The following is a 72,089-nucleotide window of genomic DNA, read 5'->3' on the forward strand; positions in this document are numbered from 1 at the left end:
GTGTCCGCCTTGGAATCATAATGAAATGCTCTCATAATTGGGGCATATTCCCTCTAGATAAATGAGGGTGACAATACATACAGTGCAAATAATTCTTTTCAGACCATGCATTAGCATCTTTCAAATCACATTCCCATGCTCAGTGTATTCTCAGAAGTGGGGAATCAAGTCCTGTGAACAAACCCGTGTGTTGAGTAAGCCTTCTGCCCATTCCTGTGTCCATAACTAAGTCTTTTTATAGCATTTCCCAGTCCTATCCCCCTACTAGCTTTGGCTTGTCCACCCAACAAGGTCATGTGCGATGTCAGTTCTAATTTTCATTAGCTTATTTAGTATTAAGACAACTTCTTGAGAAACACAACCCTATTTACTTTGGTTCACTATTTATTTTATCTTGCTTAGTGAAGAAAAACTTCATGATATGGTTAGGCTTTGTGTCCCCATCCAAAACTCATCGTGAATTGTAATCCCCAGGTGTTAAGGAAGAGACCTGTGGGGAAGTGATTGGATTATGGGGGCGGTTTCCCCCATGCTGTTCTCATGATATGAGTGAATTTTCAGGAGATCTGATGATTTTAAAAATGGTCATTTTTCCTGCGCTGTCACATCCTCTCTCTCACTTGCTGCCCTGTAAGAGCTCCCTTCTTTTCCTTCGGCCATAATTGTAAGTTTCCTGAGGCCTCCCCAGCCATGGGGAACTGTGAGTCAATTAAACTGCTTTCCTTTATAAATTCTTCAGACTCGGATAGTATCTTTATAGCAGTGTAAGAATGGACTAATACACTTCAATCACGTTGTAAAATCAAACTTTTCAGGCAGCAGTTGTCTAGGGCACATGAGGGAGTTTTTACCTGCTTCTTTATCATAGCCCCTGGTATGTATAAATAGACATTTATACTTTTGTCTTTCTTTTTTAGCTCAAAAATTTTTTAAATAATAAGAAATTTAAAAAGCATGTGAAGTTAAGACTAAAAGTTTCTCAAATGTCTTAGTTTTGAGAGTTGAAAGTAACATGTAATAACAAATTCCAAACATTTCAGTATGACTATGCTTAAGTACATGTGATGGAAGTATTTGGTCAATCTAATTTACTTCAAGCTACTTAAAAAATCTAGAAATGCTTTGTCATTTTTCAGAAGTCTTTCAGAAGTTGTAGTACATCAAAATAATATACTTTTAAGAGGTTTCGTTATTATCTTCTGGTCATAGATACTTGGCTTAACATGAACACATAACTTTAGACCAAGTTGTTTAATTCTGAAATTTCTATTTGTAATTGCCTACTTTTCCTGTAGAGAAGACTTTAAGCACACTTAGAGCTGTGTTCAATAAACTTGCAATTACTGCTTCAAAACATTTGCATGAATTGGACCTATTGATGAAGGACAAAACTGAGGATACTCAATCTAGTCCTCCTTATTTGACAAATTAAGTTCCGTTTATGCTATCTCTTTTTAAAAAGCATGTCTGATAAAAAACAATAAGGTTTATGAAGTTCACTTTTATAAAAATCATAGAAACCACATTTACTAATCATATTACATTTATAGATGTTTTAAGGTAGACTTGAATAAATAAAATAAAAGAATAAGAATATAAATGTTTATTTTTACTATAATAAGAATAAAATTATAAAAATAAAAAATTTTAATACATTCACTTATTTTCTAATCAAACTGGATTTTGGCCAAACTTATATTTGTAATTATTAAAAAACAACATTGTTACATAAAATTTATTAGCCTATATAAACCAAATAAACAACCTCTTAAATAAACAGCATGTGTTAGGCCAGCATTAAAAACTTTCATCTGAAAAAAAAATCACTTAATGATCAGTAAAAGAATATTAAATTTATTATTTGTTACAGAAAATAAAGGGCCAGATGTCAGTAACAGCAATGAGCTCCCTAAAGTGGAAAAACAAAATTAATTCATGCCAGTAATATAGTGGAGGGGCTTACGCTATATAAGGAATAAATACTCAAGAAAACAAAGGCATGGGTAGAACACATATTCAATTTAATTTAATTTTTTTCTTCTACTAGTTTGAGAAGTGAGAAACCCTTATTGGATAAATTGCCTCGTGTTTCTGACAAAGTTGCTCTAAATAAACCCTTTTTGATTGCCATTTTAAAAATTGAAGTATTAATATATTTAAAGGCTGAAATGCAAGATGATCTTAAAGTTTTCCTGCTCAAAAAATCATACCACTTCAATAGCTAAACAAGAAGCATCTCATCAGAAACCAACCTCTTCATCTAATGAAAGAAAGAAGTCTGAAATGGCTGATCTGTAGCTTTCTTGTGTCTATCATTTGTGTAAGAGAATGAGTGATGCTGAAAAATAGATTAAAAAAACGACAATTTTCTCTTAATGTTCTGGCATCAGACAGAAATCGTTAGATGGGTATTCCTATAGCAATTCCTAGGATCTATGAATCCATTCATTCCCTAAGTATACTTGGTGGATCAAAACAATATGATACCCAGTAATATGTGCACTACTGTTATTCAAGTTAATATAGAGGTATATTAATATGACTATTAATATACATATTACATAAGACCTAAGACCAGAACAGAAAAAGACTAAAGAAAATGCTTGAGGTTTCTGGCTGAGGGAAAAGGAGTACACCTACAGGATGGGGTGTTAATATTTGCCATTCTGGACAGCATCAACAACTATTATAAAAGAATTTTAACTTGAAGTTAACACGAGAATCTGTCTTTCAGTTCTCTTTATATAACTTCTGTCATATGTCAGAAGCTCTTTCCAGCTCTGTCCAAAAAAGGTGATGCAATAATAGAACAGAATGACTGAAACTGTAATGATAAGAGTAGGGGCAGGCTGGGCCATAAAAGGTAAGGAGAGTAGAAGGGAAAAAGTGACTGATGAGTCCATGGAAGAGAGGGCCAAGAAAGAAGGATCCACAGAAGAATGAGGCCATCCAAGGAACTGAGCGAGGGATGACTGCCTGTGCCCAGGGAGGAGTGAGTGAGTCCACCTGAATTTCTTTTCTTTTTTTTAAATTATACTTTAAGTTCTAGGGTACATGTGCAAGGATCTAGAACTAGAAATACCATTTGACCCAGCCCTCCCGTTACTGGGTATATACCCAAAGAATTATAAATCATGCTGCTATAAAGACACATGCACACCTGAATTTCATAGAGGAGTCAATCCAGATTTCACACCCAGAAGCCACTTCTATTAGTTTGGAGTTGGGAAAGTTTCCAGTAGCATGGTTTATGATTTATTGTTTCAGGGTAATTGTTTTTGATGATGAAGGGTAAAATAACTCCATTATGAAACTTTCAGATCCTTCTTTAGAAGTAGTATTGTATTAAAAATGAAACAAAATGAAACAAAACCTCATACCAAATGTCTATGAAGCTGTAGGCTTCTGTCTTCCTTAATAGCTTCTAAATGGTGCTGATTACAGAGGAGCTCTCTTCATGGGAGTTTTTAGCCTATTAAGAACGTGTGGTGCTATACATTTCAATATTGCTATGAGAATATATTTCTAATATTCTCATAAAAAATTTTAATATTTGAAGTAATGATGTAGAAATTAGCTTAATTTAATCATTTCATATTGCATTGAAAAGTATAACACCACCATACACTTAATAAATATATGCAACTATAATTTGTCAATATGTAATAAAAAGAAATACATTTATTCCTTTAAAAGTATGTGTACATGACTATTCTTCAAGTGACAGTCTAAGGGAAGAAACTCAAGCTCTTTGGCAACAAGTTAAATCTAGAAAAAACAATTTCCAAGCTTCTGGGAATCATCAATACATATATTAATGTGTTTATTATGTCTCAATTATTGTTAATGAAGTGGAGGTATATACACGTAGACATTTTCAAAGAAAAGTGCTTAAATTATTTTACAAAACATGGAATATGTTAACATTATTCATATCAAAATTAAAAGCTATGAAAATAATCTTTAAAAAGTATGCTAATCTCAACTAAGACAATATAACAGGTTTCTTTCCTACAAATAATAGAAATTCACTATTTTGTAAATTGTTTAGCTTGTGGAAATCACATAAAAACTTTCCAATAATTTTACAAAATTAATATGTTTATCAAAATATGATAACAGAGTAAAAAGTAGGAATCAATAGAAAAGTTTCACCGATGAATAGTTGTAAAAATCTTGAACATTGTTATAGCAAGTCAAACCAGCATTTTATCAAAACAACTATACCAAATGCAAGCAGTGCTTACTCCAGTATTACACAGATGTATACAAACAAAGGAGCTGTTATCTTTAACCTAAATTTTTGCCACACAGATGAAAATATCAGCAGTAGGAAAATGTCAGTACAGAAAACCCTCTGCATATGTAACAAAATATATGTATGCATATATAGAGACATAAAAACACATTTTTCTTTAATACGATCACAAAATTTGTGCAATGAAATTTAATATTTTATTGAATTTAAAGGGAGAAGTTCAGTGGGCATAGCTTCAATTCATGTTGCTGCTTTTCTTCTACAGGAATATTTCTAAAATCCTGTAAGAAAGAGACATCTTGAAAAATAAAATAATAATGGAAAATATTAAGAATTTGAAGTTAGTTATTTATGCTTTAGAAAATGTCTATTGAATTTTTGCTCTGAAACATAAAATTTGGAACTGGTTAAAATATGTAATGTAGAAATTAGTATTATGATTAATACTAGTTAATATCAGTGTTGATATTATAAATTAGTTAATTCCAATAGAATAATGGGAAAAATCTATAACATATTCTAAGTGAAAAATATAAAAGTGTTATCAATAGTTCGATAACCAATTAATTATATAATGTTTTTACTGGAAAGATCTAAAGAAAATAATATTCTTAATTTGACAACATTTTTGTCAGGATAGCTGGTCAATTATTTTTCTTTATCTTCTGTGAATGTATCCTCTTTATTTCTACAATGAATACGTCTATTGTTTATAGTAGTAAAATAAGTTTTTAACGTAGGTACAGTAGTATTCCAAGTGTGTATGTGTGCATATATATATATATATATGTGTGTGTGTGTGTGTATATATATAGCCCCACCCCCACTTTATTGGTAACTTTTATCATTGGCCACCAAAGACACACCACCAGTAACATACCTGTAGTCAAACAAAGATAATTTTATTACTTACTGCATGGATGTTTCAGAACATGTTTTGGGGGACTTGTTACAGGATCTGGGCTTGGTTTGGTGATTTTGGCTTATATTAGGAGTTTTTGCTGGATTGGGTCATGTATGAAAGTGGTAGCAAATATATGATTGGATATTACTAATCTTTACATAGGAGGCAGAAAGAATGAAGATGGCCTAAAGTTGTAACAGGAAAAAGAAACCACAGTCACATATTTTAGGAGTGGGAGAATCTTGACCATTTTTGTGGTTCATGCTGAATTCTACTTTTTGACTGTTGAGGCACACTTATACAGTGATTTTGTTTTTATCTTGTTCATTATTGGTACAGGGTAACTTTAAATTATTTTTGTGTTTGAAATTGTAGGAACATCATAGCCTAGCTCTTAGTGCTAGCTGTCAAGGTTGCTTTTTTCTTTCCCCATTGTTTATTGTGGGGATGTTGTTCTTAAAGTGTAGGCACTATACTGCAGCTTAGCATCACCTGAGAAACTGTTTGAAATGTAAACCCTCAAGCCCACCCCAGAAGCACTGAATCAGAAACTCTGGGCATGGAGCCAAACTATCTATCTTTTAACAAGCCTTTTGGTCCAGGTAATTCTAATACTAGCTAAAATTTGAAAACCTGTTGCAATGGTTAATCACCTTGACTACACATTAGCATCCTCTGGGGAATGGGGGCTTTAAAATCATACTGATGGCCAAGACCAATTCCTGTTTAATTGCAGTCAAAAATATCGGAGCATGGAACAAAGATTTGGTAATTTTTAAATGTGCCTTAGCTATTATAATGTGCAACCTTGTTAGAGAACCTCTGTTCTATCCTATTTGGGTAAAGGCAAAAAGAAAATGAAAACAGAAAGCAAACCCACAAAGAAACAAAAATACATCGCTTCCCCCCCTCCCCTTTCTGTGTTCATCCACAATGGTATTGTTCCTATTGGAGAATAATTTTGAAATGTTAATTACATTTGAAAATTCACATAACATACAATTTAGCAATTCCATTTTGAAATATATGCCATAGATAACCTCTTACATGGGCACAAAGTAATCTATATATGAATATTCATCTCATCACTGTTTGTACTAGGAAAGAATGTAAATACGATACAGTCCACAGCTGAGAGATGGATAAATTGTAAGATGTTTATAAAATGCTACACAATCCTGTGGTTAAAATAGACTGTATCAACTATATCAATGTGGATAAACCTCAAAACATAGAATGATGAGTGAACACAGAAACACAAAAATATTACATGTAATTTTAGTAAAACTTAAAAACCTTGAATAATGTTGGATGTTGTTATAGATACAATGTATTGTCCAGTACTAATCTGAAAGGAAGCACACAAGTAATTTGCACAGCTTCAACAGAGGCTACTTACTTACATCTGTGGGAAATAGAATGGGGATAGAATTCTGGGAATTTAAAAAATATCTGTAATATTTTATTTCTCTAAGGAATAAGTGAAGCAATTACAATAAAGTGTCACATTTTAAACATTAGGCTAGAGATTACCACTTGGAATTCTAACAATACTGTCCTCCTTCAACCCAGTGCTGACACTGCCAAGCTGACTCACTTCTTCTAAAGCTTCATCTATTAATTCTGCATTGACCACAAAGCTGCATGTTTAATAATGCCTTTGAAAATAACTAGATAGAATTTCAAGAAGAAAAAAAAAACAAGGCAAAACTGGAAGCTAAATGTTAGCTATGACTGTTTCTGAACTCCAGGATCAGAGAAAAAAAAAAAAAAAGCAAGAATCTTCATGCAGGATGTCCTAATGGGTAAACTGTAGTATCTCATCTTGTCTCTCAAAATTGAAATTCCTTCTATGAGCATTTTCATGCCTGCTCACCCGCTTTAGGAGAACCTAAACTTCTTCCCATAGGAAACAGTTTCACCCTGAGATTTTCCCCTAATCCTCTCTCTACCATCACTCCTCCAGTCATACAATGTTAGTTACCATAATCCACAAGGGCAAGACAGGGTTGAAGTAGGGTAGTGCTTCAGGTCACAGGGAAAGTTTTGGCAGAATTGTCTATGGTGAGAATTGCCACATTATATTCAACATTCTTTGAGTTTACTCAAGCAGCATCCTGTGAAAGTATGTTCATTCATTCATTCATTGAATTTCCGGGTTCTTAGGAAAAACTGTTGGGCAACACATATACTGTCATGTGCACATGCAAATATACAAACCCAAGTGAAAACAATAATTTTTCTTGGTAATATTATAGTCAAAATTTGTGTTAAGGAAAATAAACATTTCTTGGAGAGATAATAGAATATACTCTGCCCAAAACGGAGATAGCATTTTACATTGTTATGCAGATAATTTTCATTGATATTTTCTCTTTCTTCTTTCTCACTCCATGCATTGAATTACACTGGGCAAAAATAATGTCCTAGGACTGTACCATTCATCCACAATTACTCCCATTTACAATATAAAAACAGGAAGAGTTTTAAAATAAATATTTGTATTTAACTTCAACCAATTTTTAGGATGACTTTACTTCCAGTTTTTACCATTCCATCTTATTGGTAGAAGACTAGAGTGAAAAAAAATTATTCTTTTTCTAATTGTTAAACAATTATTAGGCTGCAATTACTTTTACACCAACCTCATGTTTGAGATTTTAAAAGAAGCATAATTTTTACAAATAAAGAGAAAATACGTTCCCATAAATATGAAAGAATTATGATTTTCATTTTCTTCATGTCCTACGTTTTTCAAGTTTTTAAAATAATATGCATATATCTGGCATCAGCAATAAAAATAAATGTTACCAAAATAAATTTTAGACAATCCAATCAAAGGTATATATTAACTTATTTGAGATTTATTTTTTTAATTTTATATAAACAAATAGTTTTACATATTTATGGGGTACATGAGATATTTTGATACAAGCATATAATGTGTAATAATCAAATCAGGATAATTTGGATATCCATAACCTCAAACATTTATTATTTCTTTGTGTTGAGAACATTACAAATCCACTTCTCTAGTTACTTTGAAATATACAGTAAGTCATTAACTTATAGTTGCCCTATTGTACTATTGAACACTAGATTTTCTTCCTTCTACCTAAGAAATAAAATGTATTTTTGTACCCAGTAACCAACCCCTTTATATCCCTGCCTTCCCAAGACCCTTCCCAACCTCTGGTAACCATCATTCTACTTTCTACCTCCATGAGATGAATTTCTTTAATTCTCACATATGAGTGAGAATAGGTGATATTTGTCTTTCTGTGCCTGGCTTATTCCACTTAACATAATGTCCTCCAATTCCATTAAAGTTGTTGGAAATTACAAGGTTTCATTCTTTTTTATAACTGAAAAATATTCCACTGTGTATATGCACCACATTTTCTTTATCCCTTCATATTTTGATGGACACTTAGGTTGGTTCCATATCTTGGCTAATGTAAATAATGCTACAATAAACATGGGTGTGCAGATAGTTTTTTAATATACTGATTTCCTTTCTTTTGGATATATAACCAGCAATGGAATTGATGGATCATGTGGTAGTTCTATTTTTAGTCATTTGAGAAGCCACCATAGTCTTTTTCATAGTGGCTATACTAATTTACATTCATACCAACAGTGTACAAACATTTTCCTTTCTCCACATCCTCACGAGCATGTTATTTTTTGTCTTTTTATAAAAGTCATTTTAACTGGAGTGAAAGGAACAGAATGGGAGAAAATGTTTGCAAATGTTTCAACCAACAAGGGATTAATAACCAGAATATATAAGGAACTCAAACAACTAAATAGCCAAAAAACCAATCATCTGATATAAAAATGGGTAATAGATCTTAATAGACATTTCCTAAATGTCACTAATCATCAGAGAAATGCAAGTCAAAACCACAATGAGATTTTTAAAATTCTATCTGTATATCAATCACCATGCCAGTAAATATAGTTATAAATAACATATGGTCTTTTACCTTGTGGAGTTTGCATCTGAAGTTGTGGTAGACATATAAGAGAGACCAATCTCTTGTGGTAGACATATAAGAGAGACCAATCTCTGGTGCATATGAATGTCTCTGTTTCTCTCTATATTTGTTTGTTTCTTTATCTATAAACACTCTATTTATAAAGGAGTTGTTTTATAAAGAATAAAATAATTATCTTCTAAAAATATTTTTAAGAAAATTTTCAGGCTAGTGGACAGCTGATATGGAATAGTATGGGATTAAGGATAGTAAGAATCAGCCAACTATAGGAAATTTGAGAATGGCTTTTCAGGCATGAAAAGCATAACTATATGATATAGTATAGTATATGAATCCAAAAATTAGTATTTAAATATAGTTTTTATTTATTGAGAGAGGCCAGGACATTAGCTGTTCAGGTTGAAGAGATAAACACATTGAGAAAGTCAGACCATCATTGACTTTCTGAATTATTTAAGAGGTTGAACTTTATCCATTATGGAAGAGGACTTTAGAAGGATTTTAATCAGGATAATTAGGTGAGCAGGGCTGTACTTTAGAAAAAGGCAAATATCCTTTGCAAAGCTTCTGTCTATATGAACAATTTGATTGAACAGAATTTCTGGTAAGACATAGTTATTTAAAATAAAGGAGCGAAAATAGATACTTATGATTGTGAGGGGAGGCCTCATAATCATGGTGGAAGGCAAGGAGGAGCAAGTCACATCTTACATGGATGGCAGCAGGCAAAGAGACAGCTTGTTCAGGGAAACTCCCCTTTTAAAAACCATCAGATCTCATGAGACTTATTCACGATCACAAGAACAGCACAGGAAAGTCCCAACCCCATGACTCAATTATTTCCCACCAGGTCCCTTCCACAACACATGTGAATTATGGGAGCTACATGATGAGATTTGGGTGGGGACACAGAGACAAACCATATCAAACACCATGGTTTTGGGGACACGTTTAACTGAACAATACAGGTCTTCTCATCACTGCAGTTCTCTAACACCATCGATTTAATGCAGGTTATATCATGAGTCATGGCACTACATCATTTATCACAAATGCTGGCTTCCAATGACTGTTCCAACGTTGTTATTCTGCTTAGTTGATTGGATCTACAAATGCAAGTCTTGCAAGGACAATGCAGCAAAATATGAATGATGATTTTTTCTGGTCATGTTAAATCCTCTGTCCATCATTTTATGGTGTAAACATAAAACTATGTCTTCCTTGAATTCTTTAGGTTCTTATCAGTGAATTCTTAGACTATGATCTCTTTCAAAGTTGCTGAAAGTTGCTTTTCACATACTGCTCCTAGTGGGGAAGATAGGAAAGGGGCCTGTGGCCAGAGTGAGAATGGTATCATTTATGTAGCATTGCTTATAACTGACCTGAGGGAGCAGAGAGCAGGAAGGTGGACATAGGGCAAATGACACTTGATACCACTCCTGATACCTTCATGTTCTGTAGACTGGAGGTGGCACCAGCATGGGAAGGATGACAGGAAGGAGCTGATTCACAGGCCTACACAGAGTTAAGCTAAGGGTCATTTGTAGGCTGATGATATCCTCTAAGCTCTGGTACCCTGAATTCATCCTGTGACCAAAATGCATGAGAATCACTAAAATCAGTTTATCAACACCATTCTGGTAGCCTCATTTCACATGATCCCATGAAACAAATACCTTACATCCTAGTGGGAACAATCTGCTTTGGAATTTGAGCCCCAGAATGACTCCAAAGTCATGAGTCCCTAAACTCTTTGGGGGTAACTGGTTGACCCCACATGTATTAGTCTGTTTTCACACTGGTATAAACACATACCTGAGACTGGGTGATCTATAAAGGAAAGAGTTTTAATTGACTCATTGTTCTGCATGGCTGGGGAGGCCTCAGAAACTTACAATCATAGCAGTAGGGGAAGAGGCATGTCTTACATGGTGACAGGCAAGAGAGTCAGTGAGGAGCAAAGGGAGATGAGCCCCTTATAAAACCATCAGATCTTGTGAGAACTCAGTCTAACGTGAGAACAGCATGGAAGAAAATGTTCCTATGATCCAGCCACCTCCCACCACTAGAGAGACCACTAGAGGTCTATAGCCACATGAGGATTATGGAGATTATAATTCAAGTAGAGATTTGGGTGGGAACACAAAGCCTAACCATATCATTCTGCCTGTGGCCTCTCCCAAATCTCATGTCCACACATTTCAAAACCAATCATGCCTTTTCAATAGTCCCTCATTCTTAACTTGTTGTAGCATAATTTCAAAAGTCCAAGTCCAAACTCTCATCTGAGACAAGGCAAGTCCCTTCTGCCCAGGAGCCTGTAAAATCAAAAGCAAGTTAGTTACTTGCAAGATACAATAAGGGTACAGGAATTGGATGAATGGTCCCATTCCAAAAGGGAGAAATTGGCCAAAACAAAGTGGTTACAGGCCCAAGGCAAGTCCAAAATCCAGGAGTGCAGTCATTACATTTTGAAGGTCAGAAATGATTTCTTTTTACTCCATATCTAACATTCTGAGGCACACTGATGCAAGAGGTAGGGTCCCATGGTCTTCGGCAGCTACACCCCTGAGGCTTTGCAGGGTGCAGCCCCCCTCCTGGCTGCTTTCACAGCCTGGCATTGAGTGTCTGTGGCTTTTCCAGGTGCACAGTGGAAGATGTCGGTGGATCTACCATTCTGGAGTCTGGAGGACAGTGGTCCTCTTTTTACAGCTCCACTAGGCAGTGCCCCAGTGAGGGCTCTGTGTGGGGAACTGACCCCACATTTTTCTTTCACACTGCTCTAGCAGAGGTTCTCCATGAGGGCTCCACCCCTGCCACAGACTTCTGCCTGGACATCCAGGTGTTTCCATACATCCTTTGAAATCTAGGCAGAGGTTTCCAAATCTCAATTTTTTACTTCTGGGCCCTCTCAGGCCCAACACCATGTGGAAGCTGTCAAGGCTTTGGGCTTGCACCCTCTGAAGCCATGGCCCAAGCTGTAATTGACCCCTTTTAGCCACAGCTGGAGCTGAAGCAGCTGGGGCACAGGTTTCCATGTCCTGAGGCTTCACAGAGCAGGAAGACCTTGGACCCAGCCTATGAAATTATTTTTTCTCCTAGGCCTCTAGGCCTTAAGAGGGGCTCCTGGGAAGGTCTCTGGCATGTCCTGGAGACATTTTACCCATTGTCTTGGTGATTAACATTGGGTCCTTGTTACTTATGCAAAATTCTGCAGCTGACTTCAATTTCTCCCCAGGAAATGGGTTTTTCTTTTCTAGCACATCGTTAGGCTGCAAATTTCCAAAATTCCATAGCAGAACTTTAATGTTCTGCTTCCCTTTTAAACACAAGTTCCAATTTCAGATTATCTGTATCAAGTTGAAAGTTGCACAGCAGGGACAAAATGCCACCAGTCCCTTTGCTAAAGCATATCAAGACTGACCTTTGCTCCAGTTCCCAGTAAGTTCCTCATCTCCATCTAAGACCACCTCAGCCTGGACTTCATTGTCCGTATCACCATCAGCATTTTGGTCAAAACCATTTGACAAATCTCTAGGAAGTTTCAAACTTTCCCACATCTTCCTTTCTTCTTCTGAGCCCTCTAAACTGTTCCAACCACTGCGTGTTACCCAATTTCAAATTCACTTCCACATTTTTGAGTATCTTTATAGCAGTGCCCCACTAGCTTTGTACCAATTTACTATATTAGTCAATTCTAACATGGGAAATAAAGAAATACCCAAGACTGGATAATTTATAAAGGAAGGAGGTTTAGACCGGATGCAGTGGCTCACACCTGTAATTCCAACACTTTGGGAGGCTGAGGCAGGTGAATCACTTGAGATCTGAGAACAGCCTGGCTTACATGGTGAAACCCTGTCTCTACTAAAAATACAAAAGTTAGTCGGGTGTGGTGGCACCTGTCTGTAATCCCAGCTACTCAGGGGGCTGAGGTGGGAGAATTGTTTGAACCTGGGAGGCGGAGGTGACAGTGAATCGAGATCACACCACTGCACTCCAGCCTGGGTGACAGAGAGACTCTGTCTCAGAAAAAAAAAAAAAAAAAAAAAAAAAAAAAAAGAGGTTTAATTAACTCACAGTTCTGAATGGCTGGGGAGGCCTCAGGAAACTTACAATCACGGTGAAAAGTGAAGGGGAAGCAAGCTTGGACTTTCTCACATGGTGGCAGGAGAGAGAAGAGTGAGCAAAGGGGGAAGATCCCCTTATAAAACCATCAGATCTCATGAAAACAGCATGGGGGAAACCATCCCCATTGTGAGAAAACATTTTAAATGGTCCATTTTCAAGGCATGATACATCTAAGTACTGGTGGCCAGACTGCGAATGTAACAAACCACAGAGCTCATGCACCTAGAAGGTCACAATAAGCAAACAGAATGTAGAGGAGGGGTCAGCCCATAAAAGGGAAACAAGTTTTGTTATTGCAAAATTGAAACTTAATCAGGAAAGGGGACTCAGGAACAACCTTATAAGTGAGATAATGAAACTTAGGTGATATCCAGGAAGATTGTAACCCCATAGTACTCAACCAGTGAGGAACTGGGGGAGGGACTTGTGTGCTAGGAAATAAATTACCTGTTATGACTGCCCTGTGTGTGCCTGCCCCCGGCCCCGATCTTGCAAGATGGTTATTAAAAAGTCTCACTTTTGCTGTTCTTAGTGCCTCTAAGTCCATTCTCTGGGTTTGGATGGGCGAGTGTGTTTCTCACACCCATGATCCAATCACCTCCCATCAGGTCTCTTCCTAGACATGTGGGTATTATGGGGATTACAATTCAGATTTGATTTGGGTGGGGACACAAAGCCTAACCATATCACCATGTTGTGAGGGATGTGGGATGAGGAGCAGGGTACGTTTAGGGTTGAAGAGGAAAACTGACTGATGCTTAGGTGGGCAATAGTCTAGTCTCTAGGCACTGTGCTGGATGGGATTACTGACCCGGTCAATCCCAGCCACCAGAGGAGGATCTAAACATTTTAACAAAAGCCTCTAAAGCATGGGGCCCCTAAGGCATAAGACCCATGGTAGGGGCCACACTTTCACATTCTAAGGGTGATACGGACCACTTGAATTAATTAGACAAGTGATAATGTGATGACATTATGTTAGGACAACATAACGTATATTAAAAAGGTACAATTTATATTTTTAATTTGAAATGACAGAGTGAGGGAAGTCTGAGTAGTTTTTGGTTTATGTCTTAGGTAGATCTGTGTCTGAGGAGGGATTTATTTGGATAAAAGCAAAATTTGGGTGGGACAGACAATAAATTAATATACTATCAGATAATTGTGTGATTTCACCTTTATCAAATCACTTATTATTAAACCTGTGTGTAAACTAGTCACCCAGGGATTGTGCTGAATTGCAGATTCTAATTTAGTAGGTGTGTTGTGGATCCCAAAAGTCTATATTTCTAACAAGCTTCCAGATGATACTAACTTTGCCAATTGAGGAACTATATGTTGAGTAGCAGAGAGCTAGACTATGGTTCTACATATTAATGGATTAAAGACCTCCTAAATCTCCTAAGAAGGGATATAATCTTATAAGAGGAATTAACTTATTGCACCCTTTCCTGGTGCTGTTTCCAGACTGTCAATTATCTTTTCCTATCTCAATTACTCACTGATAATAGAAGCAATCATCCTAAATGGCATGTATAATAATGGTTCTTCCATACATCTAAGTATTCACTATGAAGTTGTAGTTATCTATTACTACAAAGGATTCCATCTCAAAATTTACTGTCTTAAAACATCAATTTATTACTCTTCATGATTCAGTAGGTTGACTGGCTTGTTCTTTTGTTTCATGTAGTGTGAGATGGGGTGATGGGGTGGTGGGGAGCTACAGTCATCTGGAGACTCAACTGGCAGCTGGGCTGACATTCACGACCACGATTCTCCACTTGGCTGCTTGGGTGGCCTCATAGCATGGTGGCTAGATTTCAAGAAGGAGCAAAAGAGCAAGCATCCTAAAGAAAATAAGGTATAAGAAAAAAGTTAATAGGCCAATCAAGGGCTAGGCCAAGAACTAGCATAGTGTTATTTCTAATATTTAGTTTTGGTTTGTTTGTTTTAAATGTCGAACAGTTACAGTGGTGGGGGGTGAAATACATAAGGTTTGAAATAGGGGCAGAATGGTTAACTGGGAAATCATCAAAGTAACAGTCTACCGCAGATGTTTAGAGAAATGAAGGCAGTTATTGAGAAGTTGATCGAGTTTACCTTTTAGTTAATTGTCATTTCCTTTCTAACATGTCATTTCCTTTCTAATGATCAAATACCAGCTATTTGATCATTAGAAAATGAAATGTGATTCTCCTGTTTGAAAATAGGCATAGAAAACAGCAAAAGAGGCAAATGAAAACAAAAAGAATGTAAAGTATGCAGAAGAGCACATATACATGTGTGCCCACAAAAACAAAAATAAAAACTAGAACTGTTTTTGTTCTATCCCCTTTGTGACAAAAAAAAGATGTTCTACGTATAATACCGTAACGTTAATTTGCTATAAGTCTATGGGTCTCTGAAACTCTGGTTATAGCATCTTCTTGCTTTAAATTTTCAAAGAGCCCATTCAGTTGACACTTTATATCTAGCTCTTGAGGAGCTGCAGTCTGAAATTTTATGCAGCAGTTTCTTTCACACAATCCTTAGGCCCACTGTGGTTTAGTAGAATTAAAACTTAAATAGAGTTGAAATGTAATTTCTTGAACATTTTCTAACTCAAGTAAATTCGAAAACATAAATAAAATTTCATGGAAACAATATATGCTGAAACAGTAGCAATATTAAGCTAAACACTTTTTTCCAAAGAAGTAAATTGCACAATTGTAATCAGTTTCAAGAAGTGTTGAGAGAAATAAAATTCCATCTAATAAATCTGTGACAAGACAAATTCATACAACTGATTTCCTCTCTTTTTTTTCAGTGTACTGAGATTCTCAGATACACATAATAGTAAAAAAAAAAAAAAAAGACTCTAAAGGAACATTTACCTAAACGGGTTTTTTTGTTTTAATGCCTGATTTATACACAGAACAAGCATAGCAGATTCCTTAAACAGCTGTATTGGGAATAGCATAAGATACAATTTTATTTATTGTAGAACAGCTGTTTAGATTTTAATGGCTATCACATTTTATTTGTTTTTAAGTATACTCTAATAGCAGCAAAGAAGAATTCTCTGTGGTGTCTATGATAGTTAAACATGTTTATCAATGTTTTATAAATAGAGGAATATCTTTCCAATCACTTATATATTTTTTAGAAACTTTAATTCAACATAATTTTTAAGTTTTAGAGGGAAATACGAAGATAGTACAAAGAGGCCTTGTATATCCTATGTCCGATTTTTCCCATTGTTTACATTGTATACTTCTGTGGTTCATTTGTCAAAACGAAGAAATCAACTTTGGTATTTTAACTAAATTACAGAGTTAATTTCAATTTTACCAATTTTCCATTAATGTTATCTTCCTGTTGTAAGAACTAATCTAGAATGCCACATTGCATTTAGTTATCATGTTTTTCCAGTCTCCTCTGGTCAGTGAGACTTTCTCAGTCTTTTCTGTTTTTTTTAAGACCTTCAATATCTGGGGCAATACTGACCAGGTATTCTGCAGGATGTCCTCCAATCTAGTTGTTTTTAAAATGTTTTTCTGATGATTATACTCAACTTATGGGTTTATGGGAAGAATACCACAGAGGTGAATTGCCCTTCTCATACCATATCAGGGGCTACATAATATCCACATGATATCACTGGAATGTTAAGCTTCATCACTTGGTTAAAGTATTGCTTGCCAGGTTTTTCCACTTGTAAAGTTTTCGTTTCTCCCCTTACTTAGTCTATCCTTTGAAAGCCAGTTACTAAGTCAAGCCCAATCTCGTGTGTGTGTGCGCGTGTGTGTGTGTGTGTACCTAAGAACTTCACTTCTGGAAAGGGCAGCTTCTACATGTATTAAAGGTAATTCTTCTGTAAGAAAGATTTATCTCTTTTCTACCATTTAATTATTTATTCAGTCCTTTATATTATATACATTTATTTTATATTGGTTATACTTTAATACTAGGTTATTTGTTTTCTTGCTTACATTGTTCCAGCTTTGGCCATTGGTTACAGTTGGTTCCTTTGTCCTCTAACGTGTCCTCATCACTTTGTATTTTCAGAACTTCCTTACCTTCTGGTCCTACAAAATGTACCAGGTTCATGTTGCATTTTCTATGCCTCAGAGCTGGAATCAATTACTACTCCAAGGAGCTCTGGTTTCTTTTTTTTGAGAACGGTATTTAGAAACTAACATCTAGACACTGAGTGTGCTTATTGCTAGAGCGTCATTGTTTTTAGACCTTAACCACAAACAAATTATTATGTATAAATTTAATAATCTATGTGAAAACATAATTGTTTTGATATCTAGCTATCGGTCCATATATTAAACTAAACTTTAGTTCATACTGATATCCTTGACTCTAACTTAGTGCTACAGAGGTCATTTCAACCTTCCTTTCTTGCTTGTGCATAACCTCCTTCTCTAAAAACAAAACATTGAACTAAATTATACTTTAGTTTTAAATGTGAATTTAAAATTTATCTCATATTTAATAGTCTTGGGATCACCTGTGAGTGACACATTTCTTACACAGAATATAAGATTCACTAACTAATAAGACATATTTATCCCTTGAATGTATTATATCATATTCATATGTAGCTTGTTAATTTAAAATATTTTATCATTAATATAAGTACCAGCTGTGCTTGGCATGTAAGAGAGGAATATAGCAAGAGGCTAAAAATAATTGTGAGTAAATAATCGACTTAATAAAATTGTCCTCGTGTGTACTGTGGTTATTTGAAGCTGTAGATCAGTGGTATTCAACCACAGTGGCATGAAAAATCACTTGGGGAGATAAAAAATGCTGTTTCCTGGTTATCACATTGAGAGAATCTGATTTAATATGTTTGGAGTTCAGAATGGTCATAGGAATTTTAAAAGCTCTCCAGGGAATTCTGATGTGCAGCCAAGGTTGAGCCTAGATTCAGAACTTCTCCTGTATTTGGCTATATTAATGCTGATTGCAGCATCTCCATGCTGTCTTGTTTTCTAAATGGATAGATTCCAAGGTAAACAAACTGTGAAACAGTAATATGTATTTGAGTTTGGACAATGGGGCACACCGTATTGTTATAGCAAATGCAGTCATTGCAACACCACTGTAGCAGTGGTGGACATGTAGGTACCTATGTCTGCTCCAAACCAAAAAACACCTCTAGAAATTTAGAGATATTCCTTTATATATATACTGTGACCCAGTGTTATAAACAGAATTGTGTCCCTTCCATATTTATGTCTTGAAGTGCTAGCCCTTCAATGTGACTATATTTGGAGACAGAGCCTAAATATGTAAGTAAGGTTAAATGAGGTAATTAAGATGAAGTTAAGGTTAAATAAAGGTGGGTCCCTAATGCATTTGGGCTGGTGTCTTTATAAGAAGAGGAAGAAGGATCAGGAATGTGCATGCACAGAGAAAAGGCCATGTGAGAACACAGCAAGAAGACTGCCTTATGCAAGCCAAGGAGTAAGACCCTACAGATACCAAGACTGCTGGCACCTTGATCTTGAACTTCTAAGAAAATCAATTTCTGTTGTTTATGCCACCCAGTCTGTGATAGTCTGTTATTGCAAACTGATAGAACTAATACACCCAGAAATTTCACTTCTCAGGGTATAATCAATAGATATGATGTACATATTCAAGAAGTGTTCAAAAATATTCATGGTAGCTGTAGTCTTGTAGACCCTACTGGACACATCCCAAATGTCTAACCTTAAGTGTACAATTCAATGGGTTTGATACACAGACACAAAATCCATACTTTTTCACAATATAGATCATTTGCACCACACCTGAAAGTTCCTAAATGCACCTTCCTACTTAATGCTTTACACGCAGACTACGTCAATTAAAATTTTTTCACAATAGATTGGTTTTGCTTGTTTTAGATCATAATATAAATAAAGTCATAAAAGCATGGAGACTAGGACTACATACTTTTTATTGCCTGAAATAAGGCTTTTAGTATCTCAATAATGCTTTTACTAAAAAAATTCAATATTTTGACAAAACAGTCTATAAATATTTAGATCCATAAATGTAACTGCACAGAAATAAAATTTATACTTTTTTCTATAGTTACTTGTTTTCATACTTTGGGGCACATCTCCTTACCTTGATAGTGTAGGTATTTATCACGTGTTATCCTATGAATCTCAGTCACAACTCCACTATTCACTTTGAATTAAAATAATGCATCATTCTAACTTTAATCAGTGATTTACAGCAGGAAATATAAAGCATTTGTAGTTGATGATTTATTCCATTTAATAATATTCACTCTGCGCAGGTATGGTTGATGCTTCCTGTGTTTCTAAGTGTTCATTTGGGACAAATTTGGATGTCCATACTATCTAAACTCAGTGCATTTAAAGGTATATCTGGAAGGCATTAAGAAGTCAGTGGATTTGCTATAAAAGAATGCAGTCCTTACAAAATCAGAAGAAAAGTGGTGCACTCTTAAAGTACCCTTTTTCCCAGCACTGTTACTTTTTACAAGGCGTACTTCTAGTGCTTTAAAGTACTTACCTTTAAGTTTTGACCAGTATTCAGTTAAATAAGTAGTCATAACAATAAATAGTACATAAAAATACAAATTTAGGATGCCAGCTACTCTCTCACTATATTCTAAAATCCATGATCTATTATTTTTGCATTATTTTTAACTGAAGAAAAATAATAATTCTTACATGGTTTAATTATCATAGCCATACAAATAAATATTTTTACAGTAAATATTTGGTTTCTGTGTATACTCTGGAAATACAAATTTATACTTTTCCCTGGGTCTTGGAAATAATTTGCAAGTCTAGATATGTATTTAACACATAATAACTATCACTATGTTTATATACAAATGTTACAGGGTGTTAACTCAACTTTACAATCAGTGATGAGACATTCTTGATGATCTTGTAATTATTCAGATTATTGTCCAGCAAATATTTACTTCCTGTGCTCCCACTTAGGCAAAATGCACCTCCTCACCCCATTGATATGATAGACGATGTGACTTTCTTTGGCCTGTGGAATGTTGGCAAGTATGATTAAGTAGAAGCTCTGAATGTGTTTGTAATATATTCACATGGCTCTTGTGCTCCAGTCATCCTCCATGAGAAGAGAATGACATCAGTGGCTGTTACCTTTTAGTCTCTGTCTCAGAAAAAACACACGTGGAGCAGACTTAAACTCAGCCCACAGCTTGAATTCAAGTCCAAACAAACTGCATCTTGATGCAGAGCTGTGTGGTTAATCCCAGCCTTGATAAGCTGAACTGTGGTCAACCTGCAGATTCATGAATGTCAGTTTTCCAGGGTAGTGGTTGTGCAGCATTTATAATAACACCATCTTATACCTAGTTAATAATCGGTTATCAAGTGGCAGATACAGAGGCAAACTAGGACGTGATCCTTTCCTCTCAAATGCTTAGAATCTACTTGGTTGAAAAGCTAAGTGAAAATTACAGAAAACTCTGAGGAGGAAAACAAGAATTAGTTGGATCAGGATAGAGATAGCGGGTGTCCTTGGAAAACTATATAGGTGGGCTATTCTAGTTATGTATGCTAGGTAAGTAAACACCCTAAAACTCAATGGGCCAAACTACAATTTGTTGTTGTTATTTATGAGGGTTAAACTAGCCTACCTGAACAGTTCTCCACCGGGTATCTTATGGGAGTAACTGGATGTCAGCCGGAGCTATCATTTGAAGGCTTCGCCTAGCTGGATATCCAAAAAGTCTATTACATAATACTTGATGCTGACTGTTATGGGACTTCAGGTGGGCTCTCTGCTGCAGCACCTACACATTGTCTCTTTATGTGGCTTGGGCATCTCACAGCATGGTGGCTGAGTTCGGAGAGGGAGTGTCTCAAGGGCAAACATTTCAAGAGACCCAGGCTTTTTATGACCTAATCCCAGAAGTCTCAAAATGTCACTATTACCATGTTCTTGTCATCAAACAAATTACTAAAATCAGCCCAGATTGAAAGAGAGGGAACTTAGGCTGCAGTTGTTCATGTGAGAAGCAGCAAGTACCAACAGAACTAAAGAAATTGAAAGTGGCCATTTTCTAAATTTATTTACTACAGCGGCTTTATTTGATTAAATTTGGATAAACAGCTTTGTCTAGAGAGTGCCCATATTATTTTTCATCCATACTAGGACATGTTCGAGAGTAGAATAGACAATAAATATGAATACGTATCCTTAGCAAAACTGGGGTGTATTTTAGTGTGTTGATAACTCAGCTACTGCGTATTCTTATTCGTGCTTTATTCTGCCTGTGATGCTTAGGCTCTGCCATTAGGGGGCACTTGAGGGATGCCCAAAGGCAGGTGGAGTGAGAACAGACTTGCCCCTTTCTATTCCCATTGTTTTAGCAGTCTCATTAGAGGCAGTTGGTTCCAGTTTTCAGGTTTGGTTTTTCTATATTTCCGCAACCAGCTTCAATGCACTCTCTGGGATACACTAATATCAACATGTGGCACTTCTTTTTCAGAAATATGAGGCTGAGCTCTGAGAGGTCCCTTCTATAAGCTTCTAGGTTCTAATAATCCCAACGTCTTCCTTTTGTTCTCTGGACCCAAGAGGTATGACCTGCTCTTGTTAGTCCTACAATAGAATTCAACCAATTTCTTACATTAAATTCTCTGTCAGAAAAAAGGATGTAGTTCTGTTCTTCTATTTTCCTAATCTAATTGAAACCATTATCTGATATATTGGTTTTATTTTCCTAGCTTGAATAGGTCATATCAATCTAAAAGTTTTACTAAATAATCAGAACGACATTGGTCTCATGCTGAGCACTAGAGATGTTTTTAAAAAGCAAGAACCAATTTCTAGGGACATTAATATACTTCTTAGAGTGAAGTTGGAATCACTGACATTAATTAAATGGCAAAGCTTGGATTCAAATAAGTTTTATTACTGTTGTAGTATAACTCATTTACTTATTAATAAATATTGAAAGATTTTCCCTAATAACTCTATCAACTTATTTTACGACGTGTATATGCCTGTGGCTTCTTTAATATAGAACAAACTGATTTTCAGTATAAAGCAATCACGTGTTGCTTAATACGTCTGTAAAGGTGGCACTATGCTATTGTATATATCAAATTATTTCTACTTTTCTGTTATTGTATTAACATACAGGAAAGGGTGTTAACATAAAATATATGTATGTGCAACCTATAAGAGATTTGAAATGCATCAGTACAAATCCTGGGAGTAGCAAACAAATACAAAGTTTGCAAATGAATTTTGGGAATGTATATTCCACATAAAAGCTTATTTATAGCTAGTTTCAGCTATTCAACTCACACATGTGATCTAAGCAATGGATGTATTCTTCTGTAAAGCTAATTATTTGTGTTTAAAGAACCATGGAAAATATAGGTGAAAATTCTAATGTTACAATTTTTTAAAAAATTAATAGTCAAATTTAGTAGGTATTCATTGAAAAACACCACTAGAAATGCAGCACCTTTTTCATTCTCTAAAATTTTTAGTAGCACACCTGCTTTACCTAGTGCAAATTCCATGAATTTTAATGGTAGAAATTTTTCCCTCTGAGATTGCATCCTGATAGCTTTTGGGTTTTGTTTTCTCTCTTCTTTTTCAACACAACTAGAAAACATTCTAAGCCAGGTGACTATATGATTCCCTTTGTCAGAGAGGACACTTAGAGTTTGTGCCATTTTTTTCCCTCCCCTTTGATGGAGCCAGAATAGCACTGCAAATACACAACAAAAGTGTTTTGATGCCTCTTTTACAAAAAGTACTATGCATCTTTCATATGAGATCTGCTTATTTAAAAGCATTTTAAATTGATATTGTCAGGGGTCCTACTGTTAAAGTCTACCAGTTAATTATGCTATGGCAGCAGGACCTACCTACATTTTATAACAGATTCATTGACAGGAGGCACAGCAACATAATTTAGAAAAATAGAATCTAATGATTCTGTCTTTTTCAGTCAGCAGGAGGGGGGCTCCATGCAGACGCACAAACCTGTGTCTGCAAAGGTGCAAGTGATTTGTCACTCAACAGTTATAACTCTTTGGGAATATGGGCAGAGATTTGAGGGATTTAAATAATATAGAGGGATAGAAAAAGGTATTATTGACAAACAAAAGAAGACATATGTTTGAAAGGAGAGAAAAATAAAATGTTTCAGAAAGATAGGACTGCATTTGGGAATTGTTGCTAAAAATAATGTGTCTAATTTGAGTATTCTAGTCCTTTTGTTTTTATGGAGATGAATCATTTTGATTTGGACCTTTTTAATGTGGGTTGATTATAAATAAATGCTATGGTTTGAATGTTTCCCCAGAAGGCATGTGTTGAAAACACGTGTTGGTAATCTCCAATGCAACAGTGTTGGAAATCTCCAATGCAACAGTGTTGGAAGGCGGGGCCTAAGAGGAGGTGTTTAGGTCATGAGGGCTACACCCTCAAGAAGAATAAGAGTTTGATATCGCAAGTTCGAGTTTGACCTCTTGCTTGCTCTCACCCTCTCTTGTCCTTCTGCATTCTATCACCTGCCATGGGATGATGCAGCAAGCAGGCCCTTGCAAGATATGAGCCCACTGACCTTAGATGTCTCACCTTCCAAAACTATAAAACACAAATCTCCATTCTTTATAAATTTCTCAGTCTGGTATTCTCTTATAGGCAGCATAAAATGGACCAAAGCAATGAGAGCACATAGGTTGAGATTAAAAATACATATATATTATTTATTATAACTTCAGTAAAATAACATTTAGAAGTGTATTTTCTGATTGATATTTACCATCTATGTTTTACATGATTGATGGGAATCCAGGGACCAGAATACATTTATCATTAAACCCTATTTAAAAATCTGTCTTTATTCTTCAGTAATTCAGAAGGCTTTCGCAAACTTGCGGGTTGGCAAGGTTTTCTAGAATGATTCCTCAGTCAAAGTAGAGGTGAGAAGGACTGCTGATGAAAGTGCAGACTTAGGGTACCAATTTTTCTCTGTCCTTTCATGGAGCCAGAATAGTACTGCAGACACCCAACAAACATGTTTTGATGGCTCTTTCACAGAAAAGTGCTATGCATCTTCATATGAGATTTGCAGCATCATTCCTCTGAGATTTGTAGCATCACCACACAAGAGATACTCGGGATTCGTCTCTGGAAGCCTCTCACCCAAGAAATAGCCCCACCTATGTACTCAAACACCACTAATTGTGGTGATTCTGCAGACAATGGGTTTCCTGGTGGCCATCAGCATTCAGTTTGGCTCACTTTTTTTGTCTGCATCTTATCCATGATTATAATCACAGATTCAAATCTTAAAACTTAAAAAGGATTGAACTCAAGTGTAGCAAACAGGGGGCTACATTGAAACACTGTGAGTTCAGAGGATACCTCTTTGTAGAGCAAGGACTTTACAACAGTCAAAATTTGTTAGTTTTCATGGGTATTTTGTTTGGAATTCCTGTTCAAATAGCTTCAATAGAAGGAACAGCTTTTCTAATTTTTTTCTCAATAACTGGTCGGGCCTCGGGCCATTTAAATTAAACACTTCAATAATACTAAAAAATCCTTTTACTTAGAGAGTTCCACTCAAATAAAGCAACAGGTTTAGCTTAAATTTCTGTTCTTCACTGTGATACTTAGCTTATGGTACTTCAGAAAATACATAACCACATGTGTCCTTCTCCATCTGCTCCTGTCCACCACCCACAAAACATTTTTGCCCCATGTGTTAGTCTTTATTCTTAGCCTGTTGCTTTCCATCATAATCTATTTTCTTAAACTGTACTAGACAGGGATTCTATTGCTCCCTTCTTTGGTCATACTTTTGTATTATTATCAAGACCATGTAGAAATGGCAGTGCTGCAACATGAATTTTTAACTTTGGGGATTTTTCTTACCGTGGTACTACTTTCAAGGGGAGGGCTGTTTGATTTTGTTAGATAATTATTGAATTCCATTTTGTCTGGGAGTTTTCTTATGAATAAATGATGTTGAAAGAACATAAATGAGTTTGACCTGCAATGTTAAAGGAATGTTTAGTAAATATATTACCCCACATACGCTGTAAAAAAATCTCAACATGTCCTTTCAATAATTTGGGTGTTTCACAATGAAAATAAAAAAATTTAGGTTTCAAAAAAATCTGCAGTCTTTGGCCTTTATTATGTCTCTTCTTATTCAAAAAGAAAATATATTTTTTATAATTATGTGAAAGCATTTTTAAATGATTGTGGGAAAATTTACATATGGGACATCTATCCATCTATCTGTATGCTAATAAAAAATGGGCAAATCTGAGGATAACAAAATACATCAAAATAAGGCTTAATGCTATGAGTAAATAAAACATAACAAATGGAATTAAAATCCCCATAGCATACAATTGAGTCTCATTGCTTCAGAGAAAATTCCAACCCTTTGCAAGTATCTACCAGAAATTTTCATGTCGTGCTGAAGTTAATATTCAGGGAATGGTGTCTATATCCTTCTATCTTCAGCCTTATCACCTGCTTTCTGTTCCACTTAACTTTAAGAAAGTGTCTCCAGTAATATAAAGTTTGATATGCTTCTTCTAGAACACAATCAATTTCATTATTCTACATCCTCTGACACATATGAAAATATAATGGAAAGCAAACATAAAGAGAGAAAGACTCCCAGAATTTTAACCAAAATTCCTCAAGTGTAGTTTTGTCTTTGTTTAGGATAAGACTAATGGTATTTAAATGTACATGTCCTTTGGGTATATACCCAGTAATGGGATGGCTGGGTCAAATGGTATTTCTAGTTCTAGATCCCTGAGGAATCTCCACACTGACTTCCACAATGGTCGAACTAGTTTACAGTCCCACCAACAGTGTAAAAATGTTCCTATTTCTCCACATCCTCTCCAGCACCTGTTGTTTCCTGACTTTTTAATGATTGCCATTCTAACTGGTGTGAGATAGTATCTCATTGTGGTTTTGATTTGCATTTCTCTGATGGCCAGTGATGGTGAGCATTTTTTCATGTGTCTTTTGGCTGCATAAATGTCTTCTTTTGAGAAGTGTCTGTTCATGTCCTTTGCCCACTTTTTGATGGGGTCGTTTGTTTTTTTCTTGTAAATTTGTTTGAGTTCATTGTAGATTCTGGATATTAGCCCTTTGTCAGCTGAGTAGGTTGCAAAGATTTTCTCCCATTTTGTAGGTTGCCTGTTCACTCTGATGGTAGTTTCTTTTGCTGTGCAGAAGCTCTTTAGTTTAATTAGATCCCATTTGGCAATTTTGGCTTTTGTTGCCATTGCTTTTGGTGTTTTAGACAAGAAGTCCTTGCCCATGCCTATGTCCTGAATGGTAATGCCTAGGTTTTCTTCTAGGGTTTGTATGGTTTTAGGTCTAACGTTTAAGTCTTTAATCCATCTTGAATTGATTTTTGTATAAGGTGTAAGGAAGGGATCCAGTTTCAGCTTTCTACATATGGCTAGCCAGTTTTCCCAGCACCATTTATTAAATAGGGAATCCTTTCCCCATTGCTTGTTTTTCTCAGGTTTGTCAAAGATCATATAGTTGTAGATATGCAGTGTTATTTCTGAGGGCTCTGTTCTGTTCCATTGATCTATATCTCTGTTTTGGTACCAGTACCATGCTGTTTTGGTTACTGTAGCCTTGTAGTATAGTTTGAAGTCAGGTAGTGTGATGCCTCCAGCTTTGTTCTTTTGGCTTAGGATTGACTTGGCGATGCGGGCTCTTTTTTGGTTCCATATGAACTTTAAAGTAGTTTTTTCCAATTCTGTGAAGAAAGTCATTGGTAGCTTGATGGGGATGGCATTGAATCTGTAAATTACCTTGGGCAGTATGGCCATTTTCACGATATTGATTCTTCCTACCCATGAGCATGGAATGTTCTTCCATTTGTTTGTATCCTCTTTTATTTCCTCGAGCAGTGGTTTGTAGTTCTCCTTGAAGAGGTCCTTCACATCCCTTGTAAGTTGGATTCCTAGGTATTTTATTCTCTTTGAAGCAATTGTGAATGGGAGTTCACTCATGATTTGGCTCTCTGTTTGTCTGTTGTTGGTGTATAAGAATGCTTGTGATTTTTGTACATTGATTTTGTATTCTGAGACTTTGCTGAAGTTGCTTATCAGCTTAAGGAGATTTTGGGCTGAGACAATGGGGTTTTCTAGATATACAGTCATGTCATCGGCAAACAGTGACAATTTGACTTCCTCTTTTCCTAATTGAATACCCTTTATTTCCTTCTCCTGCCTAATTGCCCTGGCCAGAACTTCTAACACTATGTTAAATAGGAGCTGCTATAAAGACACATGCACACGTATGTTTATTGTGGCATTATTCACAATAGCAAAGACTTGGAACCAACCCAAATGTCCAACAATGATAGACTGGATTAAGAAAATGTGGCACATATACACCATGGAATACTATGCAGCCATAAAAAATGATGAGTTCATGTCCTTTGTAGGGACATGGATGAAATTGGAAATCATCATTCTCAGTAAAGTATCGCAAGAACAAAAAACCAAACACTGCATATTCTCACTCATAGGTGGGAATTGAACAATGAGAGCACATGGACACAGGAAGGGGAACATCACACTCTGGGGACTGTTGTGGGGTGGGGGGAGGGGGGAGGGATAGCACTGGGAGATATACCTAATGCTAGATGACGCGTTAGTGGGTGCAGCACACCAGCATGGCACATGTATACATAGGTAACTAACCTGCACATTGTACACATGTACCCTAAAACTTAAAGTATAATAATAAAAAAAAATACAGGTAAACTTAAGTTTGCTTCATGTTCAAGTGTCAATACATATGGAAAAAAAATAAATGTACGTGTCACAATTTAAATTCTGAATGTTTCTTTATATAATAAGAAAAATACTAGAATACAACATAAATGATGGGCCTGCATTTTCACATCCAGGCAAATATTTTCATAAAAAGGTAATTTTTTTGAAAAGTGCAATAGGGTGGCTGGCTTATAAAACATAATTATATTACTATTGCTTTTCAATATGACTATAATAACAGTCATACAATTTATAAAGAACCCTATCAGATCTGCAAAAGAAATTACATAGGAAAAAGTAAAACCTACAAAAAAGTCAACTAACACTTAACTTAAAATGATAAAACTATCATTTTAAGGAGACGATATAATGAATGGGAAGAAAATTCCTGGTTGCAGATTTCTGGTGAGTTTTATGTATATACTTAGTTAGTTTATAGCATCTAGTTATTCAATCAAATACTCATCTATGTGTTGGTGTGAAGGTACTTTGTAGATGTGGTTAACATCTACAATCAGTTGACTTTAAGTAAAGGAGGTTTTTCTTGATAATATGGTGGGGTTTGTCCAATAAGTTGAAAAGCTTTAAGAGCAAAACTGAGGTTTTCCTCAGGAAGATAAACTCCCTGAAGACTACAGTGTCACCTCTTGCCTGGGAGTTCTAGGCTGCCAGAATGACCTATGGAGTCCATAAGCCAATCCTTAAGCATATGCTAATTCCTTGAAAAAAACATAATAAATATGTGTATCTCCTTGTATATCCTGCTTGTTCTATTTGTAAGGAGAACCTTGACTGATATTGTGTTAGTCCATTCTCACGCTGCTAATAAAGACATACCTGAGACTGGGTGATTTATAAAGGAAAAAGGTTTAATTGACTCACAGTTCAGCATGGTTGAGGAGGCCTCAGGAAACTTGCAATTATGGCAGAAGGGGAAGCAAACATCTTTTTTTCATGAGGCAACAGCAAGAAGAAGTGCTGAGTAAAAGAGGGTAAAGGCTCATATAAAACCATCAGATCTAGTGAGAAATCACTCACTATAGTGAGAATAAAATGAGGGTAACTGCCTCTATGATTAAGTTACCTCCCATGGGTCCCTTCCACAACACGTGGGGATTATGGGAACTATAATTCAAGACGAGCTTTAGGTGGGTACACAGCCAAACCACATCAGACATGACATAGCAGTGTTTAGTAGTGTGATGATACTAATCTATCCCAGAAATATATACATATTTAACTGTATTCTAGTTAAATAAATCTGCAATATGAACAAATTTGACAGAAGCTTAACTAGATAATATTGAAAGAGTGTAAATATACAAAGGTACAATAGACAAACTGTATATGACTGTATATGACTCAACAATCTCTGTAAAAACTAGCTGGGGAAGTCAATCTACAACTTCTGTAGCTTTTTTTTTTTCTTTTCTTTTAGGAACAGACAGGACTTGTTGAACTATTGTTGACTTTGCCCCTGCTTCCAGCTCAGTAAAAACAGATTAAGCCAAATATGCTTCCAAAACTAATCACATGGAATGCCTTACTTCTAATTAGTGTTCTCCAGCTTCCTCTTTTTCTCTCTCTCTTTCTCTCTCTCACTGTAAAGGCTTCCCTCTCCTTTGCCTCCTTTCAGTTTCTGCCAAATCTAAATTATGAAGGCTGATTCCCTTATTACAGCAAGCTCCCAATAAAGAGACTCTGTTCTTATTTGAGTAGCTTTCATTTATTTCCCCAGTTCTCCTGGAGCTTCCATAGAGATACAGTCTGCATTGCCTCTAGACATGGACTCCAGCCTTTAAACAGGTGTGACATTCACAGAGGTCGCTTGTGTCTTGCTGCTTTGCTCATGGCTTGTGGGGTCCCTGCCTATGTGCCACGTCAGCATCAGGTCTGAACTTTACTCTCTTTGCCTTAAATTCCATAGCTATTTATTCTCATTTTGGTAGCTAGATTTTTTTTTTTTTTGGTTCTAATTTGTTTAACATCCTTGGTAGAATCAGGCAATTCCTTTATATCCACTTTTGCTCTCTTTTGTGCTTTTATTTTTGTGTTGTTCTATCTAACAGTGTTACATGTCGTAAGGAGAAACACAAGTTGAATCGCAGCTCAGAACCAAGCATAAGCCTGTGGTTAAATCTGGTCTTGCAGACTGGTATATTTGTGGTCCTCTCCTAACTGGCATCCATGTGAACAAACTGCAGTGGGTCACCAGTAAAACTGGATAAAGTTCTCCTTTTATTTCTGATATTTGGTCTGAGAGCTTGGCTATGATACAGAGAGTACATTTTTTTTTTCTGGTTTTTCATCTGCTAAGGATCCAGATTGTCAGGTCTGTGTTCTGAGGTGGCCAGCAATGGAGTTGAGGGTTTAAGTACATAAGTATTGCTTTAGACTTAGCATTGACACTTCTCATGGGATATTCTAAATGGTATCATCCTCCAGGAAAAATCTTCTGTTTCTTACATGTTTCTATCTCATTATAATTCTGATTTTTGTTTCTGTCTCTCTAAATGACATAATTTCAATAAGACTGATTTGGCCACTCTGGGAAACACTTAACTTGAACTAATTGTTTATTTGGAAGTCTCCTTAGAAAAGGAAGGAGATAAGATTCCTCAGGCCCCAATGGACAGCAATATGTATTAGTACACAGAGCTCTCCAAATATAACCCTGATTAAAAAATTGCTTTGTTGAAAAGAATCCTTGGCCAAATCTAACAAGCAATTTGACAAACTTAAGCAACAACAAACTAGATTCATTTCCTTGGTGAATCCTGCCCCTACTTGTGCTCCAGTTGTCTTTCTATATTGAGCTCGCCTGCTTCTCGCTATGCTCTAATTTGTCTTTTTTCCACCGCTCTACTCCCCTTCCCCTTGTCCTGACCCTCCACCTTTTCCAACAGCTCTTCTAAGATCTCCCAATGCCAGTTGCCTCTAAAGATTCATCCTCCCATGCGCCAGGTAGCAGGCAGATAAGGAATTTAAATCTTTTATCTCAGCTGAATTAAGACTGGTAATTAAGAATTTCCCTGAATCCAGATAAAATCAACCACTATTCATAGAATAATTTAGAACGTTTCAGTGCCTATGACCCAGTGTTACCTGAAGTTGTGATCAACTTCTACACATGTTGATCAGAACCTGAGAAACCGAATCCTGAGCATAAAAGCTGATTGAATTGACCTGGAAAGAGATAACCGGGATCCCTCTTTTCAAAATATACTTGAAGATCAAAAAAAGTTTCAGAAGGTAGAATAGAGGCTCTTAAAACTGCACTCAAACATTTCTAATGAAAATTGATTGAAACATAATTAAATCATGCAAACAAGTAGAAAATGGAACTATAGAATATTTTGAGATAAATTGGGAAATAATTTCTACTTTTTGGTGTTACAGAAGCTGCTGATATAAAAGTGGTCCTTTCATCTTACTTTGTCAATAAAATTAAACCTGAAGTTTGAAACCTAATTTTAAAAAACAGGATTAAAATGAAAAATAGCCTTTTTATCTGAACTACAATACTCAAAAAAAAGAAAAACATTTTAAAGGAACTTTAGAACAAAAATCAGACAGGACTCAAAATAAACGTGTTGTTCTACAGATTAAATAGCTAGGTGGCCTACTTCTGAACCAAGCACTTATTGAGCAGGACACTTGTAGCTATTGTAAACAGGAGGAACACTGGAACAAAAAAGATTCTCTCATATTACAAAAGAGAAATCAGGATGAAAAAAGTCTTTTTATAGATCAAAGAGGGTACTTCAAGAAAGAAAAAGAGCTCAGATCCTGCCTTACACTTAAACAATCAAGGTGAATTAACTATAAACATAGATGGTCAAACTTATCAATCTCTGATTTATAAAGGTGTAACTCTTTTTATATTAAATACTGCTATCTTTGTTCCACTTCTTACTCAAAGTAAGCATACCACACTGGGTATAGGTATTTCAAATAACCAACAGATTTTCTCTGTCTCCTAACCATTAACTATCACCCTCCAGTCCATGAGTGAATATATTTCTTCCTGCTGTGTGATATCATACCTAAAAATTTAATAAGGAATGGCTTAAGTTGTAAACGAAATTGCACATTTATACCAGAAGGACTATTTCTTAAGTTTTAGACTCAGGATTCCTCTACTCATAATCAAATTGTCTTCTTTGTACATATTTTTGTCTTCACTATTACATTTGATACATTCTCCAAAGATCTTGACATCACATCTGATAGACAAGGTGCTAAAAATTTCACTGACATAGAAAAATAATTGATGCGGAACCCATTAAGTTTCAAATAGAGTCTACTAAAGTGCTACCCAAACTTGCCCAAATCCTTTAAAACCAGAAGTAAAGGAAGGATCAAACCTGTAATGGAAGTTTGTATACCTGAAGACTTACTTTATCATGCACTGCATTAGTTCTTGTTACTTTCCTGTCCTTTCAGAAAATAAGCCAAATAATGGAGGAAAACTATTTGTTCCAGGAAAGAAACCAAATGAATGAAGAAATCGACCTGTTCTTGATCTCAGGGTCACCAACAAAATTATAATGCTTCACTTCCCCATAGTATGAAAGCCAAATGCCATCTTATCATCAATTCTGCCTGAAGCTACTACCTTTACTGTACATATCTTTTCTCTGCCTTTGTTCCATGTGCCTTTAGACTAGGAGAATCACTAACTTTTTGCCTTCATCTGGGGAAGACAACAATATACCTAACAGTTGTGCCCAGGGGTCCACTGAAGGCCCCTGCTATTTTTCCCAGGTCCTCAATCAAAACTTAAAAGATCTAAATTTCCTTTGATTCAGTTCTCATACCATATGTAAATGATCTTCTACTTTCTTCAGATAACAGGTACAGACAACAATTTGTAAAATGAATTTCATTTACTTGCTTTTGGCCTTAGCTAACAAAGGAAGCATATGTTTCAAAAGAAAAAGTATAATTTCATCCCACAGTCCATTATTTAGGGCATGACTTTAATAAGGAAAAATAGATTAAGAATGTCCAAACTTATTATAGGCCCCTTAAATGTAATAGTTGAGATGATTTCTAGGTTTAATGGGATATGGCAAAAACTGCATAGAATAAATCTCAAATACATACTCTGCATAGAATAAATCTCAAATACATACTAACACACACCCCTACGCATATTGTATTTAAACTACAGAAAAGAAAATGCAAAAGGAAAATCTTGAAGGCCAGAGACAGAAAACCAGCTTAGATGTAAAGAAACAAGGATAAGAATTACAGCAAACTTTCTGTCAGAAATCATGCAAGCAAGAAGACAGTGGAGTAAAATATTTAAATTGTTGAAAGAAAAATAAACACCAACCTGGAATTCTATAATCAGTGAAATCATTCTTCAAAGTGAAGAAGAAATAAGTGCTTTTTTTCAGATAAACAAAATGAAGAGAATTTATTGCTAGTAGACTTTTGTTGAAAGAAATGTTAAGATGTTCTTCAAGCAGGAGAGAAATTATATGTATATATGCATAATATATTATATATACTCATATATATGTTTAATATTTAATTATAAATTTATAATATTTAATGTTATATTAAATATATAATTACATTATATTATATATAATTGTATATATATGACTAGTGAATGCTTCTCCTCTACAATGAGAGGTCAAAGATAGTCTCTTTCAGCACTTTTCTTCATTATGATACTGAACTCTCTAGGTAATGGAAAAATCTTAAAAATAAATTTTACACATTGGAGAGAAGTAATAAACTATATTTTCTTCATAGATGATATGTTATTCTATGTAGAAGACTCCAAAGATACCTTAACCTTTTACAAAAATTAAGTAAATATTTACTATAGTACTAAATGTAAAATGTAAAATTATAAAACTTTCAAAAGAAACCATAAGAAAAATTCTATGAATTCTATGTGGCTTTGGGTTTGATGATAAGCTTTCATATATAACACCAAGGGTGAAACTAAGAAATTTGATGAATTTGACTTTATTAAATTTAAAATCTGCCTCGCAAAATACACTGTTAAGAGGATGATAAGACAAATCAAACAGTGGAAGAAAATATTTGTAAAACAAACATCTGACAAAACATTTGTATCCAAAATATACAAATAACTGTTAAAACTCAACATTAAGAAAACAAAAATGCATTCAGAAATGAGAACAGTATCTGAACAGATGCCTCAGCAAAAATATGTACAGATGGAAAATAAGCATATGAAGAGATGTTCAACATATTTTGTCATGATAGAATTGCTATTTAAACAATGAGATACCACTGTGTACCTATTGGAATGTCTAAAATCCAAAAACTAACAGCAGTTGCTGGTGTGGATATGGATCAACAGGAACTAAGAGTTTTCATTCAGTGGTGGAAATGCAAAATGGTACAGACACCTTGGAAGACAGGTTGGCAGCTTCATATGAAGTCAACATAATCTTATATGATTCAGCCATTGTGCACTCCCAACTTATTTAAAAGCTTATGCCCACAAAAAAATCCTATACACAAATGTTTGTAGGAGCTGTATACACTATCACTAAACAATGGAAACGACACAAATGACCTTAAATAGGTGAACAGATAAACTGGTAGATCCACCAAATGAAATGCTATTTAGCAATAAAAAGGGATAGCAATCACGCCATGCAAAGACATGTATAAATCTTAAAATCTGTATTACCATTAAAAGAAATAAGACTGTAGGGCTATATGCCATATGATTCCATTCATGTGGTTGTAGAGTTAGAGTTGGTAAACACATCAGTTGTTGCCAGGGATTTGGTGAAGGAGTTGAGTTGTTTAGGTGAAGCACATAGTATTCTTAGGAATTCATACTGCAGCAAGAATATCTAAATATACTAAAAATGATTGAAATAACCTTACTGAAGGGAAGGGAGGATATCTGCTGACTTAAGTAGCACTGGAGATGAATGGAGCCTCTAAGACTGAAGGCAAAATAAACTGCACATGAACACTGTATTCTGGTTGTTCATCTGTTCCCACTGGAGTATGGTTTTAAAATTCTGAAACCACTATACACTTTTTGCATACAGGAATGAAACAAGTAAATGTATGGAAGATGGAGAAAGCTACTGCTGAAGCGAGAGTTTAAAGACAAACAAGGGGAGAAAGCTAGAGTGACCCATGTGGTAATGAATAAGGGTTGGAAACATCAGTATGAACTCATGTTTATCTTAATATGGATAAAGATGGATCCATATGGAAATGTTTATAGATATGTGTATATATGTGTGTTAGTATAAACATGTATTTTTCTCTATCAGCTGAGAGTGCCTAGAAACAATGATATCCAAATATTAACCAACATCCAGAATTCATATCTTGGTTGCTAAGACCCTTCTCCAATAGTAGGAACCAGAATCATTTAGAGAAATGATTGATCCTAGGACTGAAGATGAAAATATACCAGATGAGCTTGGAGCATCCTATTGTACCAGAAAGTAATAATGTGCTAAAGCAACAACAACAACAACAACAACAGCAGCAGCAGCAACAACTCATAGTCATAAGAATACGTCAAAGGGACACAGGGACAACAGAGGTACCATCTGAAAGACTCCCTACAGCTAGACCTGGAAAAATTTGGGTAACATTTCTTTAATTTGTTTTAAATTATAACTCAAAATATAAAATAAGTATCCATGAGATCATACTGCCATACATAAGTGATTTAAAAAGTAAATAATTGGAGTAACAAATTAATGTCTTTTTTGGTTTGATTTCAATTATTTTATGTGGAAACTCTATTCTCAAAGAGGTGGAATATAACTTCTGTTCCCTTATGTATGGACCGTGTATAGTGATTTTTACCTAAAGAACACCATATGGAAAGGGAGAAGAAAAGAATAAGTTTACAGTAGAGAAGCCTGTGAAATACTACCTCAGCCGGTGGTCGAAGTCAATATCAATGGTGATAAATTATTTTGATAGAATGTACCTTTGATACAATGTGATAAAAAGAACACTTTAACTCTTTGATCTTCTTCCACTCAAAATACAATCCAAGTTAATAATGAGAAAAAGCATAAGCAAACTCAATTGAGGAACATTCTGCAAAGTACTTGATCAGTTCTCAAAACTGTCAAGATTATCAAAAGCAAAACTAGTCTGGAAAACTGTCCCAATCAAAAAGGGCCTAAGGAGACATGACAGCTAAATGGAACATGATATCCTAGACAGGATAACTTAACAGAAAAAAGGACTTAGTAAAAACTGGGGAAATATGAATAAATTATACATTTTGAGTTAATTACGTATCAGAATTGGTCCTTTAGTTGTGACAAATATGCCATAGTAATGTAAGATTTTAACAACAGGCAAAAACTGTGTACCTATGGGAACTCTTTGTATTATCTTCTCAACTATTCTGTCAATCTAAAAAATTCGAATATAAAACATTTAGCCCCTCTCCCCTCAAAAAGAAGTTGAAGTATTTTTTTTGTGAAAATATTTTTAAATGAAGTCAAATATTCTTTCATTTTCCATATGACTGTTAGTAGCTCAGCCATGATTCTCTTTGCTGTGTATGGAAGTTATAGACTTTGAAGGAAAATATAATGTAAATTAGCGTATTTGAAAATTGCATATTTGTCAACAGGGGTCTGAAAAATATGTATTCATAAAAATAAATACATTTATTTTAGATCATTTACATTCAGCTATTTCTCTGGCTTTTGTTTTTACATTACCTATGTATATTGATTTTTCAATAAAATATACTCAAGATTATATGAAAATTATTATGAAATTGGCTAGATGAAACACTGCTGTTTAAAATGAAAATAACATTTTTATTTTACTTTCAAATACTCTCTCCTTTTCATTCCCACTTATTATAGGGAGACTTAAAGAATTATTTGAGGTTGTTTGAATAATGAGAATGAGACTAAGAGCATTTATTCTGTAGCTGCAACAGGCTTTTCCTAATTCTTAGGTCTTTGGTAAATCTTTTATAGGACCAAGTGGCTTTTAACATTTGAAGTGGTGGCTTAGAATTTGAAATACTTGCAATATTAGTAATTTATGAAAGCTATAGCTGGGTTAGCTCTTACCTAACTTTTTATTTAAGAATAGTAATAATCAGATACATTTCATTCATGGCTCCTGCTAGGTGAATTTATATTAGGCTGAAATTAAATGGGCTTAATAAGGTGAATGCCAATATCACATAATGAGATGTTCTCTTTAACTAATTTCTAGGATATTATTAGAATACTATAAAAACATTTCCAGAATCCAACTTTAGGAAGTAATGGCATAGAAACTGAGTATTTATTTATGGACTGAGTTTAGACTAGGTTTATTAAAATGGATATAAAGATGGATACAATATAGTTCCTTGCCTTCAAGAAGCTTGATTTGAGAGGAAGAAGCAGTGCAAAGCCCTATATCATGCCTCTGATAAGAGAAGCACTGGGTGCTGGGAGGCCCCTAAGAGAGATGCTTAAACAAAACTGAGTAAGGAATTGAGATAGGAACTGGTTTCTGAAAATGTAATTTAAAAGGAGAGTTGGAATTTAGGTAGAACTCAAGAACTTAATCTGTACAGACAGAACACGTGTAAGACATTTTGGCAGAATGGAGTATTACTTATTACAGAAAATTGCAAGGGTTCAGTGTGCTTCAGGGCAATTATTAGAGTTAAGGCTAAAGAGGCAAGTGAAAGACAAATTCAACTAAGTCAGTAATAATGTCTACTTAATTTATGGTTACTTACATCATATTCGTTATTAGTGCAATGCCAACAGATATTTTTGTAGTTTTATGGTAGTAGAAAAATCTGTGTCATTCCTGACATAGACAATAATGATAACTCCAATGTAATGTCTAATTTGAAGGTAATAAATGCAATTGATTAGAATTATTCAGACCTGGATTCCTGATTGTGAGGGAAGGAAGAAAAGAGTAAACTAAAATGGTTTATTATCTCATCTAGAGAATTCCAGTTAACTGAGTGGACTTGAGGGATGATGTCCTCTTTTCTGTAAGTTGTATAGGGGAAGTACAATTTACTTAAAATACTGATATCCCTCAGTAAAAATTTTTTAAGGTTTTATTAGCTACTGTTTTGGCTTCTAAATCTTAGTAAGACTGTCATATATTAACGTGCAATGAAAGCAAGAAGTGTATTCTGCAAAGCATAGGAGACTTATATAGAGTTGGGCATGCTTGTTTCTATTTTTACCTTTGTAAAGGTAAAAAATAGACTCCGTGACTCCTGCTTTTTTCTGTTGTAACAAAATTCAGCTTTCTCTACATAGTGGCTCCAAACAAAATCCTAGAAATGACTAAATACTACAGAAAATATGTCAGATTTTGTTTATCTAATGCTTATAAATATATAATATAGTTACAACTGAATGTAGTCACATTGATGTTATACCATTTGTCATTATTATAAAATAAGTATTCATAAACTGTGTGCCTACTACATCCAGAGGTTGTCCTAGGCACTGCTAAGATGTTGTACAAAATAGCCTCAGCTACTCTCAGATAGGTTACATTCTAGGAGTATTTAGCCCCAGCGTGTAGGGCTTTATGAGTCCTCACTAAAACGGCTATATAAAAATATCAATCAGTGATATGATTGTAACTAATCCTAAAAAATTAAATAAGTATTTATAGAATCAGAAATACTCAGATCTAATCCAGCATCTTTAAAACTGGGCAACATAGCTGAATGTCAGATATCTGTTTAAATGCTCTACGGAGATCTCTATGTTAAATAATATCTCAGAAAGAATGTATGCAACAATCTTTGGAAATCTGAAATATGTACTAACATACTTTAATTAACTTCTATTAACTTTAATATACTTCTATTCACATTTACTTTTATCGAACTTGAAATGGTGAGTTTCATTTTTGTCCAGTTCATATCATCTGGGGAATTAATACAGTTCTCTAAATACTCTGAAGGTCACCTACCTTATGTTCATATCCTAGAAGATAATTGAATTATGATTTTTTAAAGCAGGTTTGTTATGTTTTGAGGAAAGCGAGTCTACAAGCTATTTTTTTGACAGGAGAAAAAATCTTAGGAAAAACACACTATACAGAGAGATTCGTTTCACAAATTTGTTATATACTAGGATATGAAATCACAGGAAAGTGTAGATTTAGATATTCATTGGATGTGGCATCAGGTAAGAAGCATAGAGCTGATAAAGAATATAATTTAACTTTGTTTTTCTATGTCTGAGAGTCCCAAATGCTATAATTCTATTTTCTGACATATCACATTTTCTATCTAATTTGATCTAAAATTATATAATCACTTCAAATTTATGCTTGGTGTTCCTTGGTTGTGCATGGGAAGGCAGAAATTTGCAGTATATAAAAGGAGAGTTTATTTCCTCAAAAAATGCTGTATTTATCACTAGTTTCATCATTTACTGTGGCAGTGCCTCCAATATTACCATGAAGACTGCATGAAACAAACGTTCAAGGAAGCTAAATGCTGTGAAAATAGAAAGGCTATATGGGAAATGGATGATTTTTGCAATGAAGAAAAAATCCAGTTGCTCCATTGACCACTGACAAGGAGGCCATTTAACAAATAGTACTTATTAAAGAATACACTTTAACAGTTTCATAAAGCCCAAGCCAATACTGGAACAGAGACAGATTCATGAATACCTGGGATTAGATTCAGATAATGTAGACAATTGTATTTTTTCCAACATCAGAAATGTGATCAAACATTAACATTAATATCATTCAATAGTGACTTTGGACTTTTGGCTGTTTGCTTCCGAGAAATGTGAGTTGTTTGACTCAGTTTAGTCAGGGTTTGGAGACAAAAAATATCTTATAGTGTAAAATAGATGCTTTCTTATCTGGAGTAAAATCTAGTTCTACTTCACTGGTGGTGGAATAAAACATGTAAATATCATCTGGAAGGCCAAGCCTATTAAGATCAGGAGTGGAGGGGTACCACGTTATCACCAATATAATTAGGAGAGAGAGCTATATAATGAATAAAATCATTTTATAAGTCTATTTTCATTCAACATTAGTAAGAATAAATACTTATACAATAATATAAACATGGAAAATACTAAAGAAATGACATATTTTACCAATTTAACAAAGACCACAACACACAAAAGGAGACAAACAATAAATCAGGTAGTTACAATTTAGTTTAATGACAGGGCAAAATTATCGAGACATCTATAGGAATAGCAAGTAATTCAAACACAACTAAAGGAGGGCATGTCAAAGAAAAATGCTGACAGGTGCTCTTCGAGCTGAATGTTAAAGGACAATAAAAATTAGGTGTTCAAATTAGTGGTAGAATAGTATTCCAGTGAATGTTATTCAGGGACAGGAGTGGAGCGAATGGTAGCAGAATAGGCAAAACTGCAGAACACAAAGAAGCATGGCTTATTTGTGTGTAAATTTATTGGGGGTAATTCATCTGGAGATGAGATTGATCAGGTAACTGGGAAAAAGGGAACAAATCAGCCAGCTTACTCTCATCTATTTCTTTCTGCATTCATAAAACACAAAATTGGAATGATCTCTTGTATTAGTCAGGATTCTCAGAGAAACAGAACCAATTGTGTGCATACAAGCTGAAGATCCAGAGAAGAGTTGATTTTGTAGCTTAAGTATAAAAGCCAGTTTGGAGGTATAATTTCAGAGAGTTCCTTCTTTTTTTCTATTAAGGCCTTCAACTAATTGGCTGAGGTCCACTCACATTAAGAAGGATAATCTGTTTTTGTGAAAGTCTACTGATTTAAATGCTAACCGTATCTAAAATATATCTTCACAGAGACATTTGGACTGGTGTTTGACTAAATATCTGGGTACCATGGCCTAGCCAAGTGGACACATAAAATTAACCATCACGAATCTACTCCTTGTAAACTTGGTACTCATACACGTCTCCTCAAGCAACACTTAATCTCCATATAAACACAACAACATGGTCACATTTCCATTTAACATGTTACATGGATATTTCAGTAGTATTGCAGGTTTCATTTCTGAACATTGCTAGAAAGCAGATATTGAAAGAAAGAAAGCTATATGAACTTTTTATTTCTCAGTGCATATGAAAGTTATGTTTGCATGATACTGTACTCTACAAAATGTGAAATGGCATTATATATAAAAATACAATGTAAATACCTTAGTTAATAATTATTTCATTACTAAAAACTTAAAATGATCATCTGAGCCTTTAATGAGTCATAACCATTGTGCTAGTGAAAGGGCTTGCCTCCACGTTTGTGGCTACTGACTGCTTAGGATGGTGGTTGCTAAAGGTTGAAGTGGCTGTTGCAATTTCTTAAATACAACAACTATAAAGTTTGTCACATTGATTTACTCTTTCCTACACAAAAATTTTTCTGTAGCATGCCATGCTGTTTGATAACATTTACCCACAGTAGAACTTCTTCCAAAATTGGAATCAATACTCTAAAACCCTGCTGCTGCTTTATAAACTAAGTTTATGAAATATTAAAAACCTTTGTTATCATTAAAATAATGTTCACAGCGTGTTTACCTGAAGTAGATTCCTTCCAAGAAACTATTTTCTTTTCTCATGCATAAGAAGCAGCCTATTAGTTGTTCAAGTTTTGTCATGAGATTGCAGCAATTTGATCACATCTTTAGGCTGCACTTCTAATTTGAGTTCTCTTGCTATTTTTCACCACATCTGCAGTGACTCCCTCCACTGAAGTTCAAATCCCTCAAAGTTATCCATGAGGGTTGGCATCAACTTCTTTCAAACTCCTGTTAATGTTGACATTTTTATGTTGTTCCATTAATTATGAATGTTCTTAACGTCATCTAAAATGAGAACACATGGACACATAAAGGGGAACAAGACACACTGGGGCCTTTTGCAGAGTGGAGGTTGGGAGGAGGGAGAGGCTCAGAAAAAATAATGAGAGGGTACTAGGCTTAATACCTGGGTGGTGAAATAATCTGTACAACAAATCTCCCTGACACAAGAGTTTACCTATGCAACAAACCTGCACTAGTACCCCCGAAGTTAAAATAAAACTTAAGGAAAATAATTTTAAAAATAAAAAAATAAAAAATGAATGATGAGTTCTTTCCAGGAGGTTTTCAACTGGCTTTGCACATGTCCATCAGAGGAATCACCATCTATGGCAGCTACAGCCTTATGAAATGCATTTATTAAATAACAAGAATTGAACATTGAAATTACTCCTTGACCAATGAGCTGCAGAATGGATGTTGTGGTAGCAGGCATACAACGTTAATCTACTTGTACTTCTATATCTGAGCTCTCGCATGACCAAGTGTCTTGTCAATGAGCGGTACTATTTTGAAAGGCGTCTTTTTTTCTGAGGACTGTTCAACAATGGGGTTAAAATATTTATTAAACCATGTTGTAAATAGATGTTCTGTCTTCCAGGCTTTGTTGTTCCATTTACAGAACACATACACAGTAGATTTAGCATAATATTTAGGGGCCTTAGGATTTTTGGACTGGTGAATGAGTGTTGGCTTTAACTTAAAGTCACCAGCTGCATTAGCCCCTAACAAGATATCCAGAATATTCTTTGCAGCTTTGAAGCCACATGTTGATTCTCCTTTCTCTCTGCAAGAGACAACATCTTCTTTCACTGAATGACTGTTTTGTCTACATTGAAAATCTGTTGTTTACTGTAGCAACTTTAATCAGTTATTTTAGCTAGATCATCTGGATAACAAGCTACAGCTTTCACATCAGCAGCTTTACCTTCATCTTATTTGATATGGAGATGGCTCTTCTTACTTGAACTTCATAAACCAACCTCTACTTGCTTCAAATTTTTCTTCTGTAGACTTCTCACCTCTTTTAGGCTTCATAAAATTGAAGAGCATCAGGGCCTGGCTCTGGATTAGATTTTGGCTTAAGGGAATATTGTGGATGATTAGATCTTTTATTTAGACCACTAAAACTTTCCCCATATCAGCAATGAGGGTATTTTGCTTTCTTATCATTCATGTGTTCACTGAAGTATTACTTTTAATTTCTTTTTGCATTTATAACATTTTCTTTGCATTTACAACTTGGCTATTTATTCGGCACAAGAGATCAAGATTTTAGCCTATATTGGTTTTTAACAATGCCCTTCTCACTAAGCTTAATTATTTCTAGCTTTTGATTTAAAGTGAGAGATGTGTGACACTTTCTTTCACTTGAACACTTAAAGGTCATTGTAGGGTAATTAATTGGCCTAATTTCAATATTATTGTGTCTCAGGAAATAGGGAGGCTCAAGGAGAGAGAAATGGGCAATGGCCAGTCAGTGGAGCAGTCAGAACACACACAGCATTTATCGATTAAGTTCCCTATCATATATTGGTGCAGTTTATGAACTCCCAAAACAATTATAATAGTAATATCAAAGAACACAGATCATGATAACAAACATAATAATAATCAAAATGTTTGATATATTGAGAGCATCATTAAAATGTGACACAGAGACACAAAATGAGCACATATTGTTGCAAAAATGGCACCAATAGACTTGCTGAAAAGAGTTGCCACAAACTTTCAAATAGTAAAAAATGCAATATTTGCAAAGCACTATAAAGCACGATAAAAAGATGTATACCTGTACAACTGTCCTGCATATAATTGAAAATGCACTAATTTATTCTATAGAAGAGAATGAAAAGTATGTGGGGGATGTTCATTATTCTCCTCGATACGTTGTAACTTAAATACTATGATGTTAAGATAACAATATGTAAGTAACGATATGTAGAGTGAGTACATCGTTTGTTATGTCATAAGAGGATAAGAGAGGGGAGAAAACAAAGATATTTGCTACACACACATGCATACCCACCTATTTAAAAAAAAGAAGAAATACTCATGACAACTATAGGCCTCATTTCTTTAACTTATCACATGGTCATAGGTGGAAGGTACAACTACCTTCTTCCACTAATCATTCTGTATTCTCTTTTCTTTGAAGAAGCAACTCAGATGGTCATGATTCTTTACCTGGTACAGGCAATCAAACCTTTATTCCTGAAGAGTCTAGGGTCATTAGTAGTTCTGTAGAAAGTGGCTTGTAGTTTTTCATTGACTTTAATCACAGAGCATGGTAATATTAACAGATGCCCTGAATTCTTCTGTATTCCAGAAATACTCTTTCTTATATCCACTCATCCAAGTCAGTGTAGTATTAATCACTCCCTTCTTTGCCTATTGAATTAGAGGCATGAGGAAGACAAAGTGGCCAGGTAGCAGTCTTAATTTCCAATTCAAGGGAATCATTTTTGTATCTCCTGGTGGAAGCATTGCTCACTTTGGAACTAAGACTTTCAGGTCAGAAGAGTGTAAGGTCATAGAGATAGGAAGTACATATAGCCTAATGCTGCCTCCTTATGTATTTTAAGTTTGGCTTAAGTATTTCTCTGTACATACTAAATTGTAATCTAACTGGGTGTGTAAACACACTGTATTCTGTTCTTGTACCAGCCAGCAAGTTTTCACCAATGAAAGGTGGCCAACTGTTCAAAACATGTTCAAATTCGGCAAATACCAAGCTGTAACCAATCCAGCTGTTTTTGTACCTCACTTCCATTTTCTGTATGTCACTTTCCTTTTTCTGTCCATAAATCCTCTCCAACCATGAGACAACCATTGAAACTCTCTGAACCTGTTCTGATGGGAGAAACTGCCTGACTGAGGAATTGCACTTCACTCAATTAAACGCTGTTAAATTTAATTTGTCTAACATTTTTCTCTTAACAGAAACAAACGTTTTGTTATTAGGCCACTAAGAATGATAGTAAGTGTTACCACTTCCATTTCCACCTCTTGGTTCCTGGACCTGTGAAACCTGGCTATGTAAGAAACAGCACCATATATTAAATGTTGAATCAGAGAATATACAGCCCTATGGAGAGCCTTGCTCCAGGCCCTCAGAAGGTATTGCCACCTGCCTGGCATGATAACTAAGTCTTCAAAGGACATTCACCGTTGTACCAAGCCAGCTGCTTCCAGATGGCAGGGAACATGGTAAAACCAATGAATTACTTGAGGATTAGCCCATTGCTACATTTAATTGGCTGTTAAATGAGTTCCTCGATGAGAAGTCATGCTCTGTGAAATACCATGACAGTGGAGAAGACATCTGTAAGTCTGCAGATAGTAGTTTTCACAGAATCATTCTGTGCAGGGAAAGCAAATCCATACCAACAATAAGTGTCTATTTTAGTTAAGACGAAAACACTGCCCCTTCCATGATGGTAGACATCCAATGTAATCAATGTGCTACCAGGTAGCTGGCTGATCACTCCTGGGGAAGGGTATCATTGTATCATTTCAGGACTTGATGTTGGTCTATGCTGCTGGAAGATTGGGTACTCAGCAGTGGCTATGGTCACGTTGGCCTCGGTGAGGGGAACTCCATGTTGCTGAGCTTATGGATTGCCACCATGCCTGCCACCATTTTATTGGCTGCAGAATATAGCAGCACAAAATATCTTATTTTAATTATATTCTATATATAAGAAAAAGTATCAAATTTTATGTCTTTATTTTATCACCACTTGCAACATTATGAAGTGTACCAATGCCCAATTTTATTTTTTATGATATTTTCAAAGTACTATTTGGAAATGTTCCTCTCATTTGTATAAATCTCACTCTGGTTTATGAGGAGAGAGTTGGTGTCTTAATTCAACATGGTATATTCAAAGTTATTTTAATAACAAGAAGTAAAATGTTTGGGAAATTTTTCAGAAAAAAAATGCACTAACCAACAAATAAAAGTATATTTTGTTTATTTTCAATAATGAAATATGGGTGACATATTTATTACAGATTAAACACTGTCATCAACAGCACTCTTTTGGTTTGGTTCAGTGTCAAATAAACGTTGATGTGTAAATAATGGGGTTATTCTATCTATCAAGTACTGATGTTCTTTCAGGCTTATAATTATTAGCTTGAAAAGCATCAATAAGTGGGTAATTTTATTATGCATTTTTAGGGCTTTTTTAAGATTTATTTTCTGTCCATCATATCAAGGACAGCAAAGAAATCCTGGTCTTCTTCAATAATCACAATTTTATCGCTTTGCTACACTTTAAAATCCAATAAATCAAAGACACCTTCAAGAAGAAAGAGAGAAAGTAAGTTATGTCTAAATTTGCTGTGTAAAAATTTCATTTAATTTGAAGAACTTAGAAGTCATATATACTATATCTGCAATGTTTTACTATTTAACTTTTAGATTTCAAAATAAAGATAAGCAAAAATAAAATGACCTGCCTATCTAATAGATTAAATGCCCATGCCATGCTGAAGCACAGAAACTAGGACATGTAGTTACTTCTGTGGCTGCGTTGAGATGACATGGAATGACAGAGGGTGCTGGCAAGTTCTACTGATTGACCAGTTTAGATTGTGACATGATCCAGGACCAATACACTTCCATTTGCTTGTTTTATTGTCCACCAAAAAAAAAAAAAACTTTCTTTGCTATTTTATTCTTTATGATTGACTTTCTCTAGTTTTATTCAGAATGAGTACTATATGACAGGTATTCTTGGTCCTTGGCTATAACAGAAAACAAAATAGATGAAACTTCCTGCCTTTATGAGACTTACATACTAGTGAGGTAACATAAATAAAAATAAATATTATAAGTATGTATACTTATAGAATGTTAGAACATTAAAGTACTAGGTGGAAAAGTAGAACAGGCTGAGAAGAATTAGGGGCATATGAGTAAAGGTGGTGTGAATAGATGAATAGATCCAGTTAAGAGGATAGCATTTGATAGGAGGCCAATATTTTCAGTGATGTTCACAGTGAAATTTTTTTTTTGTTGGTTTAACACATGACCTCAGTTATAATCAGATTTATCATGTATCCATAAAGTAAAAATGAATCTATTATCTCAGAAATAATTTTCTTTTAAGCAGTGCAGTTTTCATTATTATCTCATAGATTATTTTCCTCTTTGACATTTTATTGTGCCGAAATTTAGTTTCAAATTTTTCATTGAGAATTATTCCTTTTTTAGCAAAAAAAAAAAAAAAAAAAAAAAAAATACAGTGAGACAGTGAGTTTTATGGGAAAGCCAGAGTATTTTCGTTAACTTCCAAGGTTGTGAAACTTCCTCAGTAGCTGTCTGGGTGAAGGCCATACCAATGACATCAGATTATTTTTCCTTGTTTGCTTTTGTTTTTGAGTTTATTCTTGTTTTGTTTTTTAAGCCAACTATACTACTAATGGTACATAATAAAAATTGGGCTCTTTTCCATGAATTTCTACTAATTACATTTTTCGGTTTAATTTCAGATAAATGTTAAAATGAGCTTCACAAAGATTAATTTATTTTTAATGAGACTTGAAGAGTGCTAATAGATTCTAATCCCTGAACAAAAGGAAAGTTCAAGCCAGCAAAATGGACAAAGTAGGCAAAATATTAAGTTTCAGATTTGAACTATTTATTTCAAATTACTGCTTAAATTATTAAAAAAAATTTCTATATTCCCATTTATTTAATACAGTTTCTATGTGGTATTAAAGCAATTTGTGACAGGTATTTCCTCAAATAATTCAAGTTTAAATGAGCACTGATACCAAATAAACTCTTAAAGGTGAAATGGAAAATAGAGTATAGAAAAATGTATTCGTTATTCTTTTATTCACTTATTGAGTATATATTATACTTAGGCTCTATAGGAGTCAAGGAGGAGCTAGATGAGTGTGAGTGAGCAGAGATAGAGAGTAGAACATATTTTAGGTGCATGTGGCATTTCTGCAAAGTACTGGGAAATAACATGATGCATTCAAGGACATATCAGTAATTTGATGTATTTGGAAGATAGAATTCCAAAAGGAAAGAATCAGAAGGAGAAATTGATAAGATAAGAAATTGATATAATAATTGTTATGCTAAAAAATATTAGTGGACTAATATAGGGCTTTGGGCAGAGAGGAAATCTACTTTCACCTTTGTCTTAGATATTTCAGTCTGTCTGGATGTCAGGATGAAAATTGGGATATCTATTAGAATCTTGCGGAATTAATCCTAGTGGAAGATGAGAGATGTGACATTGAGGGGTGAGGAAAATAAAATGGGTTCAAGAGATTTAAAAAATAAAGCCAGGAGGTCATGCCTTGGTGTTAGATTAGACTCAAGAAGTGAGGGAATGGATACAGTCAAGTGTGTTTTCCACATGGGCAACTGCATCTATTGTGGTGCCAGGTGCACGGATAGTAGCAAAACATATTTGATAAGTACTAATAATAACTACAATGCATCCAGTTTGGAATATTCTCAGCTTGAGATGCTTAGTGGTAAATCAGGCAGATATATCTAGGAGAAACTATATATAAATGTTAGTAACCAGATTAGAACTCGGCAATGATATATGGATTTGGAATGATTTGTGCAATAATTGAAGTCAAGTAATATTGCAAGAGAACACACACATTACATTACAAGAGAAGCCAGGAAGGAGGCCTAATATGACATTAACTTTTACTAAGACTGGAAGAGTAGCCAAGAACAGAGATTGATAGGGAGAGATAGAAAGAGTGGAAAGAGAAGTAGAACAGAATCAGGTCCTATAACTTAATGGAGGAGAGAGTTTCAACAAAATGGAAGTGGCTAGAAGTCCGAATAATGCAAAGAATTAAAAATTGATGATCACTAAACAGTGTTCATTGTATGTTTCAACAAAGAGATTATTTTTGACCTTTGCCAGATCAGCAGTATTGAAATTGAAATGGCGACAGATCGAAGCCTGAGCGAGAAGAATAGAGCAAGAAGACAGAGCAAACAGTACAAGGTCCCAGAAATAATAGGAAGTGATAGGAACAGATTTTTAAATGGATGGTTTACCTTTATTAGGAGAATGTTCAAGACACGAAGGAAAGAAGAAAGGATAAAACAGAGGCATACATGTTCATAATAAAAGAGACAAGAATTGAAAGGACTTTCTCTCTGATAACTTCTACTTTCTCTGTAAAGAACAGGTAAGAATTTGTAAGGATGAATGGGGGAGACAGGCAAGATTTTGAAATAAACATTGTGAATAATGAAAAAGGAAGACTAGTGAAAGGATTTGAGGGGAAATACTAAGAATATTGGTTGGATGACAAAATTGTTTAAAATAACATGGCCCAAACTGTCCCATTTTAGCATCTTCAGCTTTTTTGAATCAAGAAAAAATGTTACAATAATACAATAATATTATTGTTACAATAAATCGTGATTAGAGAGCAGGATTTTGGTCTTATCTTTTCATCTTTATCCAACTAAGATATAACAATAAGAACATTTATTTTGATGAGTGTTAATTAATAATAGATGTCCATTTCAAGAGGGGAGATTGGCTTATGTTTCTATCCTCTTTCCCACAAATCTCACTGTATCAACAGTAAAGATATTTAAAAATACCCGTAATAGACACGGAATGAAAGAGGACTCACACAAAGACCAGATGCTATGATGGAATTCAGAAAATCTATGGATTATATTGTTGGCTAAACCAGAGCAGAAGAAGCTGCACAGTGAGAGTGCCCAGACCAGGAAGCAGTGATAGAGGAGTAGGGGGTGTGTACAGGATTTCCTCTTGACAGGAACCCAGAGAGCATATATAGAGTCTTGGGGAAGACTATGATAACTAATCAGAAAGAGACTGGAGGAAGAGTGGGGGTGGGAGGATAGAAAGTAATCAGAGTGAATTAAATTGCAGTACAAAGACCAGCAGCTCTCCTCATCCCATTCTCAGGCCCCTGTATAGAGATTGATATTAAATCAAGATGTGTTCCTTTTGAATCTGAGGGATCTGCCTAAGAAAGGCCAAGCCTTCCATTGCTCACATTGTTCCCCAAGAATAGAGTACTTTATATTTTTGCATTTGGAGATCACTCCCTGACAACATAAGCTAAAGTGAAGTATAGGAGTTAACATATCTCACCACTCACGCACACCTTACTGTCAGCTGTTTCATTGCAGAGACTTAAGAAAAAGTGGAAGAAAATTATGTAGCCACCAGTATTATTTCATGTAGTATTTTCATTAAATTCAAAAGGCATTTGAAGAAATTCAAAACCGTAACAGAGGACCACAGTAAGTAACAATTACTGTCCACTGGAGTAACTGAGGTGATGTAGAGAAAAGAAGAATTTCAAAGTAACATTTAACTAGTTTGCACAGAAATAGCCAAGATAATATTAAATACATAAAAAGCTTGTAAGGAGAAAGATAAGTTTGTAGTCAAAGTGTAACATTAAATAGTGATATTGTTTTGAGTGCTAAATGAAGTTACAGAAAAGAGAAACTGCTCTATCTGCAGATTATTTGGAAGTGTGTCAAAAATAAGATAAACTGATGGGTGGATAGAGTGATGGAAAACTGAATAGATATATGGGTAATGTAGAATGTAAGTGGTAGGTTGAAACACTCACCTTTGCTATATCTTTGAAAAATGTCAAAATAAAAATTGAGATGGGGGTACTTTGTAACTTTTCCCAGTATATCTATTTCCTTTCCCCTTAAATTTGAGCTGATCCTGTTACTTGCTTTCACCAATGGAAGGAAAGTGACTGTGTGCCAGTTCTGAGCCTAGGTCTCTGGAGACTTACGTGCTTTTATTCTCTTTCTTTGCAACTTACTTTTTTCAAGAACACATCAAGTCCAGTCACCTGGAAGAGGGGAGACCACATTGAGCAGCGCTGAATCGTTCAATCTGAGTGCACCTAGAGCATGCAGCCTCCAGCTGACTAGGGAGTTAGTTGATTTAGACACATGAAACAAGCCCAGACAAGATCAGCAAAACCACTCAGCCAACTGGTAGATTTGTGAGACTTAATAAATAGCTGTTGTTTCAAGCCACTAAGTTTTGAAGTGTCTTGCTTTCTAAAAAAAAGAAAACAAAAAGTGAAACCTCTAGGCCCTAAAACTTGGAATATCTTCTTTGACCATTATAGGTTTAGGAACCTGGGATTATATTTTAATCTCTATGGGCCTGATCACATTATTTGGTTCAGCAAAGAGTAATCAACACTGTTTATTGGTTCTCACTTACAATAACAACTAAAGAGAAAACAGGAAGGAAAAAGTAGATATAAGTAAAAGTAAATATTGCAAAATTTGACGACTTACATATAATGTTAGAAGTTCCAATAAATATAATGGACTGAAAACACTGTAGCCTATTCTTTCTTTCTTAAGTGAACAAAACTAAAGAAAGTAATTTTAAAAAATAAATAATGCATTGAAAAATAAGAAAGTTTTCTCTACTAGGATTCATGAGGGATAGCTGAAAAAATAAAAGAATAACATAGAAAAAGAAAGTAATGGTCCGAAACAGACATAGGAGAGGAAAGTAAAAAACGAGGCAGGAGCTACTTTGAATAGGAGGTTGTTCAAATCAATGGATAGGGCAATTGGTTGTGGCAGCACGACAGTGGTAGCCAGGAAGTCTGCTGTTTCCTTCTCCACCAGGCATCAAGCTTTAATCAAGGTGCTTTTGTGCAGAAGCAGTATAACTGGATGGTGAAATTAAAATGTTAACACAGTGTCTGGGATCATTGGTGACCCCAGAAGAAATAGAGGGAAGTTTTATATACAATAAAACGCCCCATACTTCCTTCATTCCTACCATAGGCAAACAGTAATGTAAGCCTTCCTAGCTCTTTCTGTCCCTCCTATCAAGTTTTGCAGAGATTAAAAAGGCATATTAGCATTCTAACTACAAATTGCCACCACCAAGAAGAATTACCGAGAAAAGATAATATCACGAAAGAGACTTACACAACTCAATAAATAGAATTACATTAAAAGCATGTTAGATTATATGAATACTTCTTGGATATAATGTTAGAATACATATAATTAATGTCCTCAGAAAGATAAGTTACTGTATCCATAAAAAGATTTTAAAAAATATTATTTGGAATTTAAAATTTAATGATTAGATTATTATATTAATAGAAAATAGACATTGCTGAAGAGCAGGTAGCACGCTGAAAGTTTACATTGCAATTTTTAGGACAGTAAGCTAAAAATAGAGGTGAAAATTTTAAGAAAAAAGTTAATATACATGGAGGTAAATGAGTCATTGAAACATTATTTAAGTATAGTGTTAGAAAAATAAAAGTGTTAAAAAATAAAAGTATAAAGAATACTCAAAAATGCAGTGACATTGATTAAAAGAACTAAAGCATAGAATTCACCTATATGACATTATAAGAGTCATCCTAAAATCACTGAAACAGGAAGACATAAAAAGGTAAAAATCACATACAAGATGATTGCTTACAAAAAGAAAGAAGACAAAGTATAACTCAAGATAAAGTGCTTAAAAAAGAATAAAATGAATATATATTGTTGGCAAGAGGGAAATTTAAGAAGGTATGATAACTATTAAACCATATATTATCCTAGTTGTAAGGTATATAAAATAAAAATTGATCAAATCATATTAAGAAATTTATACATAAATAACTATAGACAGAAAAACTTTTCTCAGAAAATTGATGAGGACCAAAAAATGTAAGTCTATATAGGGTTTATGATAACAACCTTAATTTAATAGATAGTGTGAAATAAGTAAACAGTCCTGGAAGTGGATCACATCCTTTAGGGAAAACAAGAAAGAGTCATAAAAACAACTAGTATAGGCTCAGGGCATACAGACATAAATTTAATAAACATAAAAATTAACCCCATGTAGGCAAACTATTTCATCTTGTAATGTTCCTAATATCCTTACCAATCCAGATGATTAATTTAAACTAATATTGGTACTCTGATTCCCTTTCTAGAAATTGCTCTATGATTAGTTATGTGACTTATGCTAGTGCCTGAGCATAAAGTGAGGTATTCTCAGAAAATTCCTGACAAGGTTTAACATCTAGCACTTGACTAAGTGATAATGGTCTGTTTAAATACTTCCTCACCAAACATGCCATATTTTTTTTTTGGACCATATCTTGCCTCTGTGATATTTTATATTTTGGAATATGCAGAAAGCAATTTTCCATGTATTGCAAGTTTGAATGTTTTGTGGGTTTTTATTTTTTTAACCCCTTCTTTAGCTTTCCTTGGTCAGGTGTTGTTAACTCACTACTTTGTATCTCTCTTTTGTCTTCTTTGAGTCCTCTTGAATCCTACTCCCAACCTCTATTATACATAAATGGAATATCTTCACAGCTGTACCCTCATCTTACTTTTTATAATGAAAAGTAGGACAGAGATAGTGCAACTTTTCTCAATAGTCTTAGATTTTATCTTTCTAATTAAGAGATATTTATTCAACCATTTAGGGCAACAAATATTAATTTAGATCACCTCATCTCTCTTACTTTGTATCATACCCAAGTATAAGTTTTCTGAATTGTAGCTCTAAATATGAACATGAAAAATAAGTTTTTTAGAATAAAACCTGGGAGAATATCTTCAGAACTTGCAGTAGGCAAATGTTTGACAAATAGAACATTAAAATGCCCAGATCACATGATATTTTTTATAAATTGGGTGATATTGATATCAATAATTTATCTTCATCAAGAGTAACCATGAAAAGAATGGTAATTTAGGCCAGGCACGGTGGCTCACGCCTGTAATCCCAGCACTTTGGGAGGCTGAGGCGGGCAGATCATGAGGTCAGGAGATCGAGACCATCCTGGCTAACAAGGTGAAAACCCCTCTCTACTAAAAATACAAAAATTAGCTGGGTGTGGTGGCGGGTGCCTGTAGTCCCAGCTACTTGGGAGGCTGAGGCAGGAGAATGGCATGAACCGGGAGGCAGAGCTTGCAGTGAGCCGAGATTGCGGCCACCGCACTCCAGCCTGGGCGACAGAGTGAGACTCCGTCTCAAAAAAAAAAAAAAAAAAAAAGGTAATGTAACTCACAGAGTTAGAGGTAAAATTTACAATACGCATATCCAACCAATGTCTTATATTTAGAATACATCAAGAATTTTAACAAATTAACAGGAAATAGATAACCCTATAGAAAAATTGGCAAAGGATTCAATAAGCACTTGACAAAAGAGATCACCAAATGGATAATAAAAATTATAAAAATTTAATTTGCTGCATATTCAACCCCTAAGGTCATACCATTACTCATTCACCAGAGCCATTAATAGTAAAAAGACAGACAATACTGTTAGTGAAGATAACGGATTACTGCAACAAGTTAGTAGATATTTGACAATCTCTATTAAAGCTGAACGTATGCACATTTTATTACAAGCAACTATACCTCTAAGTATATAGCCAATCCATTAAGTTTATGTATGTTTACTAAAAAATGCGTGCAAGTATTTTTAATAGTGCTTTTCATAATAGTCAAACACTGTGGACTAGCCAAATGGGTTTGACTGAATCAAAACATTATGATATGTTCACACAATGGAACACTATTTAGAGATGGATGTGCATGAACTAAAACAGCAACAATATGGATAAATATCACAAATAACATTTTGAGCAAAGTAAGAGTACAGAAAATGTATTTCTTCCATGTAGAGTTGAAAACAAAAAACATTAATCTCTAATGTTAGAGGTCAGAATAGCGTTTACTCTTCTGGGGGTTGTTATTTTGACCTGAAGGAATACAGGAAATTTTCAGCATCTAGAAGTGTCCTGTTTCTTTATCTAGATGCTTATTCCATAAGTGTGTTTAGATAAAGGTTATCACTTGTAACTTTTGCTTATACATTTTTGTGTTTGTTATAATGCAACAAAATATAAAAAGAAGGGGGGCCAGACATGGTGGCTCACACCTGTAATCCCAGCACTTTGGGAGGCCGAGGCGGGCAGATCACGAGGTCAGGAGATCGAGACCATCCTGGCTAACACGGTGAAATACAAAAAAATTAGCCGGGCGTGGTGGTGGCTCCTGTAGTCCCAGCTGCTAGGGAGGCTGAGGCAGGAGGATGGCGTGAACCCGGTAGGCGGAGCTTGCAGTGAGCTGAGATAGCACTACTGCACTCCAGCCTGGGTGACAGAGAGAGACTCTGTCTCAAAAAAACAAAAAAAAAAAGAAGGAAGGAAGAAGAGAAGGAAAGGAAGAAAATAAGGAAGAAGGGATGAAAGATACATTTATGCATAAAATACCAAAGGAAACTGTAATAATATAATTCATACTAATACAGAATTGGTAGCTAATTATGGATTTTATCTAGATTCTCCAACATTTTCCACTACAATCTTAATAACATATTTAATATATAAAAATACGGGTTTACTCAAGTTTTATCAAAAACAAACAACATTATAAGATAGTAAAGAGCTCTCCTTGAAAATGTTTTTTTCTATTAAAGCAAATACAATGGAAATAATTTAGTATTATTTTATTTGCAAATAATATTGACATGACAATTTATTTAAATGTATTTATAAACTTAAATTTTAACATTTATTTTTAACAGTCACACAATTAACACCTGATTGTTGGCACCTGTTACTTTGTTTGCCAGGTTAAAATATATATACTTAAGTGTATTATTGTTCTTCTCTCACTAGTCCTCACTAGTCCTTAGTCATTTTTAAACCCTTTGTCCTTATCACTTCATAAAGTGAAAACATTAAAAACTTTTTTACTGAATTGTTGTCCCAAAACAAAAACAAATATGATGTAATAGATAACTACCCAACACTGTAAATTTACTAGGGATTGAAAATGCATTGTCATGTTAAAAATTATTTCATTGGTCTCTGCCTCTGTTAAGTAAAACTTTGAGAGATAAGGAAAGCTGTCTTCTATTTGCTAGCTCCTTATTTCCTTAAATGCCAATTCAATTTGCAGAAGCATAAAGAGAGAAAGTAAAATATTCTGCTGCAATTCTTTATGAACTGTGTCAAACTGTATAACTGCTAATTTTCTTGAACAGAAGAAAATAATTTTACAATCTCTTTTAGAGAAGTAGAGAGGAGATATCTTTCTTCTTGACATTAGCATAGTTCTTCACCATGCAGTGCCTAACAGGTGAATGCAGCAACATTATTTTATTTCCTTTATCAGTTTATTTTGCTTTCTTATAAGCTAAATTTTGTAGAACTCAAAACTTTCTATGGTTTACTGTCTTACAAAGATTCAAGTTATTAAGGCAGATGCCAAAATAAACATTAGAATAAACAGATATTTATACCACACTTCATTTGTGTTCACCACACTAGTGACCATTTACTTAAAAATATATCTCAATTAAAATACTTTTACAATGATCCTAGGGCAAATCATGTTTTTAACAGTTTTTTTTTTTTTTTGGAAGCAAGTTAATATTAGAGGACTAGCACATATTCCAACTTTTAGTAAAAGAGTAAGCTATAGATAACTATGGTTCATATACTTATAAGACAGAAGATCATTCTCAGATACTACACATGTCAGCAATATTTGATGCATACAGTTATTCCTCACTGGAAACACTTTTCTCACTGGGATGCTAAAACATGTGATCTTTGTTTTCCTTCTTTATCACTAGACTCCTCTCATTCTCTTTTCAAATTTCTTCTTTCCAGCTTTTAAATCTTCTCTGTCTATATAAATTACCTAGGTGCCCTCATCCACTCTTACGGTTTCAAGCATTTAAATATTCCTAAGTTCCAAACTTATATTTAAAATCTCGTACCTTTCCCTTTTCCTTTATCATTGATGAATTTACTTAGATATGTAATAGACATACGAAAATTAACTCTGAATTGAACCATTTTTTATGCTTTCACTATCTTGGTTTAAACTCTCAAAATCTTTCACTTGCATTTTTGCACCTTCCTCCTAGCTGGCTTCTTTGTGTCACTATGTCTGACTTCATCTTCTACTACTCTTGTTCACTCTACCCAAGCCATACTTTCCCCCTTGTTTTTCCTTAAAAACATCTAATTCATGTTTCTTCCAAATTTTACACTAGTTATTCAACCTGGAACACGCTTCTATAGCTATCTTCATGGAACTCTCCCTGTGCTCTTGCAAGCCTTTTCTAAAATGTCAAATTTTTCATTAAGCTTATCCTGACTACTCTATTTAAATTGCAAACTTCCCAAACCCAACCTGACATCCCCAATTTCCATTTTATGCTCTAATTTTTTCCAGAGCTTTGTCTCCTACTATGTATTATATTATTTACCCACTGTGATTACTGTTTCCATCTACTAGCATGTAAGCCCAATATAGATTTGCATCTGTTTTGTTACCAGATTCTATCCCAACGCTAGACACGTTAGCAGTTCAAAAAATAATTGCTGAATTAATGAACAAAGAAAAGATTTTTCTGCTGAGCTTGAAGCCTATGTTAGCCAAAAATATTGACATGAAGTTACTCATTTATAAAGATTCCAATTTTCTTTTTAGCTACCATTGTTAGGGTAGGGATACTATTTAGTGGTGGTGTTCATAAGCATAATGACATACATATAAATAAATAAATAGATAAGACATCTTCTCATCTTAATTCTAAACAGAATCTGGTCCTCTTTGTCAGAATGAGTTTAAATTATGTTTTCTTTAAAATGTAAACTTGAACATATGTATTTCACATTACTCTTTCACAAAAACTCTATTTTAAAATCACTCTGTGAGTGTGTGTATATATGTATATACATATATATTCATTTTAACAACAACAACTTCAGAATATCATAGTTTTTTGGATGCAACAAGTTATGTCTTTCCCACATGCAATCGAAAATACATTAATTTAGTAAGAACATCATGTTTCTCGTAGCTCTGAGATATATCAAAGTTACATTCTTTTTCTTTTTTTTTTTTGAGATGGTATCTTGCTCTGTCACCCAGGCTGGAGTGCAGTGGCATGATCTTGGCTCAATGCAACCTCTGCCTCCTGGGTTCAAGCAATTCTCCTGTCTTAGCCTCCCAATAATTTTTTTAAGTGGCATTCATACAGTAAATAAAAAGTAAAACTATTTCTATCTACACATGATATAATCTTGTATGTAGAAAAAGCCAAGGATTCTATGCAAAATATATTAGAGCTATTAAACAAATTCAACAAGTTTAAGAATACAAGATCAATATATAAAAATATAATTTTATACACCAGCAATAAACAAAAGTGAAATTAAGAAAACAATTAAATGTACAATAGCATCAAAAATAATAAAGTTTAGGAATAAATACAACAAAATGAGTATAAGAGCTGTATACTGATGTCTACAAAATATCATTGACAAAAAAATTTAAAAAGTTTTTCCTCATCAGTGTGATACTAGCTGTGGTAGAACATACAGCTTTTATTATATTGAGGTATGTTCCATCTATATCTAGTTTTTAAGAGTTTTTGTTATGAAAAGATGTTGAATTTTATCAAATATTTTTCAGCATCAATTAAAATAATCATATGGCTTTTGTCCTTCATTCTGTTGATATGATATATTACATTGACTGATTTGAAAATGTAGAACCATCTTTTCATCCTGGGGATAAATCCTACTTGGTCATGATGAAGGACCTTTTTAATGTGTTGCTAAATTTGACTTGCTAGTATTTTTTTGAGGACTTTTAATCAATATTCAAAGATATTGGCCTGTATTTTCCTTTTTTTGATGTGTCTTTGGTTTTGCTATAAAGGTCATACTGATTTCATAGAAAGAGTTTAAAAATATTTCCCCTGCTTCTATTTTTGGGATAGTTTGGGTAAGATTGGTATTAATTTTAAAAATATTAAAATAATATTAAGCATCTTTTATGATCACAATGGAAGAAAACTAGAAATCAATAACAAGAGAAATTTTGGAAACTATACAAACACATAGAAATTAAACAATTTGCTACTGAATAAACAGTGGTCAATGAAGAAATTAAGAAGAAATTGAAAAATTGCTTGAAACAAACGGTAATAGAAACACAACATACAAAAATGTATGGGATACAAATAAGGCAGAACGAAGAAGAAATTTATAGTTATAAGCACGTACATCAAAAAAGAAGGGCCGGGCGCGGTGGCTCACGCCTGTAATCCCAGCACTTTGGGAGGCCGAGGCGGGTGGATCATGAGGTCAGGAGATCGAGACCATCCTGGCTAACAAGGTGAAACCTCGTCTCTACTAAAAATACAAAAAATTAGCCGGGCGCGGTGGCGGGCGCCTGTAGTGCCAGCTGCTCGGGAGGCTGAGGCAGGAGAATGGCGTGAACCCGGGAAGCGGAGCTTGCAGTGAGCCGAGATTGCGCCACTGCAGTCCGCAGTCCAGCCTGGGCGACAGAGCGAGACTCCGTCTCAAAAAAGAAGAAAAACTTCAAATAAACACCATAATGATATATCTCAAAGAACTAGAAGAGCAAAAGTCAACCAAATCCTAAATCAAGCTATAATAAACTAAGAGCAGAGATAAGTGAAATTGAAATGATAAAAAAATACAAAAAATGATCAAAACAAAAAGTTGGGTTTTTAAAAAGATAAAGAAAATGGGCAAAACTTTAGCCAGACTAAGAAAAAAAGAGAAGTTACAAATAAATAAAATTAGAGATGAAAAGGAGATAGTACAACTGATAGGCAGAAATTCAAAGAATCATTAGTGACTACTGTGAGTGACTGTACGCCAATAAATTTGAAAATCTAGAAGCAATGAGTAAGTTCCTAGACATACACAGTCGTATCAAAATTGAACCATGGTGTGTCTAAAGAAATGTCATCCAGGAGCTACTGTCTATTTTTATACCAGCACCATGTTGTTTTGGTTACTACAGCTTTGTAGTATAATTTGAAGTCAGATAATGTTTGTTCTTTTTGCTTAGGATTGCCTTGGATATTCAAGGTATGTTCTGTTGCATATGAAGTTTAGAATTATTTTCTCTAATATTGTAAAAAATAATGTTGGGACCAGCCTGGACAACATGGTGAAACCCTGTCTCGACTAAAAATACAAAAATTAGCCAGGCATGCAGAAGTGCCTGTAATCCCAGCTACTTGTGGGACCGAGGCAGAAGAATTGCTTGAACGCGGGATGTGGAGGTTGCAGTGAGCCTAGATGGATTGCGCCATCGCACTCCAGCCTGGGGGACAAGAGAGAGATTCGTGTCAAAGTAATAATAATAATAATAATAATAATAATAATAATAATAATAATAATGTTGGTATTTTGATAGAGATTGCATTGAATCCGTAGATTGCTTTCGGCAGTATGGTTATTCTAGTAATATAAATTCTTCCAATCAGTGAGCATGTATCTATTTATGTACCATAATATTTGCTATTTCAAAGCATACAACTCATATATGCCTTAATTTAAAACACTTTATTGCTAAACAGTGCTAACAGTCATCTGAGCCTACAGTGAGTCCAAATATTTTTATTGGTGGAGAGTCTGGTCTCCATGTTGATGACTGCTCAGTGCAGTGGTTGATAAAGATTTGGCTGGCTATGGCAATTTCTTAAAATAAGAAAACAATAAAGTTTGCCCCATCCATTAATCCTTCCTTTCAGAAAATATTTCTGTGTAGCATGCCAGAAGTTTGATGGCATCTTGCCCACAATAGAACTACTTTCAGAACTGAAGTCAGCACTCTGAAAGCCTGCTGCTGCTTTATCAGCTAAGTATATGTGATATGTAATCCTTTGTTGTCATTTCAACAATGTTCACAGAACTTTCACCTGGAGTAAATTCCATATCAAGAAAACACTTTATTTGCTCACTCATAAGAAGCAACTCCTCATCTGTTGAAGGTTTATCATGAGATTCCTGCAATTCAGTCACATCTTTAGGCTCCACTTCTAATTCTAGTTCACTTGCAATTTTCAACACATGTTCAGTAACTTCTTCCACTAAAGTCTTGAACACCTTCAGGTTATATGTGAGAGTTTATTTAGCAGAATTCTTAAGGACTCTGGGATTTTTGGATTAATAAATGAACATTGGCTTCAACTTAAAGTCAGCAACTGTGCTAGCCCCTAACAAGAGAGACAGTTTGTCCTTTGAAGCCGTGAAGTCAGGCGTTGATGTCTCCTATCGAGCTATGCAAGCTCTAGGTGACATCTTCTTCCGACAGAAGAATGTTTTGTCTACCTTCAAAAATCTGTTGTTTACTATAGCCACTGTTATCTGTTATCTTAGCTAAATCTTCTGTATAACTTGCTGCAGCTTCTAAGTAGAACTTGCTTCTTCATCTTGAACATTTATGTTAAATGGCTGTTTTCCTTAAACCTCATGAACAACCTACACTAGCTTCAAACTTTTCTTTGCAGCTTCCTCGCCCTTCTCAGCCTTCATGGAATTAAGGAGCATATTCAAAATTTCCCCCCAAAATATAAATGTCTGAGGTGATGAATATTCCAGTTACTTAGATTTGACCATTACATGTTGTATGCTTGTATCAAAATATCACGTGTAGCCCATAAGTATGTAAATCAATTACCAAAATGTGACACAGAAGCACAAAGCGAGCAAATGCTGTTGGAAAAATGAAACATATAGACTTTTTGGACTCAAGGTTGCCACAAGCATTATATATATATAATATATATATTATATATATAATATATCTCATATATATGATACACAGTATCTACCATATACACAGTATCTACAAAGTACAATAAAGTGAAGTGCAGTATAAGGAGTTATGACTATATTTTATTTATATTATGTATATTTGAAAATGGAGAACATTATGTGTTGTCAATGTTATATAGTAAATATAGAGTAAGAATTAACTTTCCAGAGATATAGAGAGTAAGCTCACGTTCTAGTTTGAATTAGGTTTGTGTCAGTGCATAAAAACCAAGAGTATTTTAAATAAGGGTATTATTATTCCTGCCTATTTAAATAGTGATTTATTAGTATTAAGTTTTAGAATGTTTAGCTGTTTCTCTGTTTGTCTTAAGTAGCAAATATGTAATTAACACAATTGCCATATTCTGTGTATAATATTTTATCTCTCTCTCTCTCTCTCTCTCTATATATATATATATATATACACACACATATATATATGGAGACATACACATATATATACGTGGAGACCAGACTCTTCACCAATAAAAATATTTGAACTCACTGTAGGCTCAGATGATTGTTAGCGCTGTTTAGCAATAAAGTGTTTTAAATTAAGGCATATATGACTTGTACACTCTGAAATAGCAAATCGTATGGTACATAAATAGATCCATGCTCACTGATTGGAAGAATTTATATTACTAGAATAACCATACTGCCGAAAGCAATCTACAGATTCAATGCAATCTCTATCAAAATACCAACATTATGTATATATACATATATATATATATACACACACACATATATACATATGTATATATGTATATTTTTTTCAGACAGAGTCTCACTCTGTTGCCCAGACTGCAGTGCACTAGCATGATCTAGGCTCACTGCAACCTCTCCCTCCCGGGTTAGAGTGATTCTCCTGCCTCAGCCTCCCAAGTAGCTGGTATTACAGGCATCCACCACAACGCTGGGCTAATTTTTAATAGACATGTGGTTTCTATATACATTTTTTTACTTTCCCCTAACCCTTGCCCTTGGCAAACTCTAAAAAAGATATGAGTTCTTGATTCACTCTATAATTATATGATTTCTCAACAGGAATGTCAGTGCATAATAAAGTCTTCAGCAATGAAAGATACACATCTCCATACTTTCAAATTTTGTGACAAAATGAAAAGTTTCACAGTTTCATTTTTTTTTAATTCAGTGAAATGTGTTCACAGAATCTCAATGTGTCTTTTTTTCTGTGAACAATTTGGTTTGGTTCATTTCCTTTATCAATTACGTTAACATTTAATAAAATACAGATTATGAATAAGCACTCAAATGGTAATTTTCAAAAAGATTGTGTCTATGAAGTGGAACAAACACTAAAGGTAAGAAAATGGACTCTAATGAGTACTTCAAGATATGTGGTAATGTGTAAGTTATTTAATGGGTATCTTTCCATGTAAATTAAATTCTATTCTTAATGAATGTCTTCTTTGGAGTATTTTGCTAACATTTACTAATTATTTTGAGAGGCTTGTCAATGTGTTGTAAAATGGAATAAAATGTTTTGTTAGAAAAGATGATATGAAATAACTCTTCAAGGATTATGTTTGCAGAACAGCAATTCACGGAAAAATTCAGATCCATCAATTTCCTATAGGAAGTAAATGATTCATTTGAATTGTAAGTACATAAAGCTTTTTTGTTTTTTGCAAAGTAAGACCCATTCATGACATGTTATTTTAATTATATTATTTTGCTTCCTACATTCAAATAAAATTGTACAAAACTTACTTAGCTTTATTATTTCCTTTATTGTCTGAAATAATATTACAGCCTATGAACCTTTCTCTGGGAGTCTGTGAGCCCTTGATGGATGAGTACTGAGTAATTCTGAATTATTGTGTATCTTATTTAATGATATAAACTACTAGGAAGTAAAAAATGATGTCTTTCACCAGTTGAAGGGTCTATTTCTGTCCTCTCCTATTCTGCAAATTATGCAGCATTCACCAAATTTCCTATAAATGTTATTTTATACTTTCATATACCTATGCTACTCTAAAAACACCTTAAAAATCAGTAAGTTTAAGTAATCTGATAGTCACATTTTAACCTCTATATAGCAAACTGAACAAACTTCAAATATTTCAGATATACATGATTCGTACTTCCCATAACAAGTTTCTGAACTCAACTAAATGTTGTGATCTGTGTCACACCAATTTGAAGAGATTAGATATCATTTTCAAAAAGTGCAGAAATGGACCAAGTGTACCCAAGTCTCAGACTGTCCTAGTTATTTTCTTGGCCATAATTGTTCAGTATTCATTTGACCAGGAAGAATATGAGAAGCAGAGATGGTTACGAAGCTAGAAATCTCTACTCCCAGAATATACAAGAAGTCTAATGAGAATACAGTTAAAGTATCTTGGGTCTTTTAATTTACCATGTGTGCTTCTCTTGTCTGTGTCATATTTGTTTCTGCCTATAAAATGTATTTTCCTTTTCCAGCCCATATGACTGTAACATGACCCGAATTTTATATGTATCAATTTGTTATTCCCAATTCAAATTTCTGGATATGGGATAGAGTACTTAATTAGCATGAGTGTTTTTAAGTCTTACATAAGATGTATTCTCTGCTTACCTCAAGAATATATGGAAGTCTGGTACTGATTCTTGACCAAGGTAAGAATGGATTAAGCTAGCTATTGATTTATAAAATGCTGTTTAAAATTCAAAACTCTCTTGGTGTCACTCAGGGCCAGCTTGTTTGTATTCATTAGAGATGCATAGATTAAAAATTTACACTTCAATCTACACATCCAACTATTGGCCAATAGTTATCCAAGTATTGGCCACAGGATTTCTTGACTAGGTGGCCAGTAGGGCATAAAAAACCTTTCTGAAAACTTTTTAAAAAATTTCTTCTGAAATGAAGATTTCTCGTACATATGTTAGTCGTTCAAAATCCAGAGATAAAGTCCATCTTATGAGAGTAAGAAAGGGAGCCGGTGAACTGCATTTAGAAGCTGCTTAGGTCTGCACAGCTTTCTTGTTCTTTTTTCCTTTGTTGTTATAGCATACACTTTATTAAAGACTTGTATGACTTCTTTCTATTATCGGACCTATGTAATCATAAGGTCCAAATATTTATCATGATAGTAAGATTATAAAATTATTTAAAGATAAAGGACATGATTAGAGTCACAGTTAACATAATACTGCCACACAGAAAATAAGTACTTTTTCCCAAAAAGAAAAAAAATTGCATATATAGCATATATATATAACATAAATATATGTGCACACACACATAAATGACAGGAATTGGTACACATGGTGTGATTATGGAGGCTGACAATTTCCAAATCTGTAGTCATCAAGCCTGAGACACAGGAGATCTAATAGTGTACTTCTTGTATGAAGGCTGGCCAACCCAAGACCTGGGATGAGTCAATGTTTCAATTTCAGTCTGAAGGCAAGAGGAAAATAGTACCAGCTCAAAGGCAGTCAGGCAAGAGGAATTCTCTTTTCTTTGGAGGATGATCAGCTTTCTATGGTATTCAATTCTTCAAATGATTGGGTGAGGCTCACCCATATTTGGGAGAGCAACCTTCTTTACTCCACTGATGGATTTCCATATTAATCTCATCCAAAAACACCCTCACACACATGAATCATAATATTTAACCAACTATCTGTTTAACCAAATAACGTTTAACCAACTATCTGAGCTTTCTGTGGCTAGACAAGCTGACATATAATATTAACAATAACATAATCACAAAGTAAACATCTATGGAATAAACACAAAAGAAAATTAGAAAGGAATCAAAGTGTTACTACAAAAAATCAACTACAAACCAAAAAAAAGGTGGTAATGAAAGAAATGAGGGAAAAAGAATTTATAAGACATACCAAAACAAATAACAAAATGTTTTTAGCATGTTAATCACAAAAGTAAGTGTTTTTCTATCAGTAATTAATTTAAACGTAAATGAACTAAACTCCCCAATTGAAAGACATAGATTGGCAATCTGTAAGAGATGCACTTTAGATCTAAAGCCATGGATAGGTTGAAAGTGAGAGAATGGAAAGAGGTTTTCTGTGTAAACAGTAACCCAAGAAAGCAGTCATGGCTATACTAATAACAGACAAATAGACATTAAATCAAAACTGTTATAAGACACAGAGAATGACATTGTATACATGCTGTCAATAGACCTTTATCCATAGAGGATGAGAAGTATATTAAATATAGGTGCACAGACCATTTGGAGACCTCTGATTGAGAGTACACACTTGTTGTATGCCACTAAGATAATGTGATAATGATGATCAACAACCACAAATAATATACCTACCTAGATACATAGAAATGCCCAAGACAAAGATAAAATGTGTAAAGGAGTCAACTCCGTGAAAAGAGAAGACTGACTTCACAAAGCGGCAGTTAGACTGACAGCTTCGTAATGTTACATGTGAAAACTGCCAGTCTGAAACTTTATATCCAATGAAAATGTTCTTTAAAGATAAAGGCAAAATATATACATTTCAGGCAAATAATGGGAAAACTTATTACTGAAATATCCACATTAAAAAAATGCAGAGGATTTTTTTCAGAAAGGAAAAATAGTGATACCATTCAGCAGCTTCAAGATGTAGAAACTACTGTAAGGCAATTAAATAATAAATATTGTTAAGTATAAATATTTATTGACTGAATAATAATAAGGCATTGAGGGTTTTATGTATATAAAAATTAATAAACTTGACTATAATGTGAGGTCAGGAGGGAGAAGATATATTTAACTAAATTTTAAAATGTATTTATATTATTCAATAATAATAGTGTCATAAAAGGTTTACTTTGTAAGTTCAGCCTCCATGTTAGAATCACCAGGATAGCATCTAAAAAAATAGTGAAAGAATATATAACTCTCATATTAATCATGGATAAAAACTGCAATAATAAAAAATAATTTTAAAAATGCAGAAGGAGGGTAAAAAAGTAACCCATGTAGGACAAGAAGACAGTAGCTAGTAATCCTGTAGATTTGATACTCAAAATAGTAGTAATTAAAAATAAATGCAATAAGATCTTCAAATGAATGACACAAATATTCAAACAGGAAAGGAAACAAAACCCAGCTGTGTGCTCTTTAGCAGATACAAGTAAAAAGATAGTTAAAATATATGCCATACAAAAGTTAACCAAAAGAAAGTTGTAGAGATAACGAGATCAGAAGCATTTTTAAGGCAAAAATTATTACTACAAATTCAAATATATAAAAAATGTTTAATGTATTAATAGAGTAAAACAAAACTAAATTTTGTGTAACTAGTAATATAATCTGAGTATGCATACACCAAAAATTTATGATATGCAAAAAGAAAAACTAATAAATTCTCTATCAGAGTTGAATATTTTAGCATAGATTATGCAGTAAGGTCTAAGAAGCATATAAAAATCAGAAATTAAGATATAGCAGCACTAAATGACTTGAATATCAAACTTGACCTCATTATATTTATGATTATATTTAATAGATGGAGAATATCTATTCTTTTCAGTCATACATTATACTTTCAAATAAAATGACTGGTATTTTACTTAATATTTAATAGAAAAATCAGTTGAAAAGTTGTTTCTAAGCTGGTCATGGTGGTTCACCTTCAGTCTCAACTACTCGGGAGGCTGAGGTGGAAGGATCCCTTGTGCCTGGGAGTTCAAGCAGAGACTGGGCAACAAAGCGAGACCCTGCCTGTGAAAAAGAAAATATAAGTTGTTTCTTCAAAAATACATAAGATTACCTGAGCAAGGAAAATTGATAAAAGATAAAGGAAAGAAAACACATAATGGAACAAAAGAGTAATTCTTAGAAATTGAATTGATTATAAATGGGTATTATGAAAAAATGTATATCAGTAAATTTGAACATTGAGATGAAAGGGACATATTTCTATATAAACACTGTCAAAAACAAACAAACAAAGAAACCAGAAAATCTGAATGGTCCAAAGAAAATAGGAAATATTACATAAATTGAATGCATTATTAAAAACTTTCCCACAAGTGATAGACGGAGAAGGCTGATAAGGGAACCTACATGGGGTCTTGGCTGGGCATGCCTGCAGTGGACTGGGGGCCTGCACGTGCACGGGGCAGAATGGGGTGGAGCCACCGGGAATTAGTGCCATATGCATGGGGAGGAGCCAGGCCTCTTCAGCTCTTTTGTGGTGGCCTGGTAGTCAATCTGTAAGATGGGAGCCTGTAGGCAGGACTCCCTCTTTCTTTGCTGAGAGCGTTCTTTTTGCCTAACGAATCTGCTCTCCTCATCCTTCAGTGTGTCCATGTGCCTAATTTTTCCTGGTCATAAGACAAGAACCCGGATTTTAGCTGAACTAAGGAACAAAAATTCTGCATCTTTTTGGTGGCCCATATGGGGACGAGAAGTGGAGTGAGTAAAATGTGGAACAAAAAATTTATTTCCCTTTTGTTTCTGAGTCTTCTTGTCCTCAGTCTTCTTCTGAGGGTAGAGAAAACAGTGGCCCACCTTCCCGTTTGCTGTTGGGAGTTGGGAGTGTTGGCCTCGATCAACTCCAGCCTTTTCTATGGCATTTTCCTTCTTTTTTCAGGACTGTGATGGCACCTATCTTTTGTTTTACAATATTAGAGGTGTTCTACCCCTCAGTGTTCTGGCCCTCAGTGGCCACCCCAATGGCTGCAGGCATGTGCATGGGATGGATGGGTGAGCAGCAGCTTCCTGCACCCTTCCCTCCTGGCCGCGGAGCATGACTCTGTCCACTGCATATGTTAGTGGTGTCCAATGGCCATGCAGGGTGGGACTGAGCCACAGCCACTGCTCAGGCCCAAAGCAGCCTCAAGAGCCCAGGACCCACACTGCCAGCTGGCCAGCTAATATGGTTTGGCTCTGTGTCCCCATGCAAAACTCAGCTTGGATTGTAATAATCCCCACATGTTATAGGAGGGACCCACTTGGAGGTAACTGAATCATGGGGGAGAGTTTTGCCTGTGCTGTTCTTGTGATAGTGCATAAGTCTCACAAGATCTGATGGTTTTATAAAGGGGAGTTCCCCTGCACATGTCTTCTTGCCTGCTGCCATGTAAGATATGCCTTTACTCTTCCTTCACCTTCAGCCTCCCCAGCCGTGTGGAACTCTGGGTCCATTAAACCTCTTTCCTTTATAAATTACCCAGTCTCAGGTATGTCTTTATTTGCAGCATGAGAACAGACTAATACACCAGCATTTCCTGCCATGTACCCACAGAGTCTTCCCTTCCTCCATCTGAGGGGTCCAGCTTGGTCTTGGTCTGAGCCTAGGGAAGAAACAGCAATTTAAAGTTTCTCTCCTTGTTGGAGAAACGCATTTGCATAAGAGTAAGAGGTTTCTTCCCCAGGCATATTTTTCTTTTTCTTCACCCTGTCAGCAGTTAACACAGCTCTGTATTTAAGCTGTTTTTGTTTGTTTGTTTGTTTAAATTCCTTTTCTCCACCCTGTCAGCAGTTAACATAGCCCTGCATTGAAGTTTTTTTTCTTTTCACCAGGTCAGGAGTTAACTTTTAAGTGAGAGGCTTTTTTTTTTTTCCCCTCTCTTATAAGACGTTTTACTAGGCTAGGAGCCCAATTCACAAGACAAACTCTTCCCCGCCTTGTTGAAGGAGGACTCAATTCCACAGCTTTACTTTACCATTCAGCTTATGATAAGGAGTCTGTGCTATCCTTTGAGACACATTTTTATCCCAAACTAAATTTCAAGTCTCAGAATTCAAAGGTTACTGATAGCAGAGGAGATAGGGTATATGTGGGTAAGAATGGATAATGCCACCCCCTAGACCCCCTGTAAACATGGTTGAAAACCGCTTTGACAGAGTGGTGGCACTCTGTCATGGTCACCAGGACTCAAGGATATAAGGACTGGAGAAAGAAAGAGGGATGCCTCACTTTCTATCCTTCATGTACCCTGGGTATTTGCTAGGAAGAGGAGGGAACCATGGACATTTGCTCCCCTCTTTCTAGATGAGTAGCCATTCATCTTCAGCCTGCATGTCTTTCCAATGCATCCTGAGTCCTTTGAAGAAATGCCTTTTCTTTTTTCTTCCTCTGTCCTCTTTTCACAGATGCATGGTTATGTCCCCATGCTGCAGGACACTTCCCTCAGACATATCCTCCAAACAGGGAATAGTTAATTTCCCAAGCCTTAAAATGGTTGGCTTGGGATTGAGAACAGGGGGAGGGAATGAAGTCTGACATTCTGTCAAAAGGTAAGTTTTTTTCTTACCAGTCAGGCTTTTGGCCTCCCTTCCCCTATTCAAACCGGTCTAGGGAATGATGAGGATCACCATTTATATTCTCCATAAAGTTATAATTATGAAAAAGAATTTGTGAGGTTAGTTTTCAGCTGTAGCCAATCTGGGGTGCTTTGCATGTCTTTCTGTGTGGACTGGTCAAAAGTGGGGAACCTTAAGATGGGATGGGGGATTGGAATGCATAGGCCCACTGCCCAAGCCAGCTTGGCAAACTGGTCGTTGGTAAACTTAGCTGCAAATCTCCATCTTGTTTTATGTCCTTGGAAGTGTAACCTGTAACTACATGGCAGTGCTTTATTTTAGCCTCCACCATTTTACAATGGCAGCCTGGGTTCAATCCTTACTTAGAGAATGAGTCCTTTCTGGTCTGAGATCTGTATGCCCTTTACCATTTGTTGATTATCTTCCCCTCCACTAACCACCTTGAATTTTCCTTTTGCTGAGCACCTGGGAGGTTACCTTTGGTAAAGTTCAAAAGCCAGGCATATTGGCCACTTAGCATGGCTAAAGTAGGGTAATAAGGGATTTAAGAAGATTTTCTTAAAGAGCACTCAGCTTAATTAAAAGTGGATATCCAAGTTATAAGTCTATTTAAAAGGCCTTTTTGTTTTTCTCTTCTTAGATCTTGTTTTGCTGGAAAAAAAAAATTTTTTTTTCTCAGTAGACTAAATTATTTTTCTCCATTTGGCCTTGCAACTCTTCATGCATGCATGAGAGGCCCTAAGATAATTTCTGATGGCCTGGGACTCCCTTGGAAGAAAGAACAGGAGCCATGAATTACATTTTGGGAGAAACTTCTGTTTTCCTCATGGAACCCCAGGAATTAAGAGCAGATAGGTACCTCTCAAAATCTGTTTTTGTCTTCCAGCTATACCTGTTTATTAGGCCCTAGAAACTGCATGCTTTGCTAGCCCTGCTCTTACTGGGTCCCACTCAGAGGCCAGTAGTCCAATTAGGAGATTGGAAACCAGAAAATCTTATAACTACTGTATCTGCTTCTGTTTGTATGTGTGGTTATATATGTGCTGTGTGTGGTGTCTATAATAAAAGAGAGCTCTAATAATTGGCCTAAAGGAAAATAAGCATATAGATCAAATATTTTTTGAAGGAAAAATAAAAGCTGTAATTCCTTTTGGCCTGTATGACTCTAATCTTTGAGAAATAAGAACAGTTTTAAAGATTACTAGTAAAATGCGAATGTCAATAAAACGTAAATAGGTGGTCTAAATTATGCAGGTCAGATACTAGGTTTGCTCAATGTTTTAAGGTTGTGAACTGTTTGTTTTGCCTTTGAGAAGTGTTCAATTTGCCTACTTTACAACTTGGTCAGGCCTAGGAATATAGGCTTTAATCTTAGTAAATAATTATTAATTATATAATCTTAGTAGAAGATTATAAGAAGCCACAGAAATGTAAATTTTTGCCTAGGGTTAGAGGATTGCTTGAAATACACAAAATAAAGCTAAAGGTTTAAGCAAATTGTGGAAGGATTGCAAAAATTAATCTTGCAAAGAAATTCTGTGTGCAAACATTGACTAAATTCGAAAGGAAAATATATGCTTTTTCTATAAATTGAGCATTGAAATAAAAGCTCTTTAGCAAAATTTGTAAAGGGTTATAAAAGATTTTAAGAATCTTACCCATGGTCAAACTAGTTAAGATTAGATAGAGTTGCCTATAAGTTTTCATTAGAAAATTAGGGTTGACATTAATAGTAAACTAATGTGTGGGTAAAATTTGGCTTTCTCTCCCTTGTACAAGATTTTCATCTAATAGTGAAGGATAATGAAAGATTTCCATTTGCCTCACAGATAGGCTGCCAAGGAAAAAAAAAAGAAGGCAGGAGATAAATTGTTTGGAAAGCTAATGGGTAAGGGTTTTTGTCTTGTTTCAAAATTTCTGAGTCATCATTTTGGTAAGGTTTTTATCTTGTTTTAAAATTTCTGAGTCATAATTTTGGCAAAATAAATAATTTATGGTAATCTGGAATTCTATTTCATAACATCAAGTGTTTTAAACCTCTAACATTTAATGAGCTTCCCGAAATCAAATTTCAGCCTCAAGGTTGTCTTTCCTAACCCCTAGGTTTTGGATGCTATGTAGGGCCCCTATAGCATCCAGAAGAGAGTTAAACAGGATTATTCAACATGTTTAGTTACATGGAATTGCCAAAACGATGTTTAATCCTCTTCAGGTTATATTTTA

General features: G+C 34.8%; 1 long non-coding RNA gene across 1 annotated transcript, besides 2 other annotated features; it reads left to right on the plus strand.

Moving 5' to 3' along the window:
• The first annotated feature begins 2,785 nt into the window (after positions 1-2,785).
• On the plus strand, positions 2,786-49,095 carry LOC105370465 (uncharacterized). Its single transcript, XR_001750926.1, has 3 exons — positions 2,786-2,996; positions 47,428-47,542; positions 48,843-49,095. It is a non-coding gene; the product is annotated as an uncharacterized LOC105370465 (long non-coding RNA).
• Positions 50,478-51,677: an enhancer, noted in NCBI's record as "MED14-independent group 3 enhancer chr14:40916062-40917261 (GRCh37/hg19 assembly coordinates)". NCBI's record gives its function as "activates an origin of replication core promoter dependent on BRD2, BRD4, P300/CBP and CDK7 cofactors, and independent of MED14, by STARR-seq in HCT116 cells {active_cell/tissue: HCT116}" and the evidence as "EXISTENCE:reporter gene assay evidence [ECO:0000049][PMID:35650434]".
• Positions 68,601-69,324: an enhancer, noted in NCBI's record as "NANOG-H3K4me1 hESC enhancer chr14:40934185-40934908 (GRCh37/hg19 assembly coordinates)". NCBI's record gives its function as "activates a minimal SCP1, AML or CMV promoter by ChIP-STARR-seq in naive H9 embryonic stem cells {active_cell/tissue: H9 hESC(naive)}" and the evidence as "EXISTENCE:reporter gene assay evidence [ECO:0000049][PMID:30033119]".

This window comes from Homo sapiens, chromosome 14 (assembly GCF_000001405.40).
Source record: "Homo sapiens chromosome 14, GRCh38.p14 Primary Assembly".
In the NCBI taxonomy this organism is placed as follows: Eukaryota; Metazoa; Chordata; class Mammalia; order Primates; family Hominidae; genus Homo; species Homo sapiens.